This window comes from Ylistrum balloti, unplaced genomic scaffold (assembly GCF_031769215.1).
Source record: "Ylistrum balloti isolate Yb309-2 unplaced genomic scaffold, AGI_CSIRO_Ybal_v1 Utg370298, whole genome shotgun sequence".
Lineage (NCBI taxonomy): Eukaryota > Metazoa > Mollusca > Bivalvia > Pectinida > Pectinidae > Ylistrum > Ylistrum balloti.
This window is the reverse complement of record NW_026782224.1, coordinates 1,318,109-1,390,197: the sequence shown is the minus strand read 5'-3', so window position 1 is coordinate 1,390,197 and position 72,089 is coordinate 1,318,109. Positions and strand designations below refer to the sequence as shown.

The 72,089-nt window shown below is 36.4% G+C and overlaps 2 protein-coding genes across 2 annotated transcripts in view; both read left to right on the top strand.

The window, feature by feature from the left end:
• The window catches only part of LOC132553143 (uncharacterized), a 20,428-nt gene extending 10,703 nt beyond the window's left edge, over window positions 1-9,725 (top strand). The window contains exons 4-12 of the mRNA XM_060217358.1: window positions 590-709; window positions 3,003-3,089; window positions 3,247-3,319; window positions 4,053-4,334; window positions 5,124-5,218; window positions 6,780-6,908; window positions 7,111-7,185; window positions 7,410-7,545; window positions 8,952-9,725. Coding sequence (XP_060073341.1) covers window positions 590-709; window positions 3,003-3,089; window positions 3,247-3,319; window positions 4,053-4,334; window positions 5,124-5,218; window positions 6,780-6,908; window positions 7,111-7,185; window positions 7,410-7,545; window positions 8,952-9,263 — 1,309 coding nt within the window. The 3' untranslated portion in view covers window positions 9,264-9,725. The remainder of the gene's footprint in view (window positions 1-589; window positions 710-3,002; window positions 3,090-3,246; window positions 3,320-4,052; window positions 4,335-5,123; window positions 5,219-6,779; window positions 6,909-7,110; window positions 7,186-7,409; window positions 7,546-8,951) is intronic.
• A 22,252-nt stretch (window positions 9,726-31,977) lies between these two features.
• On the top strand, window positions 31,978-53,049 carry LOC132553123 (uncharacterized). Its single transcript, XM_060217335.1, has 9 exons — window positions 31,978-32,012; window positions 34,643-34,762; window positions 36,774-36,851; window positions 39,293-39,365; window positions 39,591-39,860; window positions 41,237-41,331; window positions 42,800-42,928; window positions 51,365-51,512; window positions 52,744-53,049. Exons 1-9 carry the CDS (start codon window positions 31,978-31,980, stop codon window positions 53,047-53,049), a joined length of 1,254 nt encoding a protein of 417 aa, XP_060073318.1.
• Window positions 53,050-72,089: the final 19,040 nt, after the last annotated feature.

The window sequence follows — 72,089 nt, the reverse complement described above, 5'->3', positions numbered from 1 at the left end:
GGTCTGTAAAACAGGTTACCATTTAGCGCTACTTTCTAATCTATGTATGAATACATGATGTACAGTTTGATAAATAGAACAATAGCTACAAGAATATTAGCTAAAACGTTTACCAAGCTTGATATAATTTTGCACTGTCAAAAATATCTGTTCATTTTTCTGTATTGAGTAAGTGTCGTTACTCCAGGGACTGTCACATCTTTGACCATCTTAAATGTTTCGAAAAAAATGCTATTCGTTGGGATGCTGTTTTCGTAAACACGTTGCGTTTGTTAGTTTCTATTAAGTTTTTCTCTTTGGTTTATTTAGTTGTATTATAATGTATTGCTAACTTTATCCATTTTTTACCAAATTGACATTAATTAATGTATATTATGCATAATTGTCGTATTTTGATTTTCGTCTGTAACATAAACTTTATACTTTATCGTTGCTATTGGTTTTAGTATGTTCTTGGTACCAGATTTTTTTCTTTGTCCTGTGATATTCACATATATGTTTTTTAATTACTGTTTTGATGAAGCATTATTTGATGTCTATAATCCGCTAATTAAACATGCTGGCTAATCTTACTGCTTTTATCTTATAGATATGTCAACGATCTCCAAATCTTTTGTCCTGTGAAGCCGATCTATGCTGGCATAAATGCTGGGTGGCAGATCTGTTCCATACCGCGCAAAGTTGCTCCGGTCACGATCTATTTCATAAGGTAGGTATCCTCTTTATCTCATGCAGAATCTCGGTCACTGTCAAAAATCAAGGTATGATATAAACGTTGCGTTTTTCGTCCTATTCTTTGCTTTAACGACAATCAAATATCATGTATCAAATATCAATAAGCGCCTGCTTCCTTTTGTAACCATTTTGATAAATGTAATATACTGTAATTTGTTTCATCAGAACAATACGTTTCATCACATGTTTTTGGTTATTCTTTATGGTTTAAGTAAATAAATTTAATGTATTATAAAAAAAGCTACAAAAAATTGATACTGGGTGTTACCGGTGTTTCACTTGATATAAAAACATCGCACGCTGATTTTTGTTCATTCAATGTTTATTCTTGTTAAAAGAACCCTACAACAAATGAATACAATATGCACTTACCACATCACCCGTACACATCTCACTATCGCCTGGACATTCAAGGGACACAACTCAAACATGACAATATTTTGGCATTGAAAGCAATAAAAGTGACAAATCCGCCAGACTAACCTTATCTAAGTATTCTAGTCCTAGATAGAACTTTAGATTATACAATTTAGGCAACTATATATAATTTAACTAGTTATTTACTAATATAACAATGAAATACTTCATAATTTAATTCCGACGTAATGTAGCGTTACGGCGATACATACTTTCTATAGAATATATAGAAGATAGGAAATGACGCTTACTTAATTTTATTAAATACACCTAACAGCAAAATATATCAAACATTAGATCTGATAACCTGAATACGCACTCGCCCTACATAATAGTGCAGGGGCTCCAAGAACAATGACAGATGCCGTGCAGTTACAATATGATTCCGGCTGTAGTCACATATAAATACTTGATACAGCAACTATAAAATAGCAAGAGATAAGAATAAAACACTTTATAATCTAAGTTGTCGGGACCATGTCCTAATATGTCCAAACAATGAAAGAATTGACACTAGCCTATTAAATACTATAAAAACAAAAATACTGCTTGCTAGAAGCAATATTTGAATAACTTATAGATCTAATAATACAAACTTACCAATGACTTCTGTCTCATGATCTTGCACAACAACTTCTTATCATCCCAAAACACGTCTAGTTCCAAAGAAAGAAAGGCAACAAGTGTATGAAAGTGAGCTACTAGTCATGAAGGAGTTAATATAAAAGTATCCAATGAAAATCGTTTGTCCAGGTCATGTGACTTACAAACTCACATTCCTTACATTCTACTCACCATTACCTTTTCAGATCATTTACATACAAAGACACAGGGTCCTGACACAACCATTTACATCACATCTAATATTTACATTTAGTTGTATGAATTGATTAACAAATTCAAGCATACGAACCACAACTCCATCTATAAAAATACCACTGAAATACAGTCCTGTGACACAGGGTGTAAATGTGTACACATCCACCATTTATAAACTTTACATACAAACTAAGTTGATACTAGGTATATTCATAACATACCTACCATCTTATCAGTTTAAATATTTAACTACCACCTGGCGGAGCTATGGTTGGCTGGGGGTACCCATGACATCTTAAATCCAGAACGACATATGCATCGTGTGGTCTTTAAGAAATATATATATTGATTTATAATACAGACAATTTAGATTTCGAATAAGTCTAGTGAAATGCTTCTTTAGCGAATGTAAGTGTAAACAGAATCTCACCTTCATCTCCTTACCAAATCTCCTCGATCCTGATGTTAAATCCACACGTCAAGATTTACATGACAGGTATATAACCATGCCTATAAGTATGCAGTCTTTCCAAAGACGAAATACCGGCTAATTATGCTTTGGTATTACAACTGTTTAGATTGCCTATTAATATTACAGATACGGACCTCCTTTGTTTACATTTGTTAATACAGAGGTTTAATTTATCCTATATATATATATCTGTTCACACCGAGACTAAGTTCATTATACATATATCTGTTCACATCAAGACTTTGTTTAACCTACATATATCTGTTCACACCGAGACTATGTTTATCCTACATATATCTGTTCACACCAAGACTATGTTAATCCTACATATATCTGTTCACACCAAGACTATGTTTAACCTACATATATCTGTTCACACCAAGACTATGTTTATCCTACATATATCTGTTCACACCAAGACTATGTTAATCCTACATATATCTGTTCACACCAAGACTATGTTTATCCTACATATATCTGTTCACACCAAGACTATGTTAATCCTACATATATCTGTTCACACCAAGACTGTTTATTGAGTTTTTGGGGTTTTTTCCAGTCAGACCAAGGATGACGTCATAGCTACAAAATTTCTGAAGGAGATCGCTGTTGATACACACGCGAAGACTGTACAGATACCAAGAAGGTAAGCTGTTTGTGGTAAACAGAGTAGGAACAGACTTGTTTCAATTTCGTTTTTCCTCGCGAGATTTCAACCATTGTATATTGGGTTTGTGTTGAAGTTAAAGGTTTCTAACTGACACCGGCTGTGATTCCTTCATTATTATGTTGTGTGATTGCAGGACGGTACAGACTGCTATGACAGAGAGTTCTCCGTCCCAGGCCACTTTACCAGTGTATGATATGATAAAACAGGTAAACGACATGATGGATAATAACCTGGTCTATTTTATATGTTAACTCTGCATTTTATTATATCTTCAGAACAATGCGTTCTAGTATGTTTAAAAATCAATACATTCAATTATATCTACAAAATATACATTCTAGTATGTTTACAAATAATACGTTCTATTATATCTACAGAACAATGCGTTCCTTTATATCTACAGAACAATGCGTTCATGAGATCTACAGAACAATGCATTACTTTATATCTACAGAACAATGCGTCCCTTTATATCTACAGAACAATGCGTTCTTTTATATCTACAGAACAATGCATTCCTTTATATCTACAGAACAATACGTTCATGTATATCTACAGAACAATACGTTTCATTATATCTACAGAACAATGCGTTCCTTTGTATCTACAGAACAATGCGTTCCTTTATATCTACAGAACAATAAGTTTCATTATATCTACAGAACAATACGTTCCTTTATATCTACAGAACAATACGTTCCATTATATCTACAGAACAATACGTTCATTTATATCTACAGAACAATACGTTCATTTATATCTACAGAACAATACGTTCATTTATACCTGCAGAACAAGACATTTCAGTATGTCTACAGATCAATACGTTCCATTATATCTACAGAACAAGACATTTCAGTATGTCTACAGATCAATATGTTCCAGTATAATTATCAGAACAATATATTCCATTCCATTATGCCATATGATGTGTTTCAGCCTACGATCGACATTTTGTTAATACACGCAGGGAATCTCTCTACAAATATTGTCGATTGGTTGGATAGAAAGAATGCACTAGGGTCAGTCGACCAGCTGATTGTCAAGTTTGAGAGCGTTAGTGGGTCCTCATCCCAGAGCGACTATATCCGGGAGATCCTGTTGTTATCTCGTCTTTATGACCAGGGATTTCGGATATTTCACATTTCACGTGATCCAAAGCCAGAGTGTATTTATAAGCTCAACGGACGTGACGTCACTGGCTGTTACATCATATATATGGTGAGATACTCTAATTGCTAAATTTGCTTATTTCTTTAGGTTTAAACAATTTAGCACCACTACCGGGTCCAAGAATTACTAAACATCCGCTTGATGTAGTTTAATTAATGATTTGGTTCTTCTGTAGGAAATTCTCAATTTGCATTGTAAGGTATTATTCACTTGTGTGTGTTTTGTACAATGTTTATAATGTTAATTGGCGTCATATGTAAACAACAAACCTATAACATTACAAGCACACATATCATTCTATATCAGACGAATGGGTTTCTTAATTCACTTGATATAAGGATAACGGTGACTAAATTTCTATATACACATCAAAGAAAAACCACGTCCAGCTTCACATCTCTGGATGAAATGTAATATTTCCAGATGAAGTCACTGGCGACCGTTAAACAATAACAACCCCAACCCCCCCTCCCCCACAGTTTACAATATATGAACGTTAAGTAGCATCTCTGACCTAGAAGGACGAAACAGCTGTTTAGCTCTATTAAATCTAATTACTCCTATTAAAATCAGTATTTAGATCAATTGTGCCTGACCACGAAGTTGGAAGTCAAAACTACAATACAGACCCCAGTTTAATGAATCGTCTTTTACACAGAAAAAACATTACATAAGTTACAGAAGATTTAGGTTTTTCCTTAACATACGAATTTTTTTTATTGGAGTAAAGATTGTCATATGTTTCAAGAGATTAATTAGATCTGGAGTTAAATCTTCAGAATGTTAAGCACGTGTAGATATATCATAAATACTAAACTGTTGCCTTTGTGTTGATAGATGCGAGGTAGAACCACTATACCACCAATAGTCATTCCGTCGACCGATAAACTGAATAAGATGTCTGCAACAACAAACGCTCTGCTGTATCACAGGTGAGATCTCTAGCTCTGTGGTGTTTAATAAACGCTCTGCTGTATCACAGGTGAGATCTCTAGCTCTGTGGTGTTTAATAAACGCTCTGCTGTATCACAGGTGAGATCTCTAGCTCTGTGGTGTTTAATAAACGCTCTGCTGTATCACAGGTGAGATCTCTAGCTCTGTGGTGTTTAATAAACGCTCTGCTGTATCACAGGTGAGATATCTAGCTCTGTGGTGTTTAGCTCTGTGGTGTTTATCTGCTGTATCACAGGTGAGATCTCTAGCTCTGTGGTGTTTAATAAACGCTCTGCTGTATCACAGGTGAGATCTCTAGCTCTGTGGTGTTTAATAAACGCTCTGCTGTATCACAGGTGAGATCTCTAGCTCTGTGGTGTTTAATAAACGCTCTGCTGTATCACAGGTGAGATATCTAGCTCTGTGGTGTTTAATAAACGCTCTGCTGTATCACAGGTGAGATCTCTAGCTCTGTGGTGTTTAATAAACGCTCTGCTGTATCACAGGTGAGATCTCTAGCTCTGTGGTGTTTAATAAACTCTCTGCTGTATCACAGGTGAGATCTCTGTGGTGTTTAATAAACGCTCTGCTGTATCACAGGTGAGATATCTAGCTCTGTGGTGTTTAATAAACGCTCTGCTGTATCACAGGTGGGATATCTAGCTCTGTTGTATTTAGGACGATAATAAACGCTCTGCTGTATCACAGATGAGATATCTAGCTCTGTGGTGTTTAATAAACGCTCTGCTGTATCACAGGTGAGATATCTAGCTCTGGGGTGTTTGATAAACGCTCTGCTGTATCACAGGTGAGATATCTAGCTCTGTGGTGTTTAATAAACGCTCTGCTGTTTCAAAGGTAAGATTCCTAGCTCTGTTGTGTTTAGGACGATAATAAACGCTCTGCTGTATCACAGGTGAGATATTTCTAGCTCTGTGGTGTTTAGGACGATAATAAATGCTCTGCTGTATCACAGGTGAGACCTCTAGCTCTGTTGTGATTAGGACGATTATAAACGCTCTGCTGTATTACAGGTGAGATATCTAGCTCTGTTGGGTTTAATAAACGCTCTGCTGTATCACAGGTGAGATATCTAGCTCTGTGGGGTTTAATAAACGCTCTGCTGTATCACAGGTGAGATATCTAGCTCTGTGGGGTTTAATAAACGCTCTGCTGTATCACAGGTGAGATATCTAGCTCTGTGGGGTTGCTGTTTCAATAAACGCTCTGTTGTGTTTAGGACTGTATCACAGGTGAGATATCTAGCTCTGTGGGTGTTCTGTTGTGATTAGGACGATTATAACGCTCTGCTGTATCACAGGTGAGATATCTAGCTCTGTGGTGTTTAGACACATGGTTATGAATGTGATCGGTTGAATGGAAGATAATAAACGCTTATCGTTAGTCCAGACAGCATGTCAGATGTAAAACGACTTGGTTAAATCATCAGCAAGCTTCTGAACTCTGATACACTAGAATTGTAAACAAGTAATATGTTTTCGGGTGTACAAAAAATGTATCTTTCTCATGACACAAAAGTTTTGTTTAATTTGGTGCTAGCTACTCACTCTCAACTCAAGTACTGTGTAAAGACGTAGTACGTGTGGGGGACATTAACGACGGTGGCTGGGAGGTATGTAACGACACAGACTATCGACCTTCTCCCAAGTGTCTCGTCTACTCATTTGGGTAAGTAAGACTAATTTAATTGGAATAGCTTTCCAATGATTGGTTTCTGCGTTTTAATTTAAACATGATCAATTGCTTTCATAATCTATGTGTTATTAGTGAATGGTAGAGTTATTTAAAATTAAGACAATACATACTCGCTAGAAAATAGTGGCTGTAATGTAAATCTTGAGGAGTTTATAAGCTACAGCTAACTTTACAGGATAGCGAGAGATTGGACGTTTGACGAAGAGGTGTCCCGGATATATGGGTGCGAAGTTCACGCCTTCGATCCAAGGTAAAGGTCATGAATTATACATCAACCAGGAAATAAAACCATGTGGTGGAGTTTTCAGACACTCATATATAGAGAAAGAAAAGAAAGCAAGAAGATATAGCATAAGAAAAACAAGAGAAAATTTAATTACGAGCATTAAAATATGACATGGATTTATCTGCGGCATTTATCCAAAGGAGATGATTTAATATGTTAAAGAAGTGAATATTTTCTATCCTTTACAGTATTGGTCTTAACGATCACAAACACTCTGAGAAGGTATGGTTTCATAACCTCGGCTTGTCCAACTTTAACGGTCAACGAGGAAGCTGGCAAATGAAGACACTCGCCTCCATCAAACAGATGTTGGGACATTCCGACGTAAGTTATAACAGTTATATCCCTTTGTTATAAAGATTGTTACTGTCCTGTAATATAACAATGTCTCATCGCTTTTTTGGACAAAAGTTTCTGTATAGCATTGGCGAAATTAAGATTCAAGTGTTACATACAGTTCATTTCACAGCTGTAGGATTTTAAGAACAGGCCAGAATGATATTCATAGAGTGTTCGTTTTGACAAAGACATTACCTACTGGTAAACTCCGAGACAAAAGACACACAATTGAATTGCATCTTTTTAATACAAATTTCGAGTTAGATAAAGTAGAGCCAAACAATGAAATAGTCTGCAGCATAGAGCTGTTTTGTCATTCTAAGACTCGGCAGTGATTTAAGGCACTGAATTTTGAAGCACAAAGAGGCGACTGTAGAAAATCCAAAGTGATTGAAAGAAAAGTTCAAATCTAGACGAAAATGTTCACGATCCCCATAATTAAATTTAAAAAAACATAATTATCCCATGCGAAACGCATTTGCGGGGAATATCATTTTGGGCTCCGTCCGTCTGTCCGAGGGCTTTTCCGAGCTATAACATCAAAACCGTTCAACCCAACTCCACGAAACCTTCTGTATATATTATGGTAATGCCCTAGCTGTGCCTTTTGCTATTGAGGACATTTCAGGTTTTTTGTTAATTTTTGTGTTACCATGGAAACATAGTGAAAAACACCAAATTATTGTTAATTTTCCTTTCCGGTCTACAACTTTAAAACCATTCCACTCAACTCTACAAACCTTTCTGTATATGTTATTTCCCTAGTTGTGACTTTTGATATTGTAGACATTTTATTATTCTTCTTTTTTCTGTTACCATCAAATTTTCCGATTTCTTGTGACTTCTTGTATTACTCCTGAATTTATAGAGTGTTGTATCAATTTGTTCATGGACAATACCGAGCTCTATTTAAATATCAACAGTCAAACACACAGGATCTACATCAAGATATAAACTCTCGCTACAAGGTTGATATATAAGATATAGATATATATATATAATGTTGAAGTTGAGGAGATGTCAGGAAATTTAATTGATAATTAAGAAAAGAAGATTTTACATTTTGCACAAACACTTTCACCGTATACATCTTCAGGTGATAGTAGCGGTACATAATTGAGTGACGTCACAAATCGTTATACCGGTATATATATATATATATATATAATTTGGATTTTACACTAATAATTGGTTAAGAGGGATAATGACGAACTTTGCGCCTCATTGTTTCAGAATAGCGTCAAGTACATGTTTATTTTCTAAACCGTACCGCTTAACCTCAGAGACTTAAAGTCCACCAGCAGTGTCTAATACCTGCTATCTTAAACCAAGTCTTGTAAATCCTCAAGATCTTTGATGTATAATGGCCTTACCTTTCATGTTGTTGACAGCGTGTTTTGGACTACGTGAAAATGGACATTGAAGAGAGTGAGTGGAGCGCTATAGCAGATATGCTGAGTTCTGGAGTATTGAAAAATGTTCGTCAGCTTGCAGTGGAGTTCCACTCACCAAATGTGACACCTGGAAAGCACTATATAACGAAACTAGGGCTTCTAAACCAACTATATGATAACGGATTCCAATTGTTCTGGGCACATCCTAATCAGATGAGAGGTAACCAACGACGACTACCAAGAACGAACAAAGATGTCACAGTATGTTATGAACTGTATTATTTAAATACTAGATTTACAAGGAGCTGATTGTCACCAACTCTTTATTTTGTATTTACTGACACAAATGAACGGATAGTCGAGTACAATACACATATACACTGTACTATGTACACATCATAGAGACAGTACACATACACACTGTACTATGTACACGTCATAGAGACAGTACACATATACACTGTACTATGTACACGTCATAGAGACAGTACACATACACACTGTACTATGTACACGTCATAGAGACAGTACACATATACACTGTACTATGTACACGTCATAGAGACAGTACACATATACACTGTACTATGTACACGTCATAGAGACAGTACACATATACACTGTACTATGTACACGTTATAGAGACAGCACACATATACACTGTACTATGTAACACATCATAGAGACAGCACACATATACACTGTACTATGTACACGTCATAGAGACAGTACACATATACACTGTACTATGTACACGTCACAGAGACAGTACACATATACACTGTACTATGTAACACATCATAGAGACAGTACACATATACACTGTGCTATGTACACGTCATAGAGACAGTACACATATACACTCTGCTATGTACACGTCATAGAGACAGTACACATATACACTGTACTATGTACACATAGAGACAGTACACATATACACTGTACTATGTACACGTACAGTACACATATACACTGTATGTACTATAGAGACAGTACACATATACACTGTACTATGTACACGTCATAGAGACAGTACACATATACACTGTACTATGTACACACAGTCATAGAGACAGTACACACATATACACTGTACTATGTACACGTCATAGAGACAGTACACATATACACTGTACTATGTACACATCAAAGAGACAGTACACATATACACTGTACTATGTACACATCATAGAGACAGTACACATATACACTGTACTATGTACACGTCATAGAGACAGTACACATATACACTCTGCTATGTACACGTCATAGAGACAGTACACATATACACTGTACTATGTACACGTCATAGAGACAGTACACATATACACTCTGCTATGTACACGTCATAGAGACAGTACACATATACACTGTACTATGTACACGTCATAGAGACAGTACACATATACACTGTACTATGTACACGTCATAGAGACAGTACACATATACACTGTACTATGTACACGTCATAGAGACAGTACACATATACACTGTACTATGTACACGTCATAGAGACAGTACACATATACACTGTACTATGTACACAGTACACATATACACTGACTATGTACACATATACAGACAGTACACATATACACTGTACTATGTACACGTCATAGAGACAGTACACATATACACTGTACTATGTACACGTCATAGAGACAGTACACATATACACTGTACTATGTACACGTCATAGAGACAGTACACATATACACTGTACTATGTACACGTCATAGAGACAGTACACATATACACTGTACTATGTACACGTCACAGAGACAGTACACATATACACTGTACTATGTACACGTCATAGAGACAGTACACATATACACTGTACTATGTACACGTCATAGAGACAGTACACATATACACTGTACTATGTACACGTCACAGAGACAGTACACATATACACTGTACTATGTACACATCATAGAGATACTACAGTACAGTATATATAGAGTGCATGTTATATCAATACACGCAGGACGGTAAAACTGCAGTTATTTATTAAGGTCATTTGTTTTTTAATAAACTGAGTTTATACGTTTATAGTCCCTTCAGTTGATGAAGAAATGGGATCTGTCTTTTAGGAAGGGTATATGTGTGTGATTGTGAATATGTTGTAATATAGGAATTAGAAAATGTGTTGAATTTGGAGCAAATGGTGTGTTAGTCTTTTTTTTCTTTATGATAGAAAGCATGTGCCGGAATGACTGTCCCATCTTATCCCCCGTGTATTGTTGATCAAAATACAGTTTATTAATGATGAGTGCGATGCGACAATTTTGTACATCAGATTGAATGTCATTTCTCATTTCCAGTCATTAGCTCTTTGTAAATCTGATTCAGAAAACGGATCACAACGTAAGCGTTTTGTACAACAAATAAATGCTATATTTTATTTTCATTGTTTTGATGTAATAGTTTCGTCCAATGAGAATGTTTACAGCTAAATAAATAGTTGTTTATTGTGCTATTTATAGTAGCACTTGATTTTTTTGTATGAAATTCAGCAAGAGGGGTGCAATATCAGCTTTCTCTGTTTGTCATAATACCTCATTAATAATGTCATTTATTTATCATGTAAATTAAATCTTATGAATTGAATATGGTTTGTCTTCTCTCATTGTTATGTGTGATAAAGAACATACACAGGTGAGAAACATATGGTAAGATGTATTCTTACTGTCAGTCCCTATTTATACTTCTAGTGCCGACAAGTTTGAAACTTGTACCGTAACAAGTGATCGCGATAAGTCGAGCCGTAACGGAGGTCATAAACTGTAACAAGGAATCACATTTCAGCTACATCCTCAACCTAGTTGATTCTATATCCAATGGCCTGTTCCCATTAATACGTTTTCCTAACAAGAAGTCAACTGAAAGGCAAACTCATCACACAAGGTTTCAAAAGATAATATTCAAGAAAATTATGGGAAAATACATATGTATTTATCATTACAGTGATGATGATGATGATGATGATGATGATGATGATGATGATGATGATGATGATGATGATGATGATGATGATGATGATGGGGGTTTATCGTCTCCGCGACTCCGCCGGGCAATCGACTTACGTTGTTCATTATATTGTATGCTGATGACACTGTGATGATGGCTGAGACAAAAACTAGTCTTCAAAATGCTTTAAATTGCTTTCGAAAATACTTTGAAACATGGAAACCGACTGTCAATACTCAAAAGACTAAAGTCGTCATATTTGAGAAAAGAAAAAGCAGAGGTACTTATTCATTTACGTATAATAATGAGCTCCTAAAGGTTGTAAACTCTTATTCATATCTTGGTGTACTGTTTAACTATAATGGTACGTTTGTAAAGGCTAGGACCCAATTGATAGAACAGGCTAGAAAGGCATTATATGGTCTATATAAGAAAATAAGAAATATTCCATTACCTGTTGATATCCAACTTAAACTATTTGATTCACTTGTGTCACCTAATCTATTATATGTATGTGAAATATGGGGATTCAAGAATGTAACTAGCGTTGGAAAAATACATCTACAATTTTGTAAAGATTTCTAAAATTGAGAAGTAATACCCCAAATTATATGATATATGGGGAACTTGGTTGTTATCCACTAGAAATTGATATTAAGACTCGAATGGTGACTTTTTGGCATAGAATTATTACAGATGAGAATAAATTAACATGTATACTCTATAATTTAATGAACAAACTTCAGTCACAAGATCAAATCGATTTCAAATGGTTGAAGTCCATAAAGTCAATACTAGATAACACTGGATATAGCAGTGTATGGAGTAACCAACATATATGTACTGTTGATAGAATCTTTTTGAAGTCTAAAGTTAAACAAAGATTAATTGATCAGTTTATTCAGAAGTGGTACCATGACACTGATATTTCTTCACGTGGAGAAACTTACTCAATCTTTAAAAGCAAATGGGAATTAGAGACTTATTTAATTAAACTAAACCCAGAAGATAGAAAAACATTGTGTAGATTTAGAACATCTAATTGTAAGTTACCAATCGAAACTGGTAGATGGACAGGTGTACCTCGCCAGGAAAGAATTTGTTTATTATGTAATTTAAATACTGGCGATGAGTATCATTACCTTTATCAATGTGAAAACGACTATATTAAAGAAATACGTCAAAAATACTTACCTAAATACTATTACCAACAACCAAGTGTTTTGAAAATGAAAGGAATGTTCACTATTTGTAATGCCCCTTTACTTCGGAAAGTAACAAAATTTATACAAAAACTAGAAAAAATACTTAGTAATTTCTGAATTAATTGTATGTATCTAAAATTATATGTAAGTATGTATGGGCATGTATGTACACGTATGTATGTATGTATGTATATGTATGTATGTATGTATGTGTGTGTGTGTGTGTGTGTGTGTGTGTGTGTGTGTGTGTGTGTGTGTGTGTACGTACGTATGTATGCATGTACGTATGGACGTATGTATATATGTAGGTATATGTGTATGTATGTGCGTGTGTATGTATGTATGCACGCAGCATTACATGTATGCTGGTATGTATGCACATTTCACTATGTATAATGTATCTGATTATTTGCAGACAATATGTAACAATGTATCTGATTGTACCTGATGATTGACCTCCTGTTACACACTTATGGTGTGTCTGGAGTTATTAATAAAACTTGAAACTTGAAACTTGTTGATTCTCTGGCGACGTGAGGGGGTGCTCCCCTCATGGGAAGGAGTCATCTGTTGAGTCTGTGGAATTTGAGATGACTCCCTGGCCTAAATTCATGGCGTTAGTTATTCTCGGCTTCTGGTGTATGGGCGAGGGACGGGTTCCGCTTATTCTGTTATTTCTTTAAGAAATATATTGAATATTTTAAACTCATTATGATAGTTATACAAAAGGCGATTTGTACATGTTAAAATAAATTAAATGTAATCTGGACCCTCCCTACCTACTTACACTGAATACCCCTTGTTCGGGCGACGGCAAGCCAAAATCATTCAAATGGTGACCGTATAGTCACCATTCCGGTAGACAAGTATGGACACACACATATAGTCAAGGGATAAAAGGTAATCTGATCAACATTGCCGAACTTGGCACGAAAATTTTGAACTCTGCATTGTATACAGACGGCGAGGACAAGAGTAAACAAAGGGATCATTCTAAACACCTCAGCTCTTGTCGATATGATACCTAACCAATAAGATATAACACACGGAGATTCGCCATTCCATACCACAGACACACGGAGATTCGCCATTCCATACCACAGACACACGGAGATTCGCCATTCCATACCACAGACACACGGAGATTCCCCATTCCATACCACAGACACGCGGAGATTCGCCATTCCATACCACAGACACGCGGAGATTCCCCATTCCATACCACAGACACGCGGAGATTCGCCATTCCATACCACAGACATACAGAGATTCACCATCCCATACCACAGACACACGGAGATTCGCCATTCCATACCACAGACACGCGGAGATTCGCCATTCCATACCACAGACACGCGGAGATTCGCCATTCCATACCAAAGACACGCGGAGATTCGCCATTCCATACCACAGACACGCGGAGATTCGCCATTCCATACCACAGACACGCGGAGATTCGCCATTCCATACCAAAGACCTAGGCAGATTAGTCCGTCTACTGGTAAGTAACTTTTCACTTCGTACTTTTTTTCTGTGATTTTCAGAATCGTAATTTTGCCATAGAAAATACTGTAATAATATAAAAATCTAGGGGCAATGTTGTCATCTTTTTCGGCCCTCCTCGGCTGTCAAACTTCTCCCTATACTGACAGATTGAAACGAAGGGAAGTAACCTTGGGAAATCAGAATGTGTAGTCATAGACTTACTGATGAACACCAGAGATACAAACTATATGTTTATCACCCTTGATTTCATTATCAATATCTAGAATCTAGAATATCTAGAGGGAATTCCACGTTACATTTATTGTATTTAGACGTGGAAACTTTTGGATCCCGTGTACGATATCTATTCTCATTCATTATTTTTGTTGATTTCCCTGGTAGTTTCCAGGCTTTGTTCTCCGGCTACAATTTCAACTAATATTAGTTAAACTCCATTAACCTATTTTCTCTATTTTTTTATTTTTTAAGTGTACAATTTACCTCCAATTCCATCAGAGTACTATTGGTAATTTACCAATCAATGTCCTTGACACTGTTGTAACTACCATTACTACCGTACATATCCTATTCCGTTCATACAGTAGGTTCAGAAGTGACTAGCTCCTTTGTCGTTTGTCTGAAGCTGTACATGTTATGTTAGTATACATTTTCCTTTGTCTGCTAGCAAGCTGTACATGTTATGTTAGTATACATTTTCCTTTGTCAATAAGTTGTCCTAGCCCCTCACGCAGAGGTTAACAAAATGAATTATCCTAGCCCTCACACAGAAGTTAACACAATAAGTTATCCTAGCCCCACACACAGACGTTAACAAAATAAATTATCTTAGCCCCTCACACAGACGTTAACAAAATAAATTATCCTAGCCCTCACACAGAAGTTAACACAATAAGTTGGCCTAGCCCTCACACAGAAGTTAACACAATAAATTATCCCAGCCCCACACACAGAAGTTAACGCATTATCCTAGCTTTCACACAGAAGTTAACAAAATAAACTGTCCTAGCCCCTCACACAGAGCTTAACAAAATATGGTATCCTAGCTTCTCACACAGAAGTTAACACAATAAATTATCCTAGCCCGTCACACAGAAGTTAACGCATTATCCTAGCTTTCACACAGAAGTTAACAAAATAAATTGTCCTAGCCCCTCACACAGAGCATAACAAAATATGGTATCCTAGCTTTCACACAGAAGTTAACAAAATAAATTGTCCTAGCCCCTCACACAGAGCTTAACAAAATATGGTATCCTAGCTTCTCACACAGAAGTTAACACAATAAATTATCCTAGCCCCTCACACAGAAGTTAACGCATTATCCTAGCCCCTCACACAGAAGTTAACAAAATAAATTGTCCTAGCCCCTCACACAGAGCTTAACAAAATATGGTATCCTAGCCCCTCACACAGAAGTTAACAAAATCAGTTATCCCAGCCCCACACACAGAAGTTAACGCATTATCCTAGCTTTCACACAGAAGTTAACAAAATAAATTGTCCTAGCCCTTTACACAGAAGTTAACAAAATAAATTGTTCTAGCCCCTCACACAGACGTTAACAAATAAGCTAGCCCCTCACACAGAAGTCAACACAATAAATTATCCTAGCTTCTCACACAGAAGTTAACACAATAGGTTGTCCTAGCCCCTCACGCAGAGGTTAACAAAATAAATTGTTCTAGCCCCTCACACAGACGTTAACATATAAGCTAGCCCCTCACACAGAAGTTAACACAATAAATTATCCTAGCTTCTCACACAGAAGTTAACACAATAAGTTGTCCTAGCCCCTCACGCAGAGGTTAACAAAATAAATTATCCTAGCTTCTCACACAGAAGTTAACACAATAAGTTATCCTAGCCCCTCACACAGAAGTTAACACAATAAATTATCCTAGCTTCTCACACAGAAGTTAACACAATAAATTATCCTAGCCCCTCACACAGAAGCTAACAAAATAAATTATCTTAGCCCCTCACACAGAAGTTAACACAATAAATTATCCTAGCCCCTCACACAGAAGTTAACACAATAAATTATCCTAGCCCGTCACACAGAAGTTAACACAATAAATTATCCTAGCCCGTCACACAGAAGTTAACACAATAAATTATCCTAGCCCGTCACACAGAAGTTAACACAATAAGTTATCCTAGCCCCTCACACAGAAGTTAACACAATAAATTATCCTAATTATCCTAGCCCCTCACACAGAAGTTAACACAATAAGTTATCCTAGCCCGTCACACAGAAGTTAACACAATAAATTATCCTAATTATCCTAGCCCCTCACACAGAAGTTAACACAATAAATTATCCTAGCCCCTCACACAGAAGTTAACACAATAAGTTATCCTAGCCCGTCACACAGAAGTTAACACAATAAATTATCCTAATTATCCTAGCCCCTCACACAGAAGTTAACACAATAAATTATCCTACACAGAAGTTAACACAATAAGTTATCCTAGCCCGTCACACAGAAGTTAACACAATAAATTATCCTAATTATCCTAGCCCCTCACACAGAAGTTAACACAATAAATTATCCTAGCCCCTCACACAGAAGTTAACACAATAAGTTATCCTAGCCCGTCACACAGAAGTTAACACAATAAATTATCCTAATTATCCTAGCCCCTCACACAGAAGTTAACACAATAAGTTATCCTAGCTTCTCACACAGAAGTTAACACAATAAGTTATCCTAGCTTCTCACACAGAAGTTAACACAATAAGTTATCCTAGCCCCTCACACAGAAGTTAACACAATAAGTTATCCTAGCCCCTCACACAGAAGTTAACACAATAAGTTATCCTAGCTTCTCACACAGAAGTTAACACAATAAGTTATCCTAGCCCCTCACACAGAAGTTAACACAATAAATTATCCTAGCCCCTCACACAGAAGTTAACACAATAAGTTGTCCTAGCCCCTCACACAGAAGTTAACACAATAAATTATCCTAGCTTCTCACACAGAAGTTAACACAATAAATTATCCTAGCCCCTCACACAGAAGTTAACACAATAAATTATCCTAGCCCCTCACACAGAAGTTAACACAATAAATTATCCTAGCCCCTCACACAGAAGTTAACACAATAAATTACCCTAATTATCCTAGCCCCTCACACAGAAGTTAACACAATAAATTATCCTAGCCCCTCACACAGAAGCTAACAAAATAAATTATCCTAGCCCCTCACACAGAAGTTAACACAATAAATTATCCTAGCCCCTCACACAGAAGTTAACGCAATAAATTATCCTAGCTTCTCACACAGAAGTTAACACAATAAATTATCCTAGCCCATCACACAGACGTTAACGCAATAAATTATCCTAGCCCCTCACACAGAAGTTAACACAATAAATTATCCTAGCCCCTCACACAGAAGTTAACACAATAAATTATCCTAGCCCCTCACACAGAAGTTAACACAATAAATTACCCTAATTATCCTAGCCCCTCACACAGAAGTTAACACAATAAATTATCCTAGCCCCTCACACAGAAGCTAACAAAATAAATTATCCTAGCCCCTCACACAGAAGTTAACACAATAAATTATCCTAGCCCCTCACACAGAAGTTAACGCAATAAATTATCCTAGCTTCTCACACAGAAGTTAACACAATAAATTATCCTAGCTTCTCACACAGAAGTTAACACTATAAATTATCCTAGCCCATCACACAGACGTTAACAAAATGAAATACCGTAGCCCCACTGCCAATAGTTAACCATAGGGAATGAAAGGATGGTGTTCTAGTCTCTCTCAAAGGAGTTAAAAACGCAAATTAATTTCACTGACTCCATTCACAAATGAAAAGAAAAAAATAATTGAAGTTCTGCAACCCCTCTCTCAACACAAATGTTGCCATCCGGCATGGGTAATATATATAAAACACGCCCTTGCTTCGGAGGATTAGTCTGTGTTTTCATTACACGATTTGCAATGTCCGCACGATGTCTGTAGGTATGATGTGTGCTCGATGAGAAAAGTGGACGAAATTCGTTATCGTGCATCTGTGTGCCCGGTCTGTGGTTCGATCGCACACATACCGCTAGAAACATAATTCTATTGTCATTGATGTCGTATTTCTCTCACTAGAGAGATTTTGATAACTTTTAAACAAAAAAAAATGCCTCTATAAGTACCTATCAGTATTTGCTGGGCACTTGGTCGCTATTTTAGCTACGAGTTTCTTGATTTTCAATCCGTAATATTTGTCAACAATTAGTGTAAAATATGAGCGATTTGGTATGATCTTCCGCTGAAATGTTGAGAGGCCGAAATCAGAAATACGCTCTAGGTTAAACACAAAGAAAGCAATGTAAATGGTGTTGTGTACAATACTGACACACGTGAAACGCGCCGAGCCTTGACCAACTATACAATGTAATCTCATTAGACATACGCCATTCTATATATAGCGTAAGGGACATACACAACTCCGAATGACTTCTAAACAATGGACTTAAAGTTAAGGTAAGTCGATTAGCGATTTCTGTCTTAATCGTCAGTGACAATATTTTTACGACTAGGTACCTATGTGGCCAACCTAGTGTTTCATTATATATGGATGTTGGCCGACCAGTTTGTTTACCAGTATAACCAGAGACGTCTAAATCACACGTCTCTGGTAGAACAGTTATCATTTTGAATATCGTATACAAACATGTTTTTGACGAAAACGGCTCGTTTGTGTTCTATTCTGTTACCTCTACTATGTCTTTGTGATTTGAGCCATGATGACATCTAGCAAGAAATTTTGGAAAAGCTACACGTACTTTCATTTATAAAATTTCTTTTATAAAATATCTGACATTTGACCCATCAGAACGCTGCGTATTCGCTACTTCAATAGCCACACCCGGCCTCAGTCTGGGCCGATTATCACCTGTACTCGTAGTACAAGAAATAATTATCATCTCAAAATGGAAATGATCTTCATGCTCTGCCTTATTTTCATATACTATTTTAAATTATTCTTGAGTCTAATACTTTGATATAATCACCGTGATTACATGATTTCTTACATCGGCGTGAGGTATGTCCATGGTGCAAAAGGACTGAGCGTCGCAACCACTGAGTTCTCATCGGAATTTAGAAATGATTTATAAATAGGTGTGGTATAGGGTTTATTTGTGTTCTAAATACATAATAATATAACTAAGTTATTTCATAATTAAGCCATTAATACATAGGTTGGACACTTGTAAATATATCAGATACACACTAAATAATTAGATATACCCGTATTTAAAGTGGTCACGTGATGGCTTAGCAAGGCAAACAGCAAAAAGCAGTGGTGACATAATTGACGGTATGTACAGTGATTGATGCAATATTTCTCTATATTTCCTTGACCGGCAGGAGAGGTCACAATCTTATTTCACGTTATCCAAGTCTGTTCGCGATTTTGTAATATCTAAAAGCCGTATTTTGATATTTGTGTTTGATCCGGGTACGTTAATATAGACTATAAGCGGTCAGTCAAGCGAAACACCTGTCCAGATTAACACACCTGTGTCAGGTGAGTTTATCACTCACGACCAAGCTACCGCATACACTACACCAGTGTTGTCCGGCAAACGGACAATTGACTTCATATCACCCGATAACTCTGTTCAAGTGGATTCCAAACGGCTCCAACCTTACGATTCCCCTCCTGATGCCCAGTCTCAGCACCAGCTACACCAGGTGTCGGAACATGTGTGTGAACTTTCTGACGCTCATTTGTCAATCATCTGGTGCAGTTACTGGTCAGGCCGGTCTCTGACGCACTTTCTGCTGTACTTTCAAATTCGATTGCACTTGAAATAAATTCCCAACTCGAGCCGCAGATGAAACATTTCATAGAAAATGATAATGAAATAAAGAAAGTTGTCCATGATAGTGTTGGAAATTTGGTGTCGGATAATATGAAATCCGTTACCTCGTCAGTAAGTAAGTTGGAACAACAAATTTCCTCCCTACAAGAAACCATCAAACGTTTGGAGAAAGTCCAGCTAGCCCAAGAAGCTGACCTCGAGGAAGCGGCCCAATACTCCCGACGGACTTGTTTGAAATTTCTCAACATCCCTGTCGCCGACAAATTTGACGCGCTTGAAACAGTTCTCGATCTTTGCCGTTCAAAACTTAATGTTAATTTGTCGCACAAGGACATATCTCGTTGCCACCCTCTTGGTCCCGTCAAACATGGGAAAACAACGCTGATTGCCCGTTTTGTGCGTTATCAGGATAGACAAGCTGTTTTCGATAACAAGAAACGTTTGAAGGGAAATCCGGACGGAACAATGGTCGTAGAGGCTCTCACCAAATTCCGCCAGCTTCTGGTGTATGATTTGAACAAACTTCGATATAAGCGCCAATTAGATCCTTTTGGACAATCGATGGTCGTATTTTCCTCCAGATGAAACCTGAATCTTCGAAAATTATCATTAAATCATCCGCCGACATCGAGCGTTTGATTCCCGGTTACAAAGACTTGATAAACCAGGAGTAAAATGTGCTTAGCGTGAAGCGGTCTTTGGCATTCTTATATGATGATTTAGCATGGAATAAAAGTTATGGTTTTAGTATTTAATCATCTCTCGATAACATACATCATCTAAAGTTCATTTGTTTCTGTCAAATGTTTTTCCAATTTCCACCATTTCCTTGTTGTGGAAAAAATGTTCAAATATTTCGGGCGTAAAATGTCGTTATCATGACATCTTTGTATATATATATATATATATATATCTAACGATCCCTTTGACGAAGTCATGATCTTTTTATATAATTACACGTGGTATTATAGTAAAGCAAGCTTTACTGTCTTACCAATTATGGGATTTATTATGTCGCCGGAAGCATCATGTCGTCATTAGTATCACATGTCTCCTACAGTATCTATAGACGTCAGTAGTAGCTATTAGTCGCTAGTAGAATCTTGTACCGCTAGAAATACCATATGTCGTCAGTAGTATCATTTGTCGTTATTATTATCATATGTCGCTAGTATTATCATATGTCGCTAGTATTATCATATGTCGCTAGCAGTATCATATGACGTCTTTATTATAATATGTCGACAGTAGTAGCATATGTAGTCATTATTATCATGTGTCATCAGTATTATCATATGTCGTCAATATTATCATATGTCGCCAGTAGTATCATATGTCGCCAGTAGTATCATATGTCGTTAGTTGTATCATATGTCGTCAGAAGTATCATATGTCGCTAGTAGTATCATATGTCGTCAGTTGTATCATATGTCGCCAGTATTATCACATGTCGTCAATAATATCATATGTCGTCAGTAGTATCATATGTCGTCAGTTGTATCATATGTCGTCAATAATATCATATGTCGTCAGTAGTATCATATGTCGTCAGTAGTATCATATGTCGTCAGTTGTATCATATGTCGCTAGTATTATCATATGTCGACAGTATTCTCATGTCACTAGTTATATCATATAACGTCATTATTATAATTATGTCGACAGTAGTATCGTATGTCGTCAGTAACATCATATGTCACTAGTAGTATCATATAACGTCATTAGTTTTATATGTAGTATATGTCGTCATTATCATACTTTTGTCAATAGTATTGTATGCAGTCAGTAGTATCATATATCGCCAATTGTCGTCATTATTATTATTGTGTTGCCAGTACTATCGTATGTCGTCAGTAGTGCCATATGTCGCTAGTAGTATCTTTTGTCGTCATTATTATCATATGTCGTCAGTAGTATCATGTATCGTCAGTATTATCTTAAGTTAGTAGCATACATGTACATGTTTGTTTTCAATATTATTATATATGTATTTTTATGCCTTCTCTAATAAGAAATACGAACTCTACCGTTTGTTGTATTTGAGTCTACTTTATCCTTCTGTCGTTCCTTTCAGTATATCTCGTCTATGATTTTAATAATACCTCTTACGATATTGAATATTCCCTTTATTTGTGTTTCAGTATTTATATCTAGTACGGAAATAAGACTTTCGAGCTGTAAAACTATCAAAAATGTCTCTTATTTGGTTTTAGATTGTATTTATATATATTTTTCACAAATGAAAACTGTACATCAAAGTCATTCTTTATAATCCTAGCCACTGTCTTTTTTATAAGTTCTATTTGTTTTTCCTTGTCGATGTATGCAAAGTGTTTTTTACTTTGCTATATCTGTATTGCATATTTTGTACATAAACCATTTATAAACTTTATGTGTTGCTGGATCGCACGATGTTCTGATATAAATTATCCTCCTCGCCTTTCTGTGACCTCATGGTATTCATTTCTCGATAATGGGTAATGACTACTTGGGTCACAGAATGGCGATTGGTATATTTTATTCCAAGGTCTACGGCAGATGTTTTGTAAAATCTTTCATTTTTTACTCGTTTTGTATAAGTTCAATATTTAAGTTATTATTGTTACTACATGACTGGTTCATACACTTGCTCACGTTATTGAATCGTGTCATGTTAATTAGTTTTCGAAACTATAATTTTACACTACTTTTGCTATTACTTCTGCTTCAGCACATGGATGTCGCATCAAATCCTGGTCCGAATGGTGGGGAACTCTCTATTTTTCATGTAAATATTAGGAGTTTTAGAAACAAGTTAGATTATATCGAGGACATAGCTAGTGAATATGACATTATATGTTTGACTGAGACACACCTAGATGATAACGTCTCCACTGACGATTTACTTATAGCCGGTTTTCATGAACCCTTTAGACATGACATAAATTTTGCTGGGGGTGGTGTATTATTTTATATTAATGACTTGTTGAAAGTTTCTCGTCTACATACTATAGAATATCCGTGGGATGAAGTTATATGGATAGAAATTACTTTAGTTAGGTCAAATCTCATAATTGCCACTGTCTACAGGCCCGAATACTCGATAAATTCGTTTTGGCAAAACTTAAAATTATCTACTGATAGTGCATTAGATATGTCTCAAAATGTAGTTATTGTTGGTGATATCAACGTTGATTTACTCTCTGTTTCTAATAAGCATGTCCTTATTGATTATATAAACACGTTTTCCTTGAAAAACGTTACATCTGAACCTACTAGAATTGGTCCATCCAGATCTAGTTTACTTGACCCCATTTTATTATCAGACTCTCTTATTTGTAAAGAATCGTCAGTTTTACCTATAATAAGGAATGTAAGCGACCACGAGGGTTGCATTGCAGTAATCGAAATTAACTGTTTCACAAAACCTATTTACAGACGGAAAGTGTGGTTATATAAACGAGCTGACTTTGACATGCTAAATGACCTTATTGACAAATATGACTCGACTGCCTTGTTTTCTAACAGTGATTCAGTTGATGCTGCGTGTGACAATTTTACTGACATTTTTTTAGATTTTATTAACAGATGTATACACTCTAAAACAGTTACAATTCGACCTAACGACAAGCCCTGGATGACATCTGAACTTAGAAAAAATTTGAGAATCCGTGACCGACTACACAAAATTGCCAGGGCAACACTCCGACATTCAGACATTGACAAATTTAAAGCTCAGAGGAACAAGGTAAATAATATGAAAAAAACATGCTAGACTTCTCTTTTACGAAAATGTCCATGGACTTATTGATGGATACGTTTCTTCTGATCCTAAATCTTACTGGAAACTAGTAAAACGACTTATGAAATCCGGCGGACATTATCAACACATCCCTTCAATGACGGACCAAACGACCAATATTACCTTTTCTAACGATGACGATAAAGCGCGTTTACTTAATAACTATTTTTGTAGCATTACTCATGTTAATGATGTTGATGTCCTAGTTCCGATTATTGAGTCCAAAACTGATAAACGCTTTGTATCTCTCAGGTTAAACTATTTGGAAATAAAAGATGTTTTACAGATTTTAAAACTAGGGAAAGCCTCGGGAGGGGATGGGATTAGTCATCATGTGCTGAAGTACACTGCAATTCTATCTGTAAACCACTTGAACTACTTTTTAACATGTCTCTTTCTTTAGGTGTGTATCCAAACAAATGGAAACTTGCAACTGTAATGCCACTTTTCAAAAAGGGTGACCGTCATACGCCATGCAATTATAGACCAATATCCCTTCTATCTACAGTAGGTAAAGTTTTCGAGCGTGTAGTTTACAAACACTTGTATAATTATTTGTTTGACAATCGTTTGTTTTATCACTATCAGTCCGGCTTTATGCCTAGTCATTCTCCTGTTTATCAACTTATTGAAATTTACCATAATATTTGTACTGCTTTAGAAGAAAAAAAAACACACTTGTATTATTTTTTGTGATATATCTAAAGCTTTCGATCGTGTTTGGCACAGGGGCCTGCTAGCTAAATTGGAATCTTATGGAATTTCGGGATCATTGTTAAATTGGATCACAAATTATCTTCACCAGCGTAAACAGAAACTTTTAATTGGAAATTCTTGTTCCGGTCTAGGTAATATCGACGCTGGTGTACCCCAGGGCCGCTTCTCTTTTTGTTATATATCAATGATATTTCAGATGCTCTTGAGTCGGCCTCTAGGTTATTTGTAGACGATACATCATTATTTCATTCTGCTTTTTCATGTCACGAATTACAGACTGTTCTCAACAGGGACCTTGAATCTTTAAATCAGTGGGCTAAACGTTGGTTGGTTTCTTTTAACCCTCTAAAAACAGATGTCCTTTTTATTTCAAATTCAGTCAATACTGACGGGGATCTAGATTTATTTTTTGACAGAGAAATTTTAAGTTTTACAGAAGTTCACAGACACTTAGGAGTAAATTTTAATTCAAATGGAAAGTGGGGGAGCCATGTTGAGGCAGTATATAGCTCGGTTATGAAAAAAATTAATGTTTTACGAAAACTGAAATACTTGTTAAAAAGAGATTCTCTGTTAAAAATACATAAATCCTTCATTCTACCTGTTTTTGAATATGCTTGTGAGGTATGGGATGGTTGCTCTGTTTTGGATTCTGAGGAATTAGAGAAAGCACAAAGAGAAGCGGCTCGAGTTATAACAGGTTTACCTTTGTATGCTAGTAATGAATCACTATATTTTGAAACGGGATTGGAAACATTATCAGAGAGAAGGAAGACACGTAAGTTAAATGTATTATACAAAATGATAAATAATTTAACCCCTTCTTATTTATCGGCCCTTTTGCCAAACACAGTTGGTTACAACAATCAGTATAATTTACGGAACCAACATGATTATATCATTCCTTCTTTCAGACTCTCCCTAAGTAACTCTTCTTTTCTGCCATCAAGTTTACGTCTGTGGAATTCGCTAGACAATTCAATAAGAACATTATCATCTTTGAATGCTTTTAAATCTTCTTTGTCTAATGACGCTAATTCTTGTCCTCCATCTTATTATAATTTTGGCGAACGTAAGCTAAATATATTACATACGAGACTCAGACATCAGTGCAGCTCTTTGAAAAGTGATTTGTTCCGTGTTAAGATTGTTGATAACCCATCGTGTGCTTGTGGACATTACTGTGAGGATGTTGGGCACTTTTTCCTAGAATGTAAGCTTTATGATAGGGTAAGAATATCATTTTTTCAAAGTATAAACACGTTGAACTTAGATCAAGTGAATTTACATCTATTTTTATTTGGAAATGAAAATCTGTCCCTAACCACCAATACAGAAGTATTCAGACACGTGCAAATTTTTATCAAATCCAGCAACAGATTTTAAGTAAAATGTACTAAATGTTAAATATATTATATATGCCTTGTTAATGTTATCATGTAAATATTTATCATGTATTGTATTAGAGGAAAAGGCGGCCATAAGTTGAAATAACTTGTGCCTAATCCTCTGCTCAATTTTGGGGCAATAAATATGTTTAAATCTAATTTAAAGTGTTTTGTTTACATAGTGCCACACGTGGCTAGCCTTAGTGTACGGACATACATTATATATACATCATATATGTAACCATTAAGCGGGTATGTTTTTTTTTTTTTTTTTTGGTCACAACAATGCATCATTTAAAATCTCTGTATTTCTCCCATTTTCCTGACATTTAGGACATGTCAAGTATATACACGTATACAGGTAAATTTTGTTGCCCGAGGCACCACTATTCACCACTTTCTTTGGTGTGAAACTATAGAAGATAAGACTAATTCATGTAGGGCCCAGTGTTATTTCGAAAACGGTCGAATTGAAAATCACTTTTTTAATCACCGGCCATTTTAATGGAGTGTACCCTGAACGCCTCATTCCCCGAACACCAACTCTGCCAACTTGAAAGGAGGGTGTTTATAAAGGGAATCATTTGATGTTAAAGTTATAGTCTGTTTCAACTAAGAATGTCAACGTGTTCTTGTAAATAGGATACGTACATATCAATAAGGAAATAGGTAAAGCTTTTTTTTTGTTTTACATATATAAATGTAACACATTTTTGTAGTATATGAAGTATTACAAAATAGTTATTAATTATTAGTATTTAAAATTGTTATTTATTATTTTAATGATTATAATATAAGATTATATTTAATTGATAAATCAAATTTAGTAAGTCACGATGGTACACTGATGTCTGTTATTAAATTGTATTTGTATTACATATATATGATGTTGAAACATTATCCACATCTTAGCATTAAATAAAGTATGATCTAATATAAATAGTAAACTCCTAAATGAAGCTGAATTAGCACTATGTATGACAATACATTATCCAGTTATCTAGATATTATGTCCTTTTACAACCTGTGATAATCAAGTAATCCATAAGTCCAGAAAACACAAAACACTCTATCCAAGATGCAGAAGCTCGGATGCTGAATCGGCATAGGTCATCAGGTCGATTGTCCCAGTCTGGTAACGGTCCTTCAAGGTGGCCAGGCGTCTGTCAATGTTGGCGTATTTCTTCTTCCGGGGTTGAATGATGCCTCCTGCGTCTCTCTGAATCCGGCTGATGTCGTTCATGTTCTGTATGTCCTTAAACGTCTGGATGATGGTGTAGATGTTGGGGTGGGCATGCAGTACCTTCTTCAGTTTTCCGTGCCAAGCTTCCAGATGGTTAGTAGTCCGGGGTCCCTCGGTTGAGAAGTGGTTCCAGGTGGTACGATCTCCCTCTATCCATTGTGTGCAGCTACCTCAAAATCGACGAAGGCTGTAGTGGGTCGGAATGGAATGTCGAAGTGTGCCATGTGATCCTGGAGAAGGGTGAAGAAACGGCTGTAGATTGCCTGGCTCTTTACGGGAAGTAATGCGTATACGACTGGTGTCATGATGCCTTCATTCTGTACATGGACGCTGTAAATCTGATGAAACATTGTTGGACAGTTGTAGAAAGTTCCATCACAGAAGAAGGTGTCAGATGCTGCAAGTTCGGCCAGGTTCTCCGACGAAGCGAATGCGATCATCCTGTTGTTCTGTTCACCGTCGTCAAAGAGGAGAAATGGTTCGCCTGTAGATGCTTCTGTCCATCTTCCATCCAAGGTGATGTCGGCCAAAGTCTTTGGTAGTGGAGGAGTCTACTTGCGGCGAGCACGGTAAAGAGACAATTTCGCTGTGTAGAATGTTGGTATTCGCTGGACCACGGCCTTGGAAGTGTCATCCCAGTCGTTGTCTCGGAGTTGATTGAGCTCTTCCTCAAAGATGGACGGAATAGGCTGGACCGATTATACGCATTTGTTGGTGATCTGGTTCATGATCTGTTTGGCTACAGCACTGGCTGGGTCTGAGGCGTGGGTGTGTGGATTTCTTCCGAAGTTAGCTGGTATGTTGTCGATTGTCGAGAGTGATGCTGAGCAGCCTTAGGTCGAACATCTCCAGAATGTCCTGCTGCCGTTCTTTCGAATCTGTTTGAAGATGAATCCATTATGTGAAAGGTTCTGTCCGCCTCTTCTGTTGGTGATGAACTTAACGTTGATCTGAGCATTAGCCATACTGTCCTTGTATCAAACAACAAAGATAATAATATCAATCAAATTAAACACAATTTACATAAAAACTGAGAGAAAATACTAGATTAACTAATATTTGACAAAAGTTACAATTTACACAAAAACTGAGAGAAAATACAAGATTAACTAATATATATATGACTAAAGTTATGATTTGACAATATATATCTGTGACAAAAGTACAGTAATAAATCAAGCAATGATTGAGATATTGATCTTTCAAAGTGCAGATTGAAATATGATAATTTCCCAAAATGAACTTGGCTTTTATACATTTCCCATTGAATAGCTTGGGATTTAAACAGATTTAACACAGATATTTGATTCCTTTATTTTACAGTTATTAACAGTTTTTCAGTTTTCTGAACAGTTATCAGAATCAGAACTTAATCATCTGATTTACCTGTTTTCTAAATAGTTATCAGAATTTACCTGTGCAAGTTACCTGTACTACAATTCTAAAACAGCTTATAATCCACTATCATCACAGTTGACCCCCCCCCCCCCCCTATAAGTTGTTTTCTTTGTTGTTTTCTGTGTTTTGATATGTCCGTATTTTCTTTGTTATTTTCTGTGTTTTGATATGTCCGTATTTTCTTTGTTGTTTTCTACCCTCGATATAAACTATTTTTATTTGTGAAGATATGCACGTTTTTCTTTTCTCTTTTCATTTTGACTTGTGCCTCTCGTCAATGTTTTGGCAAATGCACCTTACAAACTCAACAAAATACACGAATGTCTATTTTAATAAACAAAAGGGAAATTAACTCTAGATGTTTTACTTTCCTCGTTTGGTCAAATTATCTCAGTCTGTAATGGTGACAAGTGATTTCCATATATCATTTTCTATTTACAGAAACGTCAACATGAGGAACCTGTGGACATTATTTGTCATTTTAGTCGTCGTTGTTTTGGTGTGTGTACTTCTTTTTCGCAACATCCAAGTACCACAGCAACTGAAAGTTGATTTCGCGATCAAAGACGCCAAACAGACACCAGAAGATAAACGATCCATAGATGATATTAAGCTGAAGGTATAGTTTTATAGAGAAAAAACAAATAAGAATATTTGCTATTGTACTTGTAAACAACACGTCTGCCGTACGAGTTTTTCCTCTTGCCAGAGGTCTGGAGGACTAAAATGTTGCATAATTGTATCTATGAAGTGATAGTAGATATTTGTTCTTTGATTTTATTGCCTGTAACAGAGTTGATGAACCGCAAAAACGTCGATTGATTTATCGTGTTATTTGCCTTCAGTCTGTTGTTGTCACGTGAGTTGGACCCGATACTGCACCTCCTAGCCTGCACGATATGACATAGTTGGATTTATCGTGTTATTTGCCTTCAGTCTGTTGTTGTCACATGAGTTGGACCTGATACTGCACCTCCTAGCCTGCACGATATGACATAGTTGGATTTATCGTGTTATTTGCCTTTCTGTTGTGGTGACATGAGGTGGACCCGATACCACACCTCCTAGCCTGCACGATATGACATAGTTGGATTTATCGTGTTATTTGCCTTTCTGTTGTGGTGACATGAGTTGGACCCGATACCGCACCTCCTAGCCTGCACGATATGACATAGTTGGATTTATCGTGTTATTTGCCTTTCTGTTGTGGTGACATGAGTTGGACCCGATACCGCACCTCCTAGCCTGCACGATATGACATAGTTGGATTTATCGTGTTATTTGCCTTTCTGTTGTGATGACATGAGTTGGACCCGATACCGCACCTCCTAGCCTGCACGATATGACATAGTTGGATTTATCGTGTTATTTGCCTTTCTGTTGTGATGACATGAGTTGGACCCGATAGAGCTCCTAGCCTGCACGATATGACATAGTTGGATTTATCGTGTTATTTGCCTTTCTGTTGTGATGACATGAGTTGGACCCGATACCGCACCTCCTAGCCTGCACGATATGACATAGTTGGATTTATCGTGTTATTTGCATGAGTTGGACTTTCTGTTGTGTTGGATGACATGAGTTGGACCCGATACCGCACCTCCTAGCCTGCACGATATGACATAGTTGGATTTATCGTGTTATTTGCCTTTCTGTTGTGGTGACATGATTTATCATGAGTTGGACGCACCTCCTAGTGCACGATATTTCTGTTGTGGTGACATGAGTTGGACCCGATACCGCACCTCCTAGCCTGCACGATATGACATAGTTGGATTTATCGTGTTATTTGCCTTTCTGTTGTGGTGACATGAGTTGTGGTGACATGAGTTGGACCCGATACCGCACCTCCTAGCCTGCACGATATGACATAGTTGGATTTATCGTGTTATTTGCCTTTCTGTTGTGGTGACATGAGTTGGACCCGATACCGCACCTCCTAGCCTGCACGATATGACATAGTTGGATTTATCGTGTTATTTGCCTTTCTGTTGTGGTGACATGAGTTGGACCCGATACCGCACCTCCTAGCCTGCACGATATGACATAGTTGGATTTATCGTGTTATTTGCCTTTCTGTTGTGGTGACATGACCCGCCGCACCTCCTAGCCTGCACGATATGACATAGTTGGATTTATCGTGTTATTTGCCTTTCTGTTGTGATGACATGAGTTGGACCCGATACCGCACCTCCTAGCCTGCACGATATGACATAGTTGGATTTATTTGACTTTAATGCTTCTACTTATTTGTACTGAAAGGTGTTATATACCTGTGTATCTTGTGTTTGTTGAGAATGGAGATAAATATATGGTAGTATGATATATGTATACTTTATTGGAGGATGTTTGGATATGGCATATTGTTGGCTTTTTCCGCTTAAACGAGAGCTCTTGATTATCAATGAAAATCCAATCTCAATTTACTTGTTTTAAAAGGGTTGTGCAAAAAAGACAAAGACTTTTGGACTTTCAAAAGAAATTCAGTGAAAAAGAAATATTTAGTGCATGCAATACACTAGATAAAAATGTACCATACAGTCCCCCCGTCTATCTTCCTTAGGATTGGTCAGTAAATCTTGATGCTTAAGTCTTCAAAACGAGGACGACTTTAGACAATCAAACTTAACCAAAATAAACGCATGAATATAGATGGTGAAGTACAATAACATTATCTAATCAATTTCAAAAGTCTTTCACACAGAATGATTTTAAAAGAATATTGATTACGTTGGGGATATTCCAATCCGTAGCACTAAATCAGGTAGGATTTATTCAGGAAACACGTTGTAAGTTTACTTCAGTTTTTGTTAATTGTAAATCAGGCGGAAAGATTCAAGGATTCCATCCTCGAAACGGAATTGCGTCTGGATACTGCACAAACGATTAACCCTTCGAGCTACCAGGGAATCCGTAAGATAATCCAGGGAGCCCTCAGGAATGTCGACGACACAAGTCTTGCTAGGATGTCACTGGAAGAGATTGCCGAGCTCTATCACAGGTTTGGAATCACATCACATAAATAATGACAGCATCACCGTAGGAAGGAAATATGTCACGACCTATTGTTAGTGATATCACACTAAAAATATCTCATTAGTCGGTACAGTACAAGATACAAATATATTAGCCAGCACTTATCAAACAATAATTGTCTTTCTATTATACTTATTAAACTTATGTGTATTCAACCGCTCGTCAATCTGTCATTTAGAATTCTCGTCTTGTATATTGTAAATTAATTTTCATATATCTGAATTTTTTGTGTAATATAATAGCTTCAGTAGTGTATGGAATGTTTATCTACTTTAAGCCTTATAACTTATTAGTATCTGATTATGTACACATACTGCTGTGTATGTTGTACGTGGACAATATGTACACATACTGTTGTCTGTTGTGTATGTTGTACGTGCACAATATGTACACATGCTGCTGTCTATGTTGTACGTGTACAATATATACACATACTGCTGTCTGCTGTCTATGTTGTACGTGTACAATATGTACACATACTGCTGTCTGCTGTCTATGTTGTACATGTACAATATGTACACATACTGCTCTCTGCTGTCTATGTTGTACGTATACAATATGTACACATACTGCTGTCTGTTGTGTATGTTGTACGTATACCATATGTACACATACTGCTGTCTGTTGTGTATGTTGCACGTATACAATATGTACACATACTGCTGTCTATGTTGTACATGTACAATATGTACACATACTGCTGTCTGCTGTCTATGTTGCACGCGTACAACATGTACACATACTGCTGTCTGTTGTGTATGTTGTACGTATACAATATGTACACATACTGCTGTCTATGTTGTACATGTACAATATGTACACATACTGCTGTCTGTTGTGTATGTTGCACGTGTACAATATATACACATACTGCTGTCTGTTGTGTATGTTGTACGTATACCATATGTACACATACTGCTGTCTGTTGTCTATGTTGTACGTATACCATATGTACACATACTGCTGTCTGCTGTCTATGTTGTACGTATACAATATATACACATACTGCTGTCTGTTGTGTATGTTGTACGTGTACAATATGTACACATACTGCTGTCTGATGTGTATTTTGCACGTGTACAATATGTACACATACTGCTGTCTGCTGTCAATGTTGTACGTATACCATATGTACACATACTGCTGTCTATGTTGCACGTGTACAATATGTACACATACTGCTGTCTATGTTGCACGTGTACAATATGTACACATACTGCTGTCTGTTGTGTATGTTGTATGTATACCATATGTACACATACTGCTGTCTATGTTGCACGTGTACAATATGTACACATACTGCTGTCTGTTGTGTATGTTGTACGTGTACAATATGTACACATACTGCTGTCTATGTTGTACATGTACAATATGTACACATACTGCTGTCTGCTGTCTATGTTGTACATGTACAATATGTACACATACTGCTGTCTGTTGTGTATGTTGTACGTATACCATATGTACACATACTGCTGTCTATGTTGCACGTGTACAATATGTACACATACTACTGTCTATGTTGCACGTGTACAATATGTACACATACTGCTGTCTGCTGTCTATGTTGTACGTGGACAATATGTACACATACTGCTGTCTATGTTGTACGTATACCATATGTACACATACTGCTGTCTATGTTGTACGTGTACAATATGTACACATACTGCTGTCTGTTGTTTATGTTGTACGTGTACAATATGTACACATACTGCTGTCTGCTGTCCATGTTGTACGTGGACAATATGTACACATACTGCTTTCTATGTTGTACGTATAAAATATGTACACATACTGCTGTCTGCTGTCTATGTTGTACGTATACAATATGTACACATACTGCTGTCTGCTGTCTATGTTGTACGTATACAATATGTACACATACTGCTGTCTGTTGTCTATGTTGCACGTGTACAATATGTACACATACTGCTGTCTGTTGTGTATGTTGCACGTGTACAATATATACGCATACTGCTGTCTGTTGTGTATGCTGTACGTATACCATATGTACACATACTGCTGTCTGTGTTGTACATGTACAATATATACGCATACTGCTGTCTGTTGTGTATGCTGTACGTGTAATCAAAAATATTTTAGTGGAGTTTTTTTTATAGTTATTATGAGTTTTAACAGAAATTCAACATACATACGAATTGTCTTACCTATCAAGGGGTCATTAATTCTATAAAAGATACTTTTGCGTGAAGATATTTAAATGTGATGATATGGTATCCATATTAATTCAGAATTATTGATGAAGATTAAAAAGGGAATACAGGATTTCTGTAACGTCACATTCATGTTGATTGTAATGTATAGGCCTACTACAGAACCAAACAAACACCATTCACATGTTAAAACAGAGTTAAAACTGATGTTGAAGCACACTACCTTAGAGTAAAGAATACATATGTTATAGACTGTTCTAGTGCTTCACAGTTAGAAAAGAACCCATTATTAAATAGAATAGAAGATGATCCTATTTCCGCTGTAAATCACCTGATGTAGCCATGGCTAAACATATTGCATGGTCCATTGATTTAAAATGGGGAAAAGTGCGCTCACCAGACTTGTGCTTGGTTTCAGATATGTGAATACGCTCCAGATTTTCTGCCCACGCAAGGACATGTTAGGGGGAGTGGGATGGGGCTGGTATGTGTGTACCGGCTTCTCAACCAATGACAAATGTTTGGTTTACGTTGTCACGTGAGTATGAAAAGTTACATCGCAATTGTTACGCCCTGTCTTTATATAGAATCAATGTTATTCGGTTTAAATCGACATCCCGGTAAAAAAGGAGGTTTCGGTGATGCTACATCAGACATCTGCTTCGTCCTTCTAGGACTAGTCGGTGATGCTACATCCTACAAGTGAAGTTCTTATTTGTTGATCGACAGTCTGGCTTTATAATTTTTTGCGACATTATATGATAACACATGCGCACAAACACCGCCGTTTGTAAATAAACCTTGCTACTCACTTAAATCGCTCGCGACAAGTTTGGATGTTAATGTCATTCATTTCGTAATTCTGAGTTGACTTAGCGCAATTAAATAATATTTACCATACCCGTAACAAAATCCAGTACTGACAAATGTGAATTAACCTGCTGTGTCACTTCTGTTGCTGTCATTTCTGCCCGCCATCGTGTGTCCGTGTTTTCAAAATGAACTGCCTTGTTTTTGAAACTATCACGTGACGTTATCAACGCCAAATTTGAGAGAGATTTTCCGCACCAAAGTAGTTGTCAAGCTGGACACTGGAAATCGATTGTGAATAACGGGATAGCATAGAAACGTAACCGAAAGTTTAATAAAAATCGCGCGTACAATTACTGACAAAATTTATGTTTTTATCGTGATGTCCCTCTAACTAAGACTTGTGTATTCATGAACAAATTTTGCAACGGTGAAAGAATCATTTTCGGTCCTTGTAAGCATCAAAATTGTTTTCCGGACAAACAGATAATGGTATGCTATCCGTAAATACCAAGATGTTTTACCTTGAACCTCGAATATCATCTATTGTAGAACTTATAATAAAGAATACCACACCGACTTCTGACCTTATTTACAAATTACCCGTCAGGACAGCTTACTTTTAAATCAGATATTTACACCGAAGGATGGCAATGTCAAGGTCATTTCCAACCACAAGAGATGGGGTTTCTATGTCGGATGTACATGTAGCAATCTCAAACACAATGTACACCTACAACTCAGTATTGTGACAAAATTTTCAATACGCGACATAATCTGTATAGACCATGATGGCGAATGTCATCGATGCAGACTGTAAAAGACGCAGAGATGGAAAGCACCTTTAAGGACAAATTTAAAGTAAGATATAGTATTGTCGAACAATTATCTAAACTCCAGCATGCAGTTGTTTCGACCTTCTAGGACTCGTCGGTGATGCCACATCAGACATCTGCTTCGTCCTTCTAGGACCCGTCGGTGATGCTACATCATACAACTATTTCGACCTTCTAAGACTCGTCAGTGATGCTACATCAGACATCTGTTTCGACCTTCTAGGACTCGTCAGTGATGCTACATCATACAACTATTTCGACTTTCTGGGACTCGTCGGTGATGCTACATCAGACATCTGCTTCGTCCTTCTAGGACCCGTCGGTGATGCTACATCATACAACTATTTCGACCTTCTAAAACTCGTCAGTGGTGCTATATCAGACATATGCTTCGTCCTTCTAGGACTCGTCGGTGATGCTACATCATACAACTATTTCGACCTTCTAGGACTCGTCAGTGATGCTACATCAGACATATGTTTCGACCTTCTAGGACTCGTCAATGATGCTACATCGGACATCCGTTTCGTCCTTCTAGGACTCGTCAGTGATGCTACATCAGACATCCGTTTCGACCTTCTAAGACTCGTCAGTGATGCTAAATCAGACATCCGTTTTGACCTTCTAGGACTCGTCGGTGATGCTACATCAGACACTAGCCCCCATAATTCTTTTTTATATATTTTATATATAACTAATAACTTTAGAACAAGGCCAAGTAACGGTATATATAGTGGCATGCAGGACAACACTTATTAGTCCGTAAAAAGTGACTGGTGTCTGAATATACGTCATTTTTGTGATATCTTTGATTCAGTTTCGTCAGTTTTGAGTTGCTTAACGGTGAGCACTTTGATATTGACGTTTGATTGTTGATTGTCATACTAAACCTTGTTTTGTTAGTGATGAAGAAGAGGACAGACTCTTGACACAGGACATCAACCAAGTGTTTAAATGTGGAAGAAGACAAATACAATCAAAGTGAGTCAATATCTACACATTTACGGAGTAAGTATAGGTAATCCTAAATACAAAGCCTTTGTCTCCCGCGTCGCCAATAAGGCCTTTTCTTTTGTAGAAATTTACACTATCCTTTACATTGGTCTGTGATGAGGAGATTTGTTCTCTTCGTTTTCTAAAACCTTTTTTGTTAATATTTTTTTAACTAAAGAATCCAATATGGAAGACAAATAAAGACACTAAAATTCAAAATTACCTCCCTTACATTCATAGACAAATGCTACATACAGGGATGGTTTATCATGGTATATATATATTTATTTACTTGTTCATTTTTTTCATTTCTCTGCTCTTGATTTCTTTATTAATTTTATCTCTGAGTCCTTAGTTGTCACAGTTTCGCTGCTTTCTGTGACTCCGTTTCAATCTTAATATTTACCGTATATGAATTAATTCCACGGTGAAGGGTTGAGTCCTACACCCAGTTGTAGACTTCAGTTTTAAATCCATGATGTCATGCTGATGTTACACTTATCGTCGGCTCTCCACTTCTTATTTTATACAATCCCAAATCTACCTTATATGGGTCCAAGTGATTACAGTTATCTATAATATATTCTTATAACAAGTAATATATTTGAGCAACAATTTTACGAATGTAAAAACGGCAAACGTTAATTGTATCTACAAAATTTATATATCATCTCCAAACAAACCGTACATTACTTCATCGAAATAACGGTTTCTGTAACCTAACTGAATCAAAAACTTTTTTCTTCTCTTTTTTTCCCTGTTAGTGTTTGTTATCGCCTTTTTGTGACCATAAAGCCCATTGTATTAATCTCAATATCTAGAATACACTCTAACTTTAGTCAACAGACTGGTTAAAAGTCTAACTTTAGTCAACAGACTGGTTAAAAGTCTAACTTTAGTCAACAGACTGGTTAAAAGTCTAACTTTAGTCAACAGACTGGTTAAAAGTCTAACTTTATAATCAACAGACTGGTTAAAAGTCTAACTTTAGTCAACAGACTGGTTAAAAGTCTAACTTTAGTCAACAGACTGGTTAAAAGTCTAACTTTAGTCAACAGACTGGTTAAAAGTCTAACTTTAGTCAACAGACTGGTTAAAAGTCTAACTTTAGTCAACAGACTGGTTAAAAGTCTAACTTTAGTCAACAGACTGGTTAAAAGTCTAACTTTATAATCAACAGACTGGTTAAAAGTCTAACTTTATAATCAACAGACTGGTTAAAAGTCTAACTTTAGTCAACAGACTGGTTAAAAGTCTAACTTTATAATCAACAGACTGGTTAAAAGTCTAACTTTAATCAACAGACTGGTTAAAAGTCTAACTTTATAATCAACAGACTGGTTAAAAGTCTAACTTTATAATCAACAGACTGGTTAAAAGTCTAACTTTAATCAACAGACTGGTTAAAAGTCTAACTTTATAATCAACAGACTGGTTAAAAGTCTAACTTTATAATCAACAGACTGGTTAAAAGTCTAACTTTAATCAACAGACTGGTTATAAGTCTAACTTTATAATCAACAGACTGGTTAAAAGTCTAACTTTATAATCAACAGACTGGTTAAAAGTCTAACTTTATAATCAACAGACTGGTTAAAAGTCTAGCTTTATAATCAACAGACTGGTTAAACGTCTAACTTTATAATCAACAGACTGGTTAAAAGTCTAACTTTAATCAACAGAATGGTTATAAGTCTAACTTTATAATCAACAGACTGGTTAAAAGTCTAACTTTATAATCAACAGACTGGTTAAAAGTCTAACTTTAATCAACAGACTGGTTATAAGTCTAACTTTATAATCAACAGACTGGTTAAAAGTCTAACTTTAGTCAACAGACTGGTTAAAAGTCTAACTTTATAATCAACAGACTGGTTAAAAGTCTAACTTTAATCAACAGACTGGTTAAAAGTCTAACTTTATAATCAACAGACTGGTTAAAAGTCTAACTTTATAATCAACAGACTGGTTAAAAGTCTAACTTTAATCAACAGACTGGTTAAAAGTCTAACTTTAGTCAACAGACTGGTTAAAAGTCTAACTTTATAATCAACAGACTGGTTAAAAGTCTAACTTTAATCAACAGACTGGTTAAAAGTCTAACTTTATAATCAACAGACTGGTTAAAAGTCTAACTTTATAATCAACAGACTGGTTAAAAGTCTAACTTTATAATCAACAGACTGGTTAAAAGTCTAACTTTAATCAACAGACTGGTTAAAAGTCTAACTACAATAAACAGACTGGTTAAAAGTCTAACTTTATAATAAACAGACTGGTTAAAAGTCTAACTTTAGTCAACAGACTGGTTAAAAGTCTAACTACAATAAACAGACTGGTTAAAAGTCTAACTTTATAATCAACAGACTGGTTAAAAGTCTAACTTTATAATCAACAGACTGAACTCGATATGCTTTTACTGTTTGCAGTGCCCTTAAGGAAGAATTAAAACTACAGAACCCTAAAGCCGCCACACCTCTCACAGACGCCATTACTCAGAAGGTAACGGCAGTGCGCATGTGCCGTTTTTTCTGTAGAGAAATACTGTGCTTTATCATCCTCTCAGATGTCTGCTTTCAAATCGATTAGTGAAACTGTGACGCAGACCAAATCTGATAATTATCCAATTTTCCAAATATTATAAAGTGTTACTTATGTAAAAGTGATTGCTACAGTACCGAATCCCTATAGACATTCTATCAGTGTGACATTGTCTCTTGATTTCAGGAAAGAGTCGATGTCCTTCTGATCGAGGGAAAGGATGCCGACTACATAGTACAGGAACTTCTGCGACGCAATGTTTTACGTCATGTCGACCAGCTGTCTGTAGTGTTGAACACAGTGAACAATGCCACATCAGTATCCGACTATCAAAAACAAATACTCCTGTTCAAAGCTCTTCACCAGGAGGGATTCAGGATCTTCCATTTTGAAAGAGATCCAAATCATGTTTTCTCTAATAACCCCTGGCGGACAGGATGTTACACAGTTTGTATGGTAATGTGTTTTGTCTGATGTCGTCCTGACACATGTAACTGTCATGGCTGTTAAAGGGGTATTTTTCATCATGTTCCAAAATCTGCCTTTACAGTGAAGTCCTGTAATTCTGTTTGACACAAGCTTTAAGCAATACTAAAAATATCTGAATAGTAAAACTAATAATCTATAAGTAGCTTATAAATATCTCTGTGCCGACATAATCGCTCTCATGGATTTAAACAATGGCGGAGCGAGGAGACGAATGATAGTGTTTGCGTTGCAGGTTTATCTAAATAGCTTATATCATTTAATTTCCTGTACGTGATGGGTAAACCTGAATTTATAGAACTTTTCCTCACAACATTCAATATATGCTATTTAAGAGGCGTTCTATTAAATTCAGATGACCTAAAAATACCCAAATCGTATTTCTGTATTAGTTATATCTAATGACATCCCCATCAAGGCCACTTGTGTGCAAATTTTCGATAAAAGCTGCGTTTGGTGATGCAATATAAATATAAATTACCTTGTGATCAATCAATTATCAAAAAGGTCACAATTGTTCGCTATGTATTTTGTCGATTCAAAATCCCGATCAGAATTCAAAGGAGAAATCAAACTTACCATGTCATCTCTCTGTTCCGCAACCGCGCGGATTTGTTTCAACGGAACTTTGTTCCCACCAGGGGGCGCAGTGTTTGACTCTATATTTGGATAAATGTTCTGTTTGGTGCGGGTTTTCACACACTGACCACGCTGAACATTGACTACATGCCATCTACATACTAACAGCGCATTCTTTCGCCTTGACACATGTTATAGCGAATGCTGTTGTCGTTGATTCATTGTTCATTCTCGTCCGTATTTAACCTTTCTTTAGTTTATTGGGATTGTGCTTTGATCTTGAATGACCTTCAGGAACCTGTACTTTCATTGTAACAGATATTTTATACGCCGCCGGAGGCGGTCGTATATAATCGTCATCTCCGTCTGTCCGTCCGTACGTCCATTTCTTGTGAACGCAACTCCTCCTAAACTAATCATCAGATTTTCATGAAACTTGCTCAATGTCACTACTACAATGGGTAGATGTGCATGAAGGGGCGATTTTTTGGTTCTTTGATTTTTGTAAGATTGATGCCATTTTCAACTTTGTATCTGTAGCTTGCTCTTAGTGGAGCTTTGTGAACGCAACTCCTAAACTAATGATCAGATTTTCATTAAACTTGCTCAATGTCACTGATACAATGGTTCGATGTGCATGAAGGGGCAATTTTACGGTTCATTGATTTTTGTAAGATTTATATATTTTGTGGTGGAGTGTATTGTGTCCACGGCACTCTTGTTGATTTAATCTCGACCAATAACTGTGGTTTCATGTTCTTTACCAGATGAGGGAGAGAGAGGTGGAACCCCCGATAGCTGTACCCGAACCAAAGAGTTTGGAAGCAATGGATGATCGCACACTGGTCAACACTTACTTCAGGTAATGATAATGTCGTGTTGTGATACCAAATTAAGATGATGAAGTATATATTTATATATAGAGACACATCTGCTATACAAACATATATCTATATCGTAAACATTGAACAATCAATCAAAATAAAAAAAAAAACAAGAGTTAGTTATCCATACACAAAGATATCACACGTGTTGATTCATTATAGAAAAGAAATTTCACAAATCAGTTGTTTGTATTGATCTATGTGAATGAATCAATCAAATTAAGGAACACAACTTATCGGTCATTGTTAATGATCAATCAAATTAAGGAACACACAACTTATCGATCGATGTAAATGAACCAATCAAATTAAGCGAAAAGCTACTCCTCAGTTTGACGTAACAATAGTCTGACGTAACAACAGTCTGACGTAAGAGTGGAGCATTGTCTTGGTGGCATTGTTGTAAATGATAATTGGCTCATGTCATTGTGTACATAGGTCAACCTTGATTTTTTTTTACTCTGATCGAATACTACTCCCGCCGTTCAAGGTATATTGGACTTACTGTATATGGGCAAACATTGTCACTGTCAATTATTGTAGCAGCACAATAGCTTGACAGAAGACTGGGAAGAGTTTGCTTCATTGAGAATGGAGTGTAGCTCTTTAAGTTTCTGCTTATACTGTAGAAATCTCGTTGATAACCCTTTATGTTCGTGTATGGAAAACGAAGAGACTAATGAACACTATTTGTTACATTGCAGTCTTTTCCAGCCAATCCGTGTGCATGCCTTTGTTGCAATAAATCGCCCAATCTTAAATAGATTACTCTTTTTCGGTGATGATAAATTATCAAACGATGAATTTGTATTAATTTTTTCTTGTACGCAAAATTTCGTCTTCAGATCGAACAGATTTGAATAATGTTACTACCCCGAACATACAGCCATAGTTATATCCCCAGTATAATGTTACTACCCTGCATCCTACAGCCATAGTTATATCCCCAGTATAATGTTACTACCCCGAACCTACAGCCATAGTTATATCCCCAGTATAATGTTACTACCCTGCATCCTACAGCCATAGTTATATCCCCAGTATAATGTTACTACCCTGTATCCTACAGCCATAGTTATATCCCCAGTATAATGTTACTACCCTGTATCCTACAGCCATAGTTATATCCCCAGTATAATGTTACTACCCTGTATCCTACAGCCATAGTTATATCCCCAGTATAATGTTACTACCCTGTATCCTACAGCCATAGTTATATCCCCAGTATAATGTTACTACCCTGTATCCTACAGCCATAGTTATATCCCCAGTATAATGTTACTACCCTGCTTCCTTCAGCCATAGTTATATCCCCAGTATAAAGCATACCCTTTAAACAAACGTATCATTATGAATGTTACTGGATTCCAATGCTCTGATATCTAGTCAGATAATAAAAATCCCTCTTCATCAATTTTATCAAAATGTTCATTTTGATTTTACCAGTTTTGTGATGTCGAATGAAGTTCTGTGTAAGGAAATTTTAAGGGTTGGTGACATTGACGATGGTGGCTGGGATGTTTGTGTCGATGACAAATACAGACCGTCCTCGCCATGTCTAGTCTACTCATTCGGGTAAGTTTACTTTTTATCATTTTTATTATTAGGGGATTAACGTCCTCTATTATGGCCTTTAGGCCTTTCAGAGGACGAGAAAAGATAGGAGGGAATAGAAGGGGAGAAAGTATGTAGTGAGAGGAAGGGGAATATAGGAGAGACTTCGCGTCCGAGGGTTTTCTTCTGGTGCTTTACACCGTCCCGATCTTCATCCGGCGATGTGTCGTCCGAGGGAGGAGGGGGGATAGAGAGTATGTAAGGCGGGGTCGATTTTAACGGCTCTACTAATATTTTTGTTTTAGGTCCGAAAAATTGTGCGACCTCTGTAACTATGGCGTTTAACTTAATGAGCTAAACGTATGGGACTTACGACTGCCGTTAGGCGCTGGCCCTGGGGAATTATTTAAATCATAAATGATTGGGGAACCTGTTTACTTGAGGTGTACCGATATGAGATTTCGAATATATAATTCTATCCTACCGCATTTTAATTCCTATTTATTCATCAGGGTTATATATATATATATATATCCTACGCTATTCATATCACTGCCCTGATGTACTATTATAGTATAATTTTGAGAAATAGTGTGCTAAATGCACTTAATAGAAAATTAACACACCGTGTGTGCGACCCTATTGGAACTAGTCGGTAAACTGTGTAATTTGATATTATATATTTTGGATGGCCGTCCGAGAGATAATTATCCTTGTCATTATCCCTACCTACGTATCTAGGAACCCCTGGACCGGCTTGCAATAAGCTTTCTCTTTTTCGAATAATCCAGATGGTTCTTTTTCGTGCTAGGGCGGACCAACCTTCACATGGGACACCACAGCTTTAAGTCCCATCCGACGGACTGTATGTTAGTAAAAAGTTTTTAGTGCGCATGCAGGTTCATTTTTTTGTCCTTTCTTCTTTCTTGTCTGCCTCTTTCTTCTGTTGAGTCTGATCCATCTGCACCAATGTCTTCATTCTTTTTTTTAATAGACCACTTTCACTGGTTATCTCATTCCGACGTTTTATAGTATATATGTGCTATATGGTGATTTATTAGTAGGGGTTGAACGGTATATACCTATAACTGACCTTATGTGCAGGGGAGGGCTATTATTTTTAACATGCTGGATAAAAAAAGGGGGGAGGGGGCCGGAAGGGGAGGCGGGAATGAAGCATGCTGGGATAAAAAAAGGGGGGAGGGTAGGTGGTCGGGAAATGAAGAGGGTCATATTTGGTATTAATCTTATTAATTCTATGTTGAGTATTGTTTTGTTTGCCCATATATAATCTGTTCTAACTGCAGAAATTAATAATAAGTACTTTAAAAATGGTGAAGTTTAAAGGTAGAAACAAAACTAGCTAGGGTAGGATTGAAGTTGTGATATTAGTCTGGAATTATGATCAATCAATGCCTACTTACAACTCTTATGGGCCAGATATGTATAGGTAGAGATTTTCTATATTACTTTTATAACGCTAGATTTGTTCAAGATTAGTTTGGGGGTGGGGGCTTGGAGGGGGGAGGTGGTAGGGGATGGTTACCTGTAACTGTATGTAGGGTAATACTGTAGGGAGAGAAGAGCCAGTGCTTTTAGGTTGTTCCTAACAGTCGTTAGACATGCACTCGTATATTGTATAACTATTTATTTGGGTATTTTATTGCTATTTTTTGTTTTTGAGTGGGGGAGAGTTAATTCTTTTAGTTCTAAGAGGGTTGAGTATTCGTTTTACCGGAACCGGAAGCGCCACAGGAGCCACGTCGGATGGCCGGACTCCCCGCATGAGGTCAGAACAAAGACGTTGTAGCACTCCTAATCCGATGATCAGATGTTTTTATGTAGTTTGTTAGAATGTGTTAGATAATCCGGCTTGTCTATTCTTACTATATAGCATAGCCGGTTTATCCCTTGGGCCCTACCTAACTTACTTTTTAATAACTTTTATGTTTGGTTTATGTTCATTAAGTTAATGTTATGCGGAGAGCACCTATCCATTTATCTATACGGACCGGAAGTACTACAGGAGCCACGTCGGGTGGCCGTACTCCCCGCCTGAGGTCGGAACAAAGACGTTGTAGTACTCCCTTACCAGTGATGTGTATAAATACTTATACTGTTGTGTTTTAATTAGTACTCAAAGATAAATTTGTTAAACTGTGTTGGATAACCTGTCCTGTCTAGTATTACCATTTAGCGAGTTCAGATTATCCCTTATGCCCTTCCTAACTGGTAAACGTTCCGGGACACTTAGGATAACTCCCCAACACATATTTACCCTGTGGGGCAATACCGTGGGGAGAGAGGAACCAGTACTGATATTTCATATCTAGCTGTTTAACAAAGATATTATAGAATATCCTAAAACTATTCGACTTTTGACCCTGCACCCGTCCTTATTTTATTGTACAAGTGATTCCCGCCTGCAGGGTATAGGGCTATCAATATACTGTAGTTTATGAATATAGTCACTTGTATTGGGATGTTATTTATGGTTAAGGGGAGGTAAATCTTATATAATTTTCGTTTCTTTTTATATTTCGTTGATTTTATTTATTTTTATTAGTACTATAAGATCCTGCTCATTAATCCAGTCTTCTAATAGTTGACCTCGATTGTCGTCATGTTCACTTCCCCACAGAGAATTATGGGCATTAAAATCTCCGGCTATAATGTGGTGTTTATATCTATTAGTTAGATTTGAAATGAAGTCTAATTCTGATTGGTCAATTTTGATTGATGGGCTAATGTCTATATTAAAAATTCCATTTATATTTAAATCTCCGATATATAAAGGTGTTCTCTACCTGTGTGACTGTTAAATCTCCGATATATAAAGGTGTTCTCTACCTGTGTGACTGTTAAATCCCCGATAATTAAAGGTGTTCTCTACATGTGTGTCTGTTAAATCCCCGATAATTAAAGGTGTTCTCTACATGTGTGTCTGTTAAATCTCCGATAATTAAAGGTGTTCTCTACATGTGTGTCTGTTAAATCTCCGATAATTAAAGGTGTTCTCTACATGTGTGTCTGTTAAATCCCCGATAATTAAAGGTGTTCTCTACACTGTGTGTCTGTTAAATCCCCGATAATTAAAGGTGATTCTACACGTGTTACTGTTAAATCCCCGATAATTAAAGGTGTTCTCTACATGTGTGACTGTTAAATCTCCGATATATAAAGGTGTTCTCTACCTGTGTGACTGTTAAATCCCCGATAATTAAAGGTGTTCTCTACCTGTGTGTCTGTTAAATCCCCGATAATTAAAGGTGTTCTCTACCTGTGTGTTAAATCTCCCGATATATTAAAGGTGTTCTGTTAAATCCCCGATAATTAAAGGTGTTCTCTACCTGTGTGTCTGTTAAATCTCCGATATATAAAGGTGTTCTCTACATGTGTGTCTGTTAAATCTCCGATAATTAAAGGTGTTCTCTACCTGTGTGTCTGTTAAATCCCCGATAATTAAAGGTGTTCTCTACATGTGTGTCTGTTAAATCCCCGATAATTAAAGGTGTTCTCTACCTGTGTGTCTGTTAAATCTCCGATAATTAAAGGTGTTCTCTACATGTGTGTCTGTTAAATCTCCGATATATAAAGGTGTTCTCTACATGTGTGACTGTTAAATCCCCGATAATTAAAGGTGTTCTCTACCTGTGTGACTGTTAAATCTCCGATATATAAAGGTGTTCTCTACATGTGTGTCTGTTAAATCTCCGATATATAAAGGTGTTCTCTACATGTGTGTCTGTTAAATCCCCGATAATTAAAGGTGTTCTCTACCTGTGTGTCTGTTAAATCCCCGATAATTAAAGGTGTTCTCTACATGTGTGTCTGTTAAATCCCCGATAATTAAAGGTGTTCTCTACATGTGTGTCTGTTAAATCCCCGATAATTAAAGGTGTTCTCTACCTGTGACTGTTAAATCTCCGATATATAAAGGTGTTCTCTACCTGTGTGACTGTTAAATCTCCGATATATAAAGGTGTTCTCTACATGTGTGACTGTTAAATCCCCGATAATTAAAGGTGTTCTCTACCTGTGTGACTGTTAAATCCCCGATAATTAAAGGTGTTCTCTACCTGTGTGACTGTTAAATCCCCGATAATTAAAGGTGTTCTCTACCTGTGTGTCTGTTAAATCCCCGATAATTAAAGGTGTTCTCTACCTGTGACTGTTAAATCCCCGATAATTAAAGGTGTTCTCTACCTGTGTGTCTGTTAAATCTCCGATATATAAAGGTGTTCTCTACATGTGTGTCTGTTAAATCCCCGATAATTAAAGGTGTTCTCTACCTGTGTGTCTGTTAAATCCCCGATAATTAAAGGTGTTCTCTACCTGTGTAACTGTTAAATCCCCGATAATTAAAGGTGTTCTCTACATGTGTGTCTGTTAAATCCCCGATAATTAAAGGTGTTCTCTACCTGTGTGACTGTTAAATCCCCGATATTTAAAGGTGTTCTCTACCTGTGTGTCTGTTAAATCTCCGATAATTAAAGGTGTTCTCTACCTGTGTGTCTGTTAAATCCCCGATAATTAAAGGTGTTCTCTACCTGTTTGTCTGTTAAATCTCCGATAATTAAAGGTGTTCTCTACCTGTTCGTCTGTTAAATCCCCGATAATTAAAGGTGTTCTCTACCTGTGTGTAATTAAAGGTGTTCTCTCCCTGTGTGACTGTTAAATCTCCGATAATATAAGGTTGTTCTCTACATGTGTGACTGTTAAATCTCCGATAATTAAAGGTGTTCTCTACATGTGACTGTTAAATCCCTGATAATTAAAGGTGTTCTCTACATGTAACTGTTAAATCCCCGATAATTAAAGGTGTTCTCTACCTGTAACTGTTAAATCCCCGATAATTAAAGGTGTTCTCTACATGTGTGTCTGTTAAATCCCCGATAATTAAAGGTGTTCTCTACCTGTGTGTCTGTTAAATCCCCGATAATTAAAGGTGTTCTCTACATGTGTGTCTGTTAAATCCCCGATAATTAAAGGTGTTCTCTACATGTGTGTCTGTTAAATCTCCGATATATAAAGGTGTTCTCTACATGTGTGACTGTTAAATCTCCGATATATAAAGGTGTTCTCTACATGTGTGTCTGTTAAATCTCCGATATATAAAGGTGTTCTCTACCTGTGTGTCTGTTAAATCCCTACATGATATATTAAAGGTGTTCTCTACCTGTGTGTCTGTTAAATCCTCCGATAATATAAAGGTGTTCTCTACCTGTGTGTCTGTTAAATCCCCGATATATTAAAGGTGTTCTCTACCTGTGTGTCTGTTAAATCTATATTAAAGGTGTTCTCTACATGTTAAATGTTCTCTACCTGTGTGTCTGTTAAATCCCCGATATAAAGGTGTTCTCTACATGTGTGTCTGTTAAATCCCCGATAATTAAAGGTGTTCTCTACCTGTGACGGTTAAATCCCCGATAATTAAAGGTGTTCTCTACCTGTGACTGTTAAATCTCCGATATATAAAGGTGTTCTCTACCTGTGACTGTTAAATCTCCGATATATAAAGGTGTTCTCTACCTGTGACTGTTAAATCCCCGATAATTAAAGGTGTTCTCTACCTGTGTTCTCTACCTGTGTGTCTGTTAAATCCCCGATAATTAAAGGTGTTCTCTACCTGTTTGTCTGTTAAATCCCCGATAATTAAAGGTGTTCTCTACCTGTGTGTCTGTTAAATCTCCGATATATAAAGGTGTTCTCTACCTGTTTGTCTGTTAAATCCCCGATATATAAAGGTGTTCTCTACCTGTGTGACTGTTAAATCTCCGATAATTAAAGGTGTTCTCTACCTGTGTGTCTGTTAAATCCCCGATATATAAAGGTGTTCTCTACCTGTTTGTCTGTGTTCTCTACCTGTGTGTTAAATCTGTTAAATCCTCTACCCGATATATAAAGGTGTTCTCTACATGTGTGTCTGTTAAATCCCCGATAATTAAAGGTGTTCTCTACCTGTGACTGTTAAATCCCCGATAATTAAAGGTGTTCTCTACCTGTGACTGTTAAATCCCCGATAATTAAAGGTGTTCTCTACCTGTGTGTTCTCTCCCCGATATGTGTGTGTGTGTCTGTTAAATCCCCGATATATTAAAGGTGTTCTCTACCTGTGTGTCTGTTAAATCCCCTATAATTAAAGGTGGTCTCTACCTGTGTATGTTATATCTCCGTTATTTAAAGGTGTTCTCTACCTGTGTGTCTGTTAAATCTCCGATATATAAAGGTGTTCTCTACCTGTGTGTCTGTTAAATCTATATTAAAGTTTCTCTAAATCCCCGATAATTAAAGGTGTTCTCTCCCTGTGTGTCTGTTAAATCCCCGATAATTAAAGGTGTTCTCTCCCTGTGTGTCTGTTAAATCCCCGATAATTAAAGGTGTTCTCTACCTGTGTGACTGTTAAATCCCCGATAATTAAAGGTGTTCTCTACCTGTGTGTCTGTTAAATCCCCGATAATTAAAGGTGTTCTCTACCTGTGACTGTTAAATCCCCGATAATTAAAGGTGTTCTCTACCTGTGACTGTTAAATCCCCGATAATTAAAGGTGTTCTCTACCTGTGTGTCTGTTAAATCCCCGATAATTAAAGGTGTTCTCTCCCTGTGTGTCTGTTAAATCCCCGATAATAAAAGGTGTTCTCTACCTGTGCGTCTGTTAAATCCCCGATAATTAAAGGTGTTCTCTACCTGTGACTGTTAAATCTCCGATATCTAAAGGTGTTCTCTACCTGTGTGTCTGTTAAATCCCCGATAATTAAAGGTGTTCTCTACCTGTTTGTCTGTTAAATCCCCGATAATTAAAGGTGTTCTCTACCTGTGACTGTTAAATCCCCGATAATTAAAGGTGTTCTCTACCTGTGACGGTTAAATCCCCGATAATTAAAGGTGTTCTCTACCTGTGACGGTTAAATCCCCGATAATTAAAGGTGTTCTCTACCTGTGACTGTTAAATCTCCGATATATAAAGGTGTTCTCTACCTGTGACTGTTAAATCTCCGATAATTAAAGGTGTTCTCTACCTGTGTGTTAAATCTAATTAAATCTCTACCTGTGTGTCTAAATCCCCGATATTAAAGGTGTTCTCTACCTGTGTGTCTGTTAAATCCCCGATATATTAAGATCAAAACTCGCAGAGACACTCAAAAATCCCCGATAATTAAAGGTGTTCTCTACCTGTGTGTCTGTTAAATCCCCGATAATTAAAGGTGTTCTCTACCTGTGTGACTGTTAAATCCACGATAATTAAAGGTGTTCTCTACCTGTGTGTCTGTTAAATCCCCGATAATTAAAGGTGTTCTCTACCTGTGTGTCTGTTAAATCCCCGATAATTAAAGGTGTTCTCTACCTGTGTGACTGTTAAATCCCCGATAATTAAAGGTGTTCTCTACATGTGTGACTGTTAAATCTCCGATAATTAAAGGTGTTCTCTACATGTGTGACTGTTAAATCTCCGATAATTAAAGGTGTTCTCAACCTGTGTGACTGTTATGTGTTCTCTACATGTTCGACTAAATCCCCATAAGCACCATAGGTGTTTCCTCTCCTGTGTGTCTTTACTCTAAATTTAACAAGATTTAAACAAGGATCACGCCGTCATAGCCATCGTCTAAGATTTAATAACATGCTTGGCAAGGGGTTCTATGAACAGTAAATACACTGTGTCATTCAAAATGTCGTTGAGATTTTTGTCTGCCCATTCTGTGTTCAGAAGAAAAAAAACTTTCAGTAACATGATGACCTAGTGTTAAATATTCAGCACAAGTTTGGATTGTAGAGCATGCTTTTGAAGAAAACTGTACAAAATCATCTATTTATTTTCTTACGGAAATCGTACTCCTCAGTTTACCATTTAAACAGATATATGCTATTTTTGATAGTGCTAATCCGATTTACTTTGATTGCGTCATGACAGGTTGGCTTTGTTATACACAGAATTAAATATTTGTGTAATTTATAAAATCAACAAAACTTAATCCTGATGAAGTAATAAAATTTAATCCAGGCAGAACTTTTCGTGAACAGTGCATAAAATCTATGACCCAGCGAATTTTCAGTTCCGGATTTCCCCATGCGATATATTCAGACGGTTTCGCTGGAAGTATACCCCGCTATTTCGTCTTTGCAAACTGACCTCAAGATATTTTGATGCTTACAATAGTTTTAAAAGTCATTAGAATACGCAGAAAGGTACAAAACAGCCAGAAAGTTTGAAACTTGGACAAAATACTCGTTTAAAAACATTGTTTTGCACAACTGAGATACAGAATTATTGACCCCGGTGTTTGTGAAAGACAAAGCGAAAGTAAAACATTCAATGCACCTGTGGCGAATCGCTTCTAAAATCCAAGGATTTATGTCATTAAGATATTAAATGAAGAAGTACTCTGTTACCTGACATTGAATGTACTAACCACTATGCGTCCGACTTAATATACATGTTGTTGTCTGTTGATTAGTATTGGACTGGAGGATCAGCGACGGTCTAAATTGCAATGGTTTCACAATCTCGGCTTGTCGGACAAGAATAGCACCATAACGAGGAAAAACATTAAATGGAAAATGATGGATTTGAAATCAATCCGTACCTCGTTAGGACATAATGATGTAAGTAGTCACTTTGAAGTACCTCTATACCATATAGCATTTCGAAAAAAAAACTTTGATAATACATATCTGCATCAAATCTCTATACAATATTCAAGGTAAGACTTTGTGATTCGGAATGCCTCTATACCATATTCAAGGTAAGACTTTGTGATTCGGAATGCCTCTATATCATATTCAAGGTAAGACTTTGTGATTCGGAATGCCTCTATACCATATTCATGGTAAGACTTTGTGATTCGGAATGCCTCTATATCATATTCAAGGTAAGACTTTGTGATTCGGAATGCCTCTATACCATATTCATGGTAAGACTTTGTGATTCGGAATGCCTCTATATCATATTCAAGGTAAGACTTTGTGATTCGGAATGCCTCTATACCATATTCATTGTAAGACTTTGTGATTCGGAATGCCTCTATTTCATATTCAAGGTAAGACTTTGTGATTCGGAATGCCTCTATACCATATTCAAATTAAGACTTTGTGATTCGGAATGCCTCTATATAATATGAAAAGTCGGTCTTTGATACTCGGAATGCCTCTATATTATATAAAAGGTGATATTTTGTGACTCGGAATGCCTCTATATCATATAAAAAGTAATATTGTGTGACTCGGAATGCCTCTATATAATATAAAAGGTGATATTTTGTGACAAAGAATGCGTCTATGTTCAATAAAATGACAGACGTAGTGACTTGGAATACCTCTATGTTCTATAGAATTCCTGACAAGGGTTCTGAAGTCATTATTTCCTGTACTGTGATGTGATGTGTTGTGTACTGTGCTGTGATGTGTTGCGTACTGTACTGTGATGTGTTGTGTACTGTACTGTGCTGTACCGTGCTGTACTGTGCTGTGCTGTGATGTGTTGTGTACTGTGCTGTGATGTGTTGTGTACTGTACTGTGATGTGATGTGCTGTGTATTGTACTGTGATGTGTTGTGCTGTGTACTGTGCTGTGCTGTGCTTTGTACTGTGCTGTACTGTACTGTACTGAGCTGTACTGAGCTGTGCTGTACTTTGCTAGACTAGACTGGAAAATACTTCCTAGAGCTGTGACGTTTATCTGTAAATCAGAAAATGTTGTATAATTATCTCTTTATTTAACTCTGGTTTATCATCAGACATTTGATCGACAATCCAGATATACCGCAAACCATTTTCATTGAAAAACATAGACAGATTAATGTGGATATCATGTAGGATTTCTGTTTATATATTTCAGCGCCAAATCGACATTTTAAAAATGGACATTGAGGGGTCGGAATGGTTAGCCGTCCCCAATATCCTGGAAACTGGAATCTTAAATCACGTCAAACAACTGTACTTGGAAATCCATGTATCCGTTAACAATAGACGAGCTCGTGACTGGATCCCAAAATTAGATCTGCTCCGACAGTTACATGATGTAGGATTCCGACTTTTCTGGTCTCACCCCAACCAAGTTCATTATAATACCGCCATATCGATTTACACCAAGCGGCACGTGTCATCCTGTTATGAACTTTATTACGTTAACATAAATTTATGATATCTATGCTGTTTAACGTTCATCATGTAATGTACTTTTTTCCTTAACATAAATTTATGATATCTATGCTGTTTAACGTTCATCATGTAATGTACTTTTTTCCTTAACATAAATTTATGATATTTATGTTGTTTAACGTTCATCATGTAATGTACTTTTTCCCTTAACATAAATTTATGATATCTATGCTGTTTAACGTTCATCATGTAATGTACTTTTTTCCTTAACATAAATTTATGATATCTATGCTGTTTAACGTTCATCATGTAATGTACTTTTTTCCTTAACATAAATTTATGATATCTATGCTGTTTAACGTTCATCATGTAATGTACTTTTTTCCTTAACATAAATTTATGATATCTATGCTGTTTAACGTTCATCATGTAATGTACTTTTTTCCTTTACATAAATTTATGATATTTATGTTGTTTTGCATTCATCATATTACACGAATTAATCTGTTTTAGATCAAATTTCTTTTTTTCGTTGTTTTCTAAAAAAAAATTTTTTTCTAAAATTCTACGGTCATTACTGCTGATGATATCCTCTGATTTATTCTATTTTGTAAGATGATATAAGGATTGTTTAATAAACTCAGAAATCATCGCACTTGTTGTGTTTTGCATGACGTGTTTTATAAATTATTTTATCTAAGCTTTGATAGGAATATTTTTCGTTTCATGTTGGTTCGAATGTTTTTTGAATGATGGTGAGAAACAAATGGCATGTTCCCTATGGTTCGTATCAACCGATTCCAAACTGGTATACCCACCCCTAACGGGATGTTACAATATTCTAGTGGGTTACTGATATACACAAATATGTACATATAGCTCAGCGACATATGTTTGAGCAATCAGCGCCCCCAATGCCAAACCCAGGGGTTGCTGCAAGGGTGACAAGGACATAGACATCAAGATCACCTTTCCATGTTCATTTGTAAAATATATACATTTAAAGTTAGCAACACGGAAAAATGGAAGACAGGTATGCGCAGAATTTGCCGAATATCAAACTTGAACAAGTAACAAGTCTAGCAAGCAGTCTTATCATTATTCATTTTGTCCTTCAAAATATGATGTGCGGAAAGAATTCAGTTAGGGTGCAGAAAGATATCTGCCAATCAGGTCACAGCAGCCTCATTAAATATGCGCGGAATTCGCCGCTCATCGACCTTGGCCAAGAGATTAAGGTAACAAGTGTACCAACCAAGTATCATCAACATCATCTGACCAGTCCGTCAAAAGATGTCTGCGATGCATAATGTAATGACGAAAACGATGTCACAACTCTGTCAAATAATAACTGGCTGAGTATAAATGACCTTTTCTATATCCCAGCCTCACATCGAGAGTGTAGTATATGTTGCAAATACATGAAAACTCATACATTACACATCATTAGAAAGGTTAATTAGAGAGAGAGACGATGGAAGCAAAAAGCTGATAGAGCTTGCCAACAATGCAATATCTTGAATAAAATATGTACGGTTATGAAAATGCCACGAAATCTTTAAAAAGGGGCACTGCAATCACACATGTCATTTATTTCAAGAACAAAATACTGTTTCGCTGTGTAGGTTAGGCTCATTATTTGGTTTACCCTAAAAACAAACACAAACATTCTTGATTATGATTCAAAAAACAAAAATAATAATAATTAATTTCATAATAACGGATTATTTTATAACAAATCACTACGCATAACAGTTGGCGTGACAGAAAAACTCCTTTAATTTGACTTTTGGAGGAAATGTAGTGGTCATATCGATCGGAAGTATCTACTAGAACTGAAAATCTAGGACACGACCAGACTCATCTTTATCAGTCAGTTTTCTCCGATCTTTACCTTCATCCCGTATCTTCAATATTTAGATGTCTGAAGTCGGCTTCGTCGATATTCCAGTGTTTGAAATATCGACATATACGAAAACAATGTCAGTGTTGTATGTTCACTATCATGATCTCATTCAGAAACATGCGATTTCCTCGTGAAATTAAACGTTTAAGGTGTTCCATGCTCGTTAGTAGTCAGTGTTATTTCATTATTAAACATTTTAAATAATTTATCGTTTGAAAAAAAATTAAATTAGGGCCTTCCTGTAAATTTTGTATTTTGTGCGGAGACAACTCGTATATATACTAGATGTAACAAACCACTCGTCGTAAAGATAGCAGGGACACAATTCTGAAGAAACGAAGTCGAATTTAATGTTTTGTGCCACTTTCATTTCTTGATAAAAGAGAAATTTGAATCGTATACATGTAGAATAGAACTTCTAATCACACAACCAGAAGACGACACGGCAACCTTTATCAGACTTATGGCTAGTGTGGAGCTTGGACGAGATGGTAAGGAATCGACTGTACTATACACACTAAGCTAGCAAATAGTGTGCCGAGATGGTAAAAAGTATACGAGACAGTCACAATGTACTGTGGTCGATTCGGCGACGCATTATTAAACACTAAGTCAAATTTGTGTGAGAGTCTATGGCCCCCTTCGTCCCTATCCAGTTGGCATTCTTGTCACCCACCTGAACATGTTGTTTTTCCTATTACCTTTTTTCTTTTTTAATTTTCACGGTCAATAATACATTTTTGCTGCGTGGAATAATCTATAAATCCAATTTGCTTGGTCTTGAACAGAGAATGCTTTCGCTATGATGTGGTGATTTTTTTTCCTTCTTGTGAAGTCGCACACCGAATCTCCTGTCCGTTTCTCTGATATACGATACGTCGCTGTTCTTACATTCGATTTTATATACGCATTCTGTGATGTTCTTTTTGTGTGCTTTATCCATGGGATGGGCTAAGAGTCTACCACGACCACTGTCTTTGGTATACGGGATGACTATACAAGTCTTTTCGTTTATAACCAAACGTTTAACAAGGCCGGGTAGCAGAATGGACTGCAATACACTATAATACGTTTGTGGGCCGACATATACAGGTATTTGAATGTTTTTTTTTCTAAAAACATCGACTTCATGATTTATTAAGCCAAAATGATATTTCGTAACAGCGATGAGTAATTATTTATTGTTACATTAAAAACATTTAGACGATCAGATTTCGTTCATTTCTACCACATCAACAGAGATCGAGAAAACTGGAGTTCAAATTCAAGTGTTTCATAGAAAGACGAATTAGCAAAGTTGAAAAGTGGAACTATTTTGAGGGTGATTATGTAGAAATGGCAAAGGAATTGAATATCGAATGGGAAGATATCCGACAAAGCAAAAACCCCAATGTTCTATTTAACCAGATTTTTTGGAATATTTCAGCATAGCTAAGGAAAAGCATATCCCCATGATAACGCAAGGACACCACAACTACATACCCTTGGATTGTGAGACAAAGTCCAACCGATATCAGAGTAACACCGTAGATGGCAAAGATATATGGAAACGAAAACCGGTAATAAGTACAAGGAATATACTATAGAGAGAAATCGTGTAGGAAAATTGTTGAAAAAAGCGAAAGTATTCACGGAAAAAAACAGAGCCAAGTGTGCATAAGACAATCCAAAATAATTTTGGAAATGTGCAAATTCAAAATATGTAAAACCAAGTCACGTATATCAGAGCTTAGATATACGACCGCTATTTGACAGGGCAAACACATCAACAGAGACTGAGAAAAGTTCTCGTAAACTCTTACAAGTGTGTTTACAGAATAGTCAGAGGGAGAAATTCTAGATATTGAGAAGTACAACATATTGCACCAGTTAATTGATAACCTCTACAGCGAGGACGATGTCATGAAACTGGTGAAAGACCTTGATGCTAATACATACACACAACCAGAAGGAATGCACCCAATTGTACTCATACATTCACACAGCCAGAAGGAATGCACCCAATTGTACTAATACATACACACAGCCAGAAGGAATGCACCCAATTGTACTAATACATACACACAGCCAGAAGGAATGCACCCAATTGTACTAATACATACACACAGCCAGAAGGAATGCACCCAATTGTACTAATACATTCACACAGCCAGAAGGAATGCACCCAATTGCACTAAGTAAGCTACAAGAAGTCAGCCAAGCATTCAGCTATCATCTACAATACATCAATGTAAACTGTACCAGGTTTATGGAAGTTTGGTAGGGTTACGGTATTATTTAAAAAGGGAGATAACTTTAACATAGGGAAATAACGACCAGTAGGTATGAAGTGGTATGGAAAATGATGGAGAAACTTGTGAGAACAGATAAAGTCAACCATATGACTAGAAACAACCTGTTCAGTATCAAACAGTTCCCGTTCATATCAGTCAGATCCACAACTTTACAACTCCTTAGAGTCCAGGAGGACTGGACAGAGATACTAGACGAAGGTGGCACTATCGATGATGTGTTTATAGACTTCATGAAGGCCTCCGATAAGGTTCTACATCAAAGACTTATGAAGAAGTTGTCAGCATGTGGTATCGGGTATAGCATATATATATATATATATATAATTTTTTTCAGCAACAAAACACAAAAGTCAATGTTAAGTGATCAGCGTCCAAAGAATAGCGTGTTACGAGCGCGCCTTATATGGCATTCCAGATCATGTGTATGCGCCAACATATTTATTTGTTGATGATACAAAGATATTCAAGGATCTCAAATTTTGAAGACGCCATGAAGTTGCAAGAGTACTTAGATATACTGCACAAATGGTCAGATACTTGGCTGCTGAAGTTCCACCCCCCCCCCCCCCCCCCCAAAAGTACAAAATGATGACAATTACCAGATGGAAATGTCCCAATGAAGAGTATAAGTGCCATTTATACAGTCAACACGGCGAAGGAGTAGATTCGGAACACTCGGAGGGCGAAAAAACATTGGTGTGTTAGTTGACAACCATCTCAACGTCGGGAACCATATTAAACAGCAGGTGAACAAAGCTAACAATATCGTGGGCATTATTAGAAGAACATACGGCTATTTGGATGAGGATCATTTTAGATATTTATTCCAGGCACTAGTCAGACCTGATTTAGAGTAAGCTCAGGCAGTATGGTCGCCATACAGGACATGGAACTTATAGAAAATGTTCAACGGAGAGCTACAAAGCCAACACTGAAATATAGACGTTTAAGGGGTGATATGATAGAAATGTTTAAGATCATGAGTGGTAACTACGACAAAAAGTAGCTGATGGATTCTTCGCCAAAACAAAAAGTACATCCATAAGGGGACACTGTCTTAAAGTACATAAACAGTGCTGCAACACAAATGTGAGAAAGTTCAGCTTCTTTTACAGAACAGTGGAAATAATCTACCAGAATCAACGGTGCATGCAAATACTATCAAATATTTTGTAGCAAGATTAGATAAATTTTGGAAAGACCAGGACGTAAAATACAACCACAACTCGGACATAGACACCAGCTTCCATAAAATATCCTATGGTATTTCCTTCGCTTTGTTAATATTTGTTTTGTTAGGAAATTTGACAAGAAATGTGATGGTCAAGCTTGATGATGTACTGCCGGCATTTTATGAAACTGCTAAAAACCTTCTACTTAATTACATTTTTTATCAATACAGTGTAAATTTCAGGATACAAACCAGTTAAAACTTGGATTTCACTGAACTGGTAACATCGGAGTATACAATAGTATTCTTTATCAATAGTCCATGTAGACAAAAAAAATGTGTGCCAAGGGAGACAACTCGTGCGTCCTTAGGTATGATATTCCACTTCCGACTCGCACAAGAAATTCTGACCGTGACATATAGGAATAATATAAGCGTAGAATGCGTTATTCTACTTAAACTGAATCGGGTAGAATGCAGAAACGGTGACACATATTACACTAAGATCAATTTTTTTTTCAAAATTTGGATAGGTTTACTTTGATCGTAGAATCAGGGACGTTAAAACTTTGCCGACGATGAGCATATTTAACTCTATCTACCTATGGAGGAGCAGATGTACCCAGGGAGGAATCCAGGGGAACAGATTTAAGCAGGGAGGAACGGGTGTATCCAGGAGGAACAGATTTAAGCAGCGAGGAACGGGTGTATCCAGGGGGAACGTATTTAATCAGGGAGGAACGGGTGTATCCAGGAGGAACAGATTTAAGCAGGGAGGAACGGGTGTATCCGGGGGAACATATTTAATCAGGGAGGAACGGGTGTATCCAGGGGGAACAGATTTAATCAGGAAGGAACGGATGTATCCAGAGGGAACAGATTTATCTAGATTTATCCATCATGGAGGAACATAGTGACCGAGAACGTACAAATTAACTCAAGGAGACACAGACTCAGCTAGGGAGAAGCATATTTACATAGAAACGAACAGATGTATCTGTACAGAAACATACCAAGTTATCTGCATAGAAATAAAATCGGGGTGGGGGTGGGGGTTAGTTAAGGATTATGTTTTAATTTGGTGCACGGACATAAATACTTTCTTACATACACCATGGTGAATTTACTCAGTGACATGGTAACTTCTCTCGGGCCTTTATATAGTGAACATATAAATATCGACGTAGGCTAAACTTTGATTGAGTTATTAATGGGACATATACAGATAATGATAGCCATTAATGATTTATCAAAAATAAAATGTGATTCAACGTGAAAATTGACTCAGCTTATTAATACAATGGATTAAGAAATGAAGCTTTTTTTCTCTTTTTTTGCTCGCAGAGTTATAAATATACGGTGTTTTTTCATTTATAAGCAAAAAATAAATTCAACATATCTTCGTTTAAAAAAAATATCAAAGTGGTTGAAATTCATATTTGAATATTTGAATTAGGAAAAATAAACTGTCTACTACTGTTCATGTTGAAAAAAAAAGACTGATATAAAAATGAAATCAGTGAATGAACTCAAAATTTAATTTCTTTTTGTAAATTGCGCAGAAAATAAAGATCCTTGCTATTCCAATGATAATGATTAACGTCTTCGATATCTATTATGTAATATCGTTCTCCTGATCGGTAATGTTTTGTAAAGTGAAAGTAATACTGCGTCTAAATGACGCGGATCAGGTAGTGGTCATTTTGGCGGGAAATGGACGGCACTGTCAGCAAAGATGTAATGTTTAGTGAGGACAGATTTATTAACCGTGCAACTCTTTGAGGTCCATAAACATTGCTGGGAAGTCATGAACGGCAGACGGTAAAATATGCAAACCCGCACTTAGCCATTTATAATCGAGACAAAGTTGACGCGCATGCATTGAAGTATAACCACGTTACACACGACTGCACAAAAATGGAAAATTGTTGTATTAACTTCAGAATGATAAATTTGTGACTTACAGATTATGCTCGATGGTGTTTTCCCATTTGTTTGCTTTTGGTGTTGTTTTTTTTATTGTGTTTGATAGGCTTTCGGTGGGGTTCACTATATATAACCTTTTTTTCACACAAACATTTTTCTTTCGCAGTCAGTTAATCAGAGTAGTGACAATTACTTCATTTTGTAAATTACCTTATTGTAGATGAAGAAATTAAGATAAATCAGTGAAAAAGCTCAACTCGCATGCAGAATAAACATGTAGAGAATGTGTTTTTTGGGAAGGGGGGGTTGAACTAAAAGGAAATGTTTTCAGTGATTCAGATTTTTTTTCAGTGGGGAATTCGAAGGTGTCTCTATTTTCTAATATAAAGTTTGAGCAACACTTGTAGTAAATTTTCATATCGTGTATATTTGGGAAAACAATATTTTAACAAGCACATGGTGTCAGGAAATTATTGTATAAGAAAACATCAGTGCCAGGATTTGTGGGAGGGTTTGTGGTGTCAAGTGTTGACAGTTTATAAGGAATGTGGAATTTGACCAGAGTGACCACATAAACTAACATTGGAGACATAATTAGAGAAAGCAGGGAGGCTTTGGTCACATGACAAGAGGGTATTATCTGACCTGCATGTAATTAAAGGGATTAATTAAGGAGATTTAGGGCCTGTTTATCTACCCAATAACTGACCAGTGTGTTCCTGGCATCCCTGTATCAACAGGGTGTCACCTCGGTCCATCATAAAACTTGACCACTAGACAGTTATGGTCAGTCGGAGAAAACACAGACATGAAGATACCAATTAGTGGCTTTAACACAGCATTAATGTAGAGGTTAAAACATTGTTTTGAAAACAGCTTCAATGACAATGTTACCTAGACATCTACCTACTGTCACAATGACTTGGGCTTATATTCGTATAATACCAGGGCTCTCACACCCCATTTTGGGAATGGGGCCCGGGGACTTTAGAATTGGGAAAAATAGCATCGTTTTCCTTAGAGTTGGGAAAATTTGGGTCTAAATTGGGAAAAAAAGATACTATTTTGCATTGGGAATTCGGCCCGAAATCTGGCAGATCGAGAGCCCAGAATACTGTTTATCACTGGGGCAGTAATCCCAACTCAAATGATCTCTTAACTATACAGATTATTAACTAGTATAATCAATGTAGGCTTCTTATCCCAGTTCTTGAGTAAAAAATTACTGGACCCACAGCTTTCTATTGAGCAGTACAGGCTATACAATACAGGCTATACAGTACAGGCTATACAATACAGGCTATACAGTACAGGCTATACAGTACAGGCTGTACAGTACAGGCTACACAGTACAGGCTACACAGTACAGGCTACACAGTACAGGCTACACAGTACAGGCTACACAGTACAGGCTACACAGTACAGGCTGTACAATACAGGCTACACAGTACAGGCTACACAGTACAGGCTACACAGTACAGGCTATACAGTACAGGCTACACAGTACAGGCTACACAGTACAGGCTGTACAATACAGGCTACACAGTACAGGCTATACAGTACAGGCTACACAGTACAGGCTACACAGTACAGGCTATACAATACAGGCTACACAGTACAGGCTACACAGTACAGGCTACACAATACAGGCTATACAGTACAGGCTACACAGTACAGGCTACACAGTACAGGCTATACAATACAGGCTACACAATAAAACTCTGGATTTCTTCAGAAATTTGTTGAAATTTCTGTATTGATTTTCCCTTTATTTATTTTAACAGGTTTTACTATAACAACCTTTCAGTCTTTCAGCAGATGAGAAAAGATAGGAAAAAGAGTAGGAGGGGCAAAATAGGACGTGATGGGAGAGAGTAGGATATACAGATTGATTTTTTCAAGATCTTTTGACCGTTTGTACTGGTTTGTTGGTAATTCTGTATTAGATATTCGCAAGAACATTTTTTCCTTATGTATTTCAAAAGTTTGGAAGTCTTCTGGAAAATGTGACACTATCGCCGACAGTTAATGTATTTAAAAACAGACCTGATAAATATTGATAAAATCAGGAACTCCTCTATAATTATAGATCTCAGATACATTAACAAGTAACGTCATATTCACTTTCATTTTTTTTTTTTTTTTTTTATGTCATGTTTTTGAGTCCGATGAAGAGGACCTTATAAGATCCTGTATTGGTTAATAAACTTAACTTGTATTACTAAACTTGTGTTAATCACTCTTTAAATCCCTCTGAGCCAACATGCCAAGTGACCATCAGTATAAAATGCCCCTCCTGGGATGTCTATGCAGTCCCTGATTTAGTGGAAGGCCAGTACTAGTGTATATAGGTCCCTCCAGGGTAACCCATTGGGACTTCTGACATCTCTCAAAGCTTATAGTCTAAAACTGGTCAAGGACGTACTGATAATTCCCACATTTACTATGATACCCTTCTAATATTCACCAGGAAGGATTAATTACTACATGGAAAATTAACAGCATACCCTTCATGAGACAGTTTAAATGTTAGTCTAAACAAAACACTTACCTTATACCTAATTTAAGTAGTACTGTATTGACAAATAGAAATTAAAAATAAAGATGAGTGCTTGTGACATATTCCATTAGAAAAAGTCATTTTTATTTTCCCTATTTTTTTGATGACCATGTAATTAGGTTTTGGGTATTCTTTGTATGGGCTACAGTTTTTCAAAAGTCATGCATATTTCATTGCTTGATGATATAAGATAATAAAAAAGCACATTATTTTCAATAACATATCAGATGAGCAGTGTGCTTGAGCTTAATACTTTATGAAAGACAACGGGTCAAATATTGTCAGAACTCAATTTGTTACCACGGCACGTGCCAGGCATGATTCTAAACATTTGTGTTGTATATATATATCATTGTCTGTTTTCTGTTTGCCATTTGAAATGAGTTATTAATTATATATGCTCCAAACATTATCTCTGAACATTTTCAACCAACACACACTTGACAATTGTTTTTCTACTTTGTAATTTTTTCATTTCATTGGTTAGGTGATGAATGCTACCAAACTCCACACCAAATTAAAATGTCATGAAACGGACTACGCTTGACAAGGGACTTGTCATTTGATTAAAATCACTGGAGCATGGATTGGCTGTGTTCACTCAACCATCATGAACTGGTTGTCTTTTTACCTCTGCATCAGGTAACACACATCCTCATGACAACACTCTACAAATGTCATTTATCATGTATTCATAAATTACAATGTGACCCTATCATTAGCATATCAGAGTATAGTAAGATAGCGGCGGGCAGTTTGTATAGCAATATTACTACAACTTCATCAAGTACCATTGCTTTCTATTGATTTTATAGTGAGGTTGGCAACTCGTCTGTGACCTTTCTGTTTCACTCCAGTGATTAATAGATTGTTGTGTCTTCAAATTCATCATGTTGAAGTTCAATTTAATTAATTGGATTTGTTAGTTTGAAAGGTAGATCAAAGCAGTGGATGAGAGTTTATATTTAATTTGATGACTTCATCAAAGTTTGTCCCAAAAGTACTTAAGAGAATCTACTTTAACTAGATTCCTTTGTGAAGAAATAATCATAAATACCGAAACTCAAGTTTGAATACATAAGCACTGACAACAGCCTAGAAACGATTCATTTGTAATGTGAATCATGGGAGAAAGATTGTTGAAGATTTTTAGTGTGAAACCAGAGAGAAACTATTATTAAAGATTTGTAACATGCAACATGGGAGAAAGATCTTTGAAGATGTTTTGAGTGATTGTCAGTACTGCTTTTATTTACAAATTTGCTGTACAACCTGTAACAAAAATCAAGGGACTTTGAGAAGTGAAGTAAAAGGTAAACTTGTCATTACTGTCTGGTCATGTATACCAGCTATGTTGAAGATAAATTTCTCTAATAACTGTAGACGATATCTTCAAACACCCTTATAAAGGGAATTTAGCTTGGGATCTAACAGGGCTCTCACACCCCATTTTGGGACTGGGGCCCGGGGTCCTTAGAATAGGGAAAAATAGCAGCCTTTTCCTTAGAAATTGGGAAAACTTGGGGTGTAAATTGGGGAAAAAAGATACTATTTTGCATTGGGAATGGGGCGGAATATCGGCCCCAAATCTGGCAGATTGAGATCCCTGTTTAGAGTAAAAGTACCTTCTAGTACCCAGCAGGATTTTAAATCAGAAACATCACTTCCCAAATACTGAACAGTGAGGAGGTATACAATATGACAATGGTAGCTTTCATCAACACAGCCTGTTAAAGGGTACCCCGCCCAGTCCTATTCATACACACTGCAAACACTTGTATCTCCATCAACCATCTCTGTCCTTGGCGGTGCAAATTTTGACAATTGTCATTTGCATTTAAGCATATATATTTGATTCCATTTTATCTTTCTCAGACACATAAAAATCAGTAAGTGTGTATCTTTCTGGATAGCCATTATACCTGTAGTATGGGTCCATTAGGCTCAGTATAATGGACAGTGTTGTAACACAGAACCTTGTCAAAGACCTTCTTCTCCCCAGTTAAATCACCCTGTGATTCCCAAATGTGTTTGTACCCACAATGTCCTGAAGCCTATCTTACAGCCGATCATTTCCGCTGGAGATATAACAGGATGACCCCCAGTAACAGTATCAGAAACCCTGTACACATAACTACCAATTTTGTGCATGAGGAAAGGTCATTATGGTGATATTTCGGTAACAAATCCGGTTGTTAGCCAGGTACAAACTTGATGTCCCCTGTTTATAGCTTATATCCAATTTCATTTATAAAAAGGAGTAAATCTTTAAATCACTTTCGCGCAATAAAATTTCGAAATAAATAATGGTACAAACTACTATGCAAAAACCTAGTCATTTCAGAATCTCGTTTACTTGTGGTCTACACATTTAACCTGACAATCATTAGGTCATACAAATGTTTGCTTCCTTTGAACTTTAACACACTGATAGGAATGTTTGGTACAATTAAATGATTTCTCACTTTCCATCTTCTGTCATCATATTACCACTGGATAGGTAAGAATGGGCGGGCTCCACTACTAAACTACACGTTTGAATACAATTTACTACTTGGATGCTATTTTGAATTCTGTTGGGTAACTTTAGAAGACAGATTTAGAAAACAACATTGATGGGCAATCATTGTTGCTGTGTCTGATCAGTTGTGTATCAAATTTCCAAGGAAAGTTTTCATTGCTGATGTTCGGCAAGGAACATAATGTTTGAAGGGATAGCTTATTTTTGTCCAGTTTTCCTATAGTGCTGACATTGTGTAACATTGTGTAACATTGTGTAACATTGTGCAGACATTGTGTAACATTGTGTAACATTGTGCTGACATTGTGCTGACATTGTGCTGACATTGTGTAACATTGTGTAACATTGTGTAACATTGTGTAACATTGTGTAACATTGTGTAACATTGTGCAGACATTGTGTAACATTGTGTAACATTGTGCAGACATCATGCACACATTATGTAACATGGTGTAACATTGTGCACACATTGTGTAACATGGTGTAACATTGTGCACACATTGTGTAACATGGTGACATTGTGTTACATTGTGCACACATTGTGTAACATTGTGCAGACATTCTGCAGACATCATGCACACATTATGTAACATTGTGCAGTCATCATGCACATAAAGCTTCCATGCAGTGCATAAGAACCATCACTCTCTCTTGCGTAATTTAATTATTATTGCCCTTTGTTATTTTTCATACTTAAATTTTGTTCGCAGCATTACACTAAAACTATAAGAGGTATCATCATGAAACTTCATAGATCGATAGATCTCCATGAGAAGAATGGTGATACACAAGAATCATTACTCTTTTTGCATGGAGGTACTGTCCTTTACTAATTTTTCATATTTAATTTTGTCCCATTCGAGGAACAGAACCTGTCTCTGACGGCCCTTGTTGTATTTTAAAGTCGGAAGTTAACAATGAAATTTGGTTATACAGTCGCACATACTCTAATCCTTTTACATTTATGAACAAAGAATTCTGTTCCAAAAAACTGGAGCTATTCTGGGGTCCTATCTAAGAAAGGTCTTTGCTGAGTTATGTTTGATTCCTAGATACTCCTAGCTGAGATAAAGCCTGGTGAAGCACATTTCATACATCAATATGTTTGTCTGACAATGAGATTTACAGCGACTGTAATACCTTCAGGGCTCAACAAACCCTTTTATCCGATTGTCCGCTTCTAGGTAAAACCTGTGTCGGACAAGTTGGACTCAGAAAAACGGGAAAAATACTTGTCCAACCGGACAAGTAACTAATCTTAAGTTATTTCTTATAAATATCATTTTTTTCACCTCAACATCCCTTTTAAAAAAGATAACAAAATATCAGGCTGTTGCCTGCGTGTTTAGTTTTTCCCGATAGCTTGTTGTGTCGCCTGCAGAGCTGGCATACACTTAGTGATCATTTTGTCCGTTGTCACGCGTCAGCGTCGTCCGTACGAAAGTTTTCAAGACTTTTTTCGGTAATGCTTTGAGTTATCAAAATAAAATTTGGCATATGGCTTTTTGATGCAAAGGTACAGATTAAGTTCGATTCCCAGCTGTCTGTGACCCTTTTTGGCATAGTTATACCCCTTTCAACTTAGAAAATTTCCTGAGAATATTGTTTTCTGGACGTTTTTGGCTTATGCTTCAAGTTATAGAAATGAAATTTGGTATTACAACTTTATGGTTGATCTTTACACATCCAGTTGAATTTCTGAGTGACCGTTACACTTTATGCAGACGACACATACAGTTCCGACGAACTCTTGTATTTAATTGACCTAGTCTATATGCGATCACTGCGTATGCGACAAGTGCAGTGTTGACTTAGCTGCATGAAAACAAAAGTAGGCAGGTTAGTGTAAACATGTCGCTGGAGAAGTTCAGTTTTTCAACCAGCAGTCAACCAAGCACTAGCAACAGTAAACGGAAAAAACTGTCCGATGATGAAATAAGTGAGAAAAAGAAAGAATATGATAGAGAAAAGAGGGAAAGGAAGTTTATCCCGAGGTGGAAAGAAAAATACGGCTACAACGTAGACATTGAAGCGGTAGATGGGGAGGAATATTGTATTGTGCAGAAAACATCCATCACTTGCGGATAAATCGTCTTCCTTGTTCGTTGGAACAAATAAATTCAGATCAGACACAAATACGACACATTTAAGCAGAAAATCACATCTGAAGTGCGAGGAAAGGGAAACCATAGAAAGAAAAGCTGCACAGGAAAAGTCATCCATAGACAGTGTTGGGGCATTACCGGACAGTGTAAAATGACAAGATAAAGCACTTAATGAACAGATTAAACATTTAATCACAACTGCTTATTCTGTGTGTAAGAATGAATGGCCGTTCTCACATTACCCTGTAGCAGTAGAAATACGAGATAAATGGCCTTGACATGGGTGATGGAGTTTACAGAAATGACTTGGCTTGCGAAAGGTAAATAAGTTCATAACTGAGATATGATGAATATGAAACTTTTAAGATTATGAAAAAAGTATATAATTTCTTTTTAAGATAGATATATGACTAAACTTAACATGATATTATAGACTAGATAGTAGACATATATTCAGAAAACATAGTAGCTGTCACAGTCAACATAAAATTTAAAAAAGATATATATAGATATACTAAACAGTTTAAATCACAGACAAGCAGAAATAAACAATAGTAAATGGCCATCACAGAAAACAGCATTATATTATACATGTATATTCAATATTTTATTATCAATGACAAAAAATGTAAAAACTATTTGAATTAATTTAAAAAAATAAATTCAAGTACAATAAGACGACAACTATAATGCTACTTTTTAATTTTATTCAATTTCAGGTTTGCACAGCATTGTTGGAATATTTCAACAAGTCTGTAGTCAAGATGTTACAACAGAAAAGTTTATTTCGGTGCTTCTTGATGGTGCAACAGATTCATTCGTAACAGAACACGAGTTAGTCTATTTGAGATGACGAGTCTCGAGTTAGTCTATTTGAGACGACGAGTCACGAGTTAGTCTATTTGAGAATCTAAACATGATCTTTGAAATTTGTCTGGTGTTTCCACTGTCCACTTCCTGTTGTGAAAGAGGGTTCTCTGCTATGAAAAGAATAAAATCTGATTGGAGGAACAGCATGCAATCAGAAACCCTCAGGATTTTGATGTATTTTGACATCGAGGGTCCCCATCCTCGTGACTTTGATGCTCAGGGTGCCACAGAATTCTGTTGGAGTGGCGACTGTCTCTTTAATGAGAACTTCAGCACAAAACATCATAATGGATAAAAAAAATATTATAAAATGTGTCTCACTGACCTTAAATGTTGCTTTCAGTGAAATTCAGGGGGGACTAGTGACTTGATGACCAGGACAAGTACTTTTTCTTATGTACTTGTCCTACAGGACAAGTTAAAATTCAAGGGTTTGTTGACCCCTGACCCTTCCATACCATTGTATTACAGAATGACCATTTACATGTCAGATTCATTAAGATATTACAAATGTCTGATATCTTTAAATAGCCGCTGTTTCTCAGGTTATTTCAAAACATTAACTGATAAACAAAGTAATTAGTAAAAGTATTTGTGTTTAAATTATGATGCAGGTCATGAAGGGAGGTAATTTTATTATTGTGGACATTCAATTAAAAACCATTAAAATATTTCTGATATGTAGTTCTTTTGTTGTTGTTTTTTTAAATTATCAGTATAACTGTATATGATAATCCCTTTGTTTTGTTGGTACCAACATTCAATTCTTTGTAAATACTGATGTATTGATGGGTAATATACTAATATACAAAGCTGTTGAGAATTTTAAGGTTTTGTAGTCTGTAGTCAAGAGAGAATTTCTACTGCATCTTTTAGAATTTTTTTCCAAAGTGTTAGAAATCAGGAAAACGTGTTAGACATTATTTTATTGAAATCCCATTGATTGTTGATAACTTAACACAGCTGATGATCGAGCCTGAATGTAACCGGTGACATTGTATACGCAGCGTAACCATCACATTCAGAACATATGACACTGATAGGTATCATAATTATAAATAATGTATGTATCACATAGTGTACATTTTTATACAATCTGATATTAAAATGAATCTCTATTCTACACATTGACAAGTGGCCCTAACATCAACCATGTGTTCTTCATCCTTGATTGGTCAACCATATCTCAGCTTATCTATTCCATAAATAATTAAGAGTTGAATTTTAAGATAATTGCAACACTGCACCAAATAAATGATAAATTGGCAGTAATTTATATTTTCATAATTATTAGATTACTGTAGCTAAATAGAGAAGTTTGGGAAAAGATGGTAAGTGTCATATGGTTTATTTTCAAACTAGTGAAGAAACCTTTATTATGTAATGCTATTTAACCTTCAATAATAAAACCATAGGTGGTCAGGTGGTGCAGTCATAACGCACTCGCCGTTCACCTAGCTGTCCGGGGTTCGATTTCCGGAATGGATGTGAAAAGGTAAGGGGTCACCTGTCTGACCATGTGGGTTTCCCCCCCGGGTACTCCAGTTTCCTCCCACAATAAGACCCCTCACACGCTTCTATCTGAGCCAACAAGAGTGATTTATATAAGTTGGAAAAACTTGCTTCGCAATTGTTGTGAAATAAATAAACTTTATTATTATAATTAAACTGTGGTCTTTTCTGGAAATATTCAGGACAAAGTTTTGAACACCTAAGATCCTTCTTAATGTTAGCTAGTTATGAGCCACAGCTAAAACTACCAAATCATAACATAGGAAGTCCTATTAAGGTACTTCTGCTTTATTGATGAAACACTTTGCAAAACTGAGCTAGGCTGAGTTATGTAATCCACATTAGCTATGTTTTTATTATCTGTATATAATTTCTGATTTAATTTTAATTTCTTTTCTTTTTTTTTTTTTCCTGATTACTAAACATCATGCAATTACAAAATAGTTAAATGCTGAAAGAAATTTCAGTTTTCATTTGATATTTATATAACTTTTCCAATATGTCCGGTACATGTTATAGCAAGCTGAACTTAGCTTGGTTGTACCATTTTGTTCTTTATTATTGAATTACAACAGTAAAACCTACTTCAATAATGCACCACTCGTTCTATAAATTGACTCCCAGCTTTTCTTTTAAATGAAGATGTTAAACAATCAATTTATGCTTTCAGCAACACAATATGGCACGACTTTTCCCAAGACATGGTTGAGCGGTTTCCCCAGCATCGATTGAAATTTGGCTCCATGCACCCAGCGTAGCATGACAAGTGAGAATCTGTCAATCTATAAAGTCAGCAGCAGAGCGGCAGCAAAGGGAGCTTATACACACATTGTGTTAAGACAGAGGTAATCCGCAAAGTACAGCAGGAATCTCAAGCTTGTGGATGCACTAGCAGTTAATTAAAGGACTTTTAATAGAGCACCTGTAGTTGCTGACAAAGTGACTCCCTGTAATTTCTCACTTTGCTTCTGTACGTGTGGAGATCTATAGCCACAGGTAAAGTATTTGTTTGATTAAGGAAAATATGATTCATTAACTCATGTCTATCTTTTCATGTTTTTATCCCTCTCCTGAATTGTTAGTTTAAGGTCAGGGTAAGGTCACCACTGGACACTCAAAACTTTAAAGAAAATGGAACTTGAATTTGTGTTGTTAATTATTGTGAAAATTTTGTACAGGAGCTGTACCCATAATTTTGTTAAAAGGAGCACATTAAGGAAAAAGGGATTGTGTTTGGCCATTTTCTGTGTCGCAACTGCTCGCAAAATATCTCTCTACTTTGTGTAATGAAAGGAACTGGCTATAACTGTTTGTAAAATTGATATCTTCTATATCAAAATGTAGGCGAGTATTCATGTTTCTAATTGAGTATACAGTCTCTACCTGTGATAGGATAAATTATACAAATTTATAAAAACCAAGGGCACTTAGTCACGTACATATATTTAAATTAATGCATTGATTGGTGAAAACATCAATAGTTTACATATCTAAATTCATGGTATAACTTTTATATAAAGTATCAATGGTATTTGTATATAGATAAACATTCTTACATGGAAATATTATACGTCTCAAATTAATTAAATTATGAATATCAAAAACTTTTAAAAATGTAAGTTATTATGGATTTATGTACTTATCCATTTTTTTAATTAATGTAATAATTTTTGTAAACATAAAAACAAATTAATATGTAGTTATAGGGATTAAAACATTTGATTGTATTTCTGTCTTCATTAGTAAATGTTATCATACATCCTCATATAAGATTATGTAAAACTGACAATAGTTTATGTAAATGATGACTGTATGTGTATGAAAGTTTCTGAGATACGTCATCCAGGAAATAGAACTTTCAAAAAAATATCTTGATAATTTGGCTAACAACTTGAAAGATGATAAAAAATACATAATTTTAAAGATTTCAGAGTAAGATAGGAATTATTTTATCATGATTAAAAGGTTCAATTTTTAGCTACTTTAAACAGAGAATTATGAGATGATCTGTGACCAGTTTGCCTTTTAACTTTTTAAAGTTCATTCTCTTTAGTCTTTATGGCAACGATCAACACATGTTCAATTACTGATGCATAAAATAGTTTGAGGAAATATCCGTTACCTGTGAGTCTTTACTGTGTCCTTTGATGTACCATTTTTGAATTTTGGAATAGTCGTGTGTCTCACCTGTTGGTAATGAAGGTGTGAATTCCATATG

What these genes read in the sequence shown, in the direction of transcription:
- LOC132553123 (XM_060217335.1), top strand. Translation starts at nt 31,978, where the DNA reads ATGTCACTGGAAGAGATTGCCGAGCTCTATCACAG. An exon ending in ATTGCCGAGCTCTATCACAG is followed by an intron (nt 32,013 to 34,642) that starts GTTTGGAATCAC and finishes GCTTGGTTTCAG; the next exon opens with ATATGTGAATACGCTCCAGA. An exon ending in CTGGTCAACACTTACTTCAG is followed by an intron (nt 41,332 to 42,799) that starts GTAATGATAATG and finishes TGATTTTACCAG; the next exon opens with TTTTGTGATGTCGAATGAAG.